The 71,854-nt window shown below is 42.8% G+C and overlaps 3 protein-coding genes across 7 annotated transcripts; 2 read left to right on the forward strand and 1 right to left on the reverse strand.

The window, feature by feature from the left end:
• Positions 1 to 9,365: 9,365 nt before the first annotated feature.
• Positions 9,366 to 19,672, forward strand: etf1a (eukaryotic translation termination factor 1a). Of its 3 annotated transcripts, none has more exons than XM_079669916.1 (11): positions 9,366 to 9,521; positions 9,896 to 10,006; positions 11,301 to 11,476; positions 12,493 to 12,632; positions 12,761 to 12,899; positions 13,055 to 13,245; positions 13,858 to 13,987; positions 14,098 to 14,286; positions 14,387 to 14,451; positions 14,545 to 14,692; positions 18,921 to 19,672. In XM_079669916.1, the coding sequence occupies exons 2-11, from the start codon at positions 9,921 to 9,923 to the stop codon at positions 19,001 to 19,003; spliced, it is 1,347 nt and encodes a 448-aa protein (XP_079526042.1). In that variant the 5' UTR covers positions 9,366 to 9,521; positions 9,896 to 9,920; the 3' UTR covers positions 19,004 to 19,672. The 3 variants fall into 3 exon arrangements, with proteins under 3 accessions (XP_079526042.1, XP_079526043.1, XP_079526044.1); XM_079669917.1 differs by having other exon boundaries at positions 9,366 to 9,517; XM_079669918.1 differs by lacking the exon at positions 9,366 to 9,521 and adding an exon at positions 9,574 to 9,772.
• Positions 19,673 to 21,202: 1,530 nt separating this feature from the next.
• On the forward strand, positions 21,203 to 38,459 carry fbxw11a (F-box and WD repeat domain containing 11a). Of its 3 annotated transcripts, none has more exons than XM_079669911.1 (13): positions 21,203 to 21,361; positions 25,784 to 25,852; positions 26,773 to 26,992; positions 27,902 to 28,088; positions 28,327 to 28,417; positions 28,911 to 29,048; positions 30,339 to 30,457; positions 34,684 to 34,933; positions 35,791 to 35,909; positions 36,133 to 36,243; positions 36,357 to 36,435; positions 36,913 to 37,077; positions 37,236 to 38,459. In XM_079669911.1, exons 1-12 carry the CDS (start codon positions 21,323 to 21,325, stop codon positions 37,072 to 37,074), a joined length of 1,584 nt encoding a protein of 527 aa, XP_079526037.1. In that variant the 5' UTR covers positions 21,203 to 21,322; the 3' UTR covers positions 37,075 to 37,077; positions 37,236 to 38,459. The 3 variants fall into 3 exon arrangements, with proteins under 3 accessions (XP_079526037.1, XP_079526038.1, XP_079526039.1); XM_079669912.1 differs by lacking the exon at positions 21,203 to 21,361 and adding an exon at positions 21,590 to 21,799; XM_079669913.1 differs by lacking the exon at positions 21,203 to 21,361 and adding an exon at positions 23,673 to 23,785.
• A 3,812-nt stretch (positions 38,460 to 42,271) lies between these two features.
• On the reverse strand, positions 42,272 to 51,789 carry fgf18a (fibroblast growth factor 18a). Its single transcript, XM_079668725.1, has 5 exons — positions 50,260 to 51,789; positions 46,847 to 46,886; positions 46,529 to 46,709; positions 44,666 to 44,772; positions 42,272 to 44,411 (listed from the first exon to the last, which is right to left on the reverse strand). The coding sequence occupies exons 1-5, from the start codon at positions 50,289 to 50,291 to the stop codon at positions 44,139 to 44,141; spliced, it is 633 nt and encodes a 210-aa protein (XP_079524851.1). The 5' UTR covers positions 50,292 to 51,789; the 3' UTR covers positions 42,272 to 44,138.
• Positions 51,790 to 71,854: the final 20,065 nt, after the last annotated feature.

Below are 71,854 nucleotides of genomic sequence, written 5' to 3' on the forward strand. Positions count from 1 at the left end.
TCAAATATCATAACTGTGCAGTGCTAAATTATCAATGCAAATATACAACACATTTAGATAGGGGAGAGTGGGGTAAGTAGTGCCAATCTTTACTTAAAGTGCCTTTAAAGCAAGGGGATTACAGTAATGCCTCCAACTAAAATATGTACATATAGTTTAGGATGTTGTGCATCCCTGGGAACAATCACTTCGGATCTTAAATAAACAGTTTGAGAAATATAGCTTTAGAAAAAAAAGTGGTTTTGTGGCACAACTTGCCCCCGGTGCGGGGTAAGTTGTGCCATTAGAGACAATACACTGGGGTAAATTGTGCCATTGATAATTGAAGTAAAACAGATCATTTTAATCTCACAAACAATAATGCTATATAAAAGCAAGACAAATTCAATACAAAATTATTTATTTAATGTTTATTTAAAGTTTTAACAACATCAAAGGCCTATGAACACCTAACATCCTACTTGTCCAATGCTGCAGGGAAATATGAACTTCTGTTCCCTTCTGGCTGTACCACCAAGTTTTGTGGTGTAGCCAATTTGTGGCCAATTTGCTTAAACAAGGCCTAGCGCCACATGAAGGGATGACTCCTTCATCATTCTCTCTAAATGTGCAGATGGGCTTTCCATCAACAGACCTCTTACAACTTTGCTTCAGAAACTTTGCACTGATCTCGTCACCTTCAACATTCTCCACCAATCCAACATAGTTATAGGATTTTGATTTTTTTCCTGCAAACTTCACAATGACAAAGTCACCAGCAAACAGATCCTTGTCACCATCATCATCATCACTCTGGACATCTGAACTCTCATAATGAGTGGCATCGCTAAGTGGAATCGGAAAGTCACTCTCTTCTGAGCTACTGGAGAGCACTTTCTTTTTGGGCTAGGTTGGTTTTGACCCTTTCAGAGCCCCCTTCTTATTTCCACTCCTTTTCTTCTTTTAAGCCCCTTCCTTTTCTTTGCTGTGTGTCTTCTCCAGGCCATCTTCTGCCTCATCATTGGTGGTGGAGCTTTCTTCTGAGCTACTGTACACAGCTGTTTTCTTCTTGGTTTTGGTTTGATTTGCAGCTTTCAGAGCCCTTTTCTTCTCTCTTTCATTCTTTTTATTTTCCTGTTCAGCCTTTTTATCTTCTTTTTCTTTGTGAGCCTTCTCCAACTCCATGTTCTCAGGTGTGTCGGTCACGATTCTTGTTTTCACTTTCTTTCTTACAATTTTTTTTTTCTTTCTGTGGCTTTTGGCAAGGGAAGAATAACTTCTGGAGAGAATACTTGCCCCTTGGCACAAATTACCCCACTCTCCCCTACCATAATATGGAAAACTGTTGCATTGTAAATAAAAGATTCATTCTAAATGCACTACTAAAAACACACTGACGTCAATAACCATGAAATGTAGATCAAGCATTTAAAGTTTAAACATTAATGCTCAAAACATTGTAGTAAACGAAATAATTGTCTAGTGCTTGTGAGCACTGTATAGTAATACACACTATATAGCTACTGTAACTTTATCAACCATAACTCATATTTGCTCAATTTAACTGAACTCTCAAAAGAGCTAGGTGGTACGAGGGCCGCAGCATGCAGGCAGCAACTAGCATGTAGCGTGTTGCTTCACTCACCGAGGAAAATAAAATAACAATCAAAACTTCCGCTTTCCAAAGCAGCTCCAACGTCCAACGACAGCCCCAGAGATTGGTCCACCACCGCCCCGGTAAAACTCTCATTTTGCGCTGTTTTGTGCTGTAGGCTATAATGATCACAAGTGTCTCCGTTCTTCCAGCCTGACGCTGCTCCCTCACACACACGTCTTCGACTCATGATTGCATTATGAACCAATGAGCTTTGGTAACCTTGTAACCTTGGTTTATCCAGTGGATTACACGAGGAAAACAGAGACAGTGGTTCATCTTAGATGAGCTATTGAAGTCTTGCAGACCTTTCCAGGCGTATGATTGGTATGGTAGCTATGCCACATCTACTTTCTACTCTGTCATTAAACAGACCGGGACATCTATAATAATAATAATATTTGTATTTTATTAGCGCTTTGCAGGTGCTCAAAGACGCTTTTCAGAGATAGTGAAAAGAAAAGATCCTCTGTCCTTTGAAGCCTTTTAAGACAAAGACTTTGCCTCTGTCACTTTCTCTCTCTGTCTTTTATTTGTTCAGATTCTCCCCTCATTCAGCCTTTTCTTTTCTCTTTGCCTCTGGTCCCAGTCTGTGAGGACAGAAATATTAGCTTACTGTACGCACTGCATAAATATTGTATGTTTCCTGCAGGAAGGCCAGCTTCTGATTTTTTGTCCCTCCATCAGGCAATCACTCTGTTCTGTGTTTTACCGATGGGCTCCTTATAGGGTTCAATATTGTTAATGAATCAATGTCACACTCCCTCTGAGATAGTTGTACTTTTTCTGTATTCTTGAATGATGGAGAAAGTCTAAGAAACAGGAATAATTAAGACTTTTCCTTTCTTTCCCAGCGACACATGAGCGGTCATGTTAAGCTGTTGATCACGTTGATGGTTGATCTTGATGATCATAATGACACTGTTGATGCTTCAGTTCAACGCTGTGATCACAGTGACATGGACTACTTCTTTTTCTCAAAAGCTCAGAGTTGATGTCTTCACAGACTGCTATAACATTTGACCTCTTTGAAAAAGTAGAGGCAGGGATTGTTTGAAGAAGCCTCTTAGCTGAGTTTAACTGAGCAAGCAGGATGAGCTGGTCATCCATTAATTGCGGTCTTAGTTGTTTAAAACCCTTGTTTCTTTTGACCACATGTTAAAGTGTCCTTGAGCAACACATACCTAAATGGTTTATGCTTTGAATGACAATGCTTTATAAATGCATTCCCCTCTTAAACTGGAAAATACTGTCCGTTTATTAAAATGTGCATGCTAATTGTAAATAAATCAATGTAGGTACCTTTCAAAAATTCATGAATCAATGGCAACAGTGTTGCTTGCATTTAAATATTACAATAGCAGCTATTAGACTGAGAATGAGGTTTAGGATAGAATATATAGAATATAATTTGTTTTTAATATAAAGTAATCTCATTCTCAGTCTGCAGGGTTGCTCTTGCCTCTCCTTTCAATCGATAATTATAAAGTTCCTACAAGATTTTAATAACTGTCAAAAAGCTACTAAAAATAAATGAATGGCCATACACCCCTATTTTACACCCCTCCCATTCTTTACCATGTGGTGTGTTTTCTGCCTCCTGTGGAGCTAACTAACTCCTCTTTCTCTGGCTCATTCCTGCAATTTCCCTTTTTTTGGAATGTAATATATTTCTTTACTAATTTCAAAGATAAATATAGCAAATAAGAACAACTTCAATGTTTGATGTTACATTTTTTCTCTCTAAGTTTCTTAGTCGGACTGATCTAGCCAGGACTCTCAGGATGTCGTCAGTAAGATACCACAATAATTTACTGTATTTCTATGTGCTGCTGTCATTTCTTTAGGCTAAAAGCCCAACTAGGGACACAAGTTTAAAATACTATAGCTGTAAACTCTCTGTGCAGCACATCAGTTTCATGCTCTGTATTGGAACTGTGTTAAATGCATTGTCCGTATCGACAATTATTTGTTCTTTTTTAAAACTGAACTTTGTCTCGCTCAATGCAAGCAGAGTGAATAAATCCTTCAGTCCTATTTTTCAACAATTTCAAAATTCTAATGAAAGTTGCACTCATTGACTTGAATTCCTGCAGAAACACTGAGGCATTATAAAATAAAATGAAGAACACAACCCACACAGTTATACATTTATACTGAATAACACATTTAGAAAAGTTTTTTTATTAATAATTTCACTCTGAGATGTCCTCCAACTGGCATCGCATTTTGATCATTCCCATCATGATCCCTCAGAGTGAGCTTGCCTCACCAGACACGCCTTTGTCATCATTTAATATGCTTTATTAAATCCATTGTACTGATAATGCCCTTCTGTAGTCAATTTGATTAATGCAGCTCGAAGAAAATCAATTTTCCACCATCTCTCTCCACTGTTTCGTCCCCTCTTCCCCTCTTCCTCTCCCTATCTGTGAAGTTGTCATAGTGGTAGCTCCGATATAATGATTTCAGACTAGTTTAAGGCTGCGCTGCATGAGTGATGGCATGGATTACTGGACTCACCATGAAAACGTTTTATTTTGGAGTGACAACCAAGACTTCAGCAGCTCTGGTACTCAGACACAGCCCCACATTATAGTCATCTAAATGCCACCAAACTAATTTGTCATAATTCAGCATAATTTAGACTTATATAATTTTCTTCATGTTCCATCTATGTTAATTATTCTAAGAGCCGTAAATTGGCATACACAAATATGATTTTTTTTCTCCATGTACAAATGTGTATGTTAGTTCTGTTTTTCAGACATAGATTTCTGGCAAAGAGGAACCCATCAGGTCCTGGGAATGATGCGAGATTGATAGGAGGTTCTGTTAATCTCTCCCTAGGGAAAGATGGGTGGCAGTCCTGGCTTTATCAGCTGCATGTGTTAACTGCAACACAGCACATATCCTCCAGGCTAACTCTGACAGGAAGCACATTGTTTGCTCAGCTTTTATATGAAATTCAGTTACAGAAAATATGGCAAAAAAATAGTTTTAGAATCTAATTTAGGCTGCAAAATACACTGAACTCCTCACTTCCTCAGGCGTGAAAGACAATTGAATTATTCCCTGGGTTAGTGAGTGGGGAAGGCAGCCCTGCTGGTCTGTATTACCTTTGGGCTTAACCCCTTTCCAATGCATCATTAAGATTGACTGTGTGTCTTGGCCTTTAAATTGAGGTTATTGGTCTTAATCCACTGAGCTGATAAACTCCTAATAGCCTACACTATGTGGACATGAAGCGTGTCTCACCCTATGCCTCAAAAGACCTCATTTATATTTATGACAACCTCGACTCTCCATTCCTGATTAATCCACTTAATATTAGGACGTAGATCCGTAAATCTCCTTCTGCCTCTGTGGAGAGAAGTAAGAGAGCCAGGGATGTGATGAGAATGTCAACTTTGGAATTTGCACACACACATAAAAACATGCTCGCACCCAGCCCAGCCCTGCTGCTGCAATCCCAAATCTTTGCTCTTGTCACACAACAAAAAACTCACAGTGGTACAGCAGATGGCTGGAAGGCGCCAACAGTGCTACATTCTCGTACCCATACAGTACGTCCTGAGAAGATTGGTCTAAGTCATGAGCAAGCTATTGAGGTGCTGACGATTATGATCCTCTTTTTTACCGGGGAGGAGACAGAAAGAGAGCCCGGGGACAGACACATACTGAGTCAAAGATTAACTAGTCAGAGCTGCTTAATTCTCTCTGAGGAGTTCGAACGTTTCCTTGTCTGTGCGTCAAAAAGTTGTACTGCACACACCGAGGGGTAAGTTACGTTTTAATGGGAGTGGACCATCAAAGTTGCAACATGCCAGGAAGGAATCAGGTAACGGGTATCACAGAGCTCAGATTTGTTTTAATAGTCTTTTTAACAATCATTTTTTACTAACAAATTAGATGTTGGCCCTCTACGATATGCACGTGTTGTTTATGCTTCTCTGGTATTGTAACTGTCTGCCTCTTTCTGGAAATGTCTGATTGAATGCATTAGGCGCGTTCACACCAAGTACATTTCCCACAAAGGTTCCTGAGAACTCTTTAGTTCTCATGAACTAAGTACAGATCGCGTTCACACCGGAAATTAGCTCCTGGGGGTGGATTAGGCAAATGAAGCCGCTGACGTCACTTCTTCTTCTTCTGCTTTGGGTTTACTGGCAGGCCGCAAACAACTTCACGGCGTATACTGCCGCCCAAAATCCCCGGCCGGAAGTCCCCGGAGTTAGGGACTGGCTTCAGTAGAAGCTGCTGGGACTCACAGCAGCTTCTACTGAAGCCTTCCGAGTAAACGGCCAGAACGCCGACACCTCCTCATCTCAACCACTCCCATGTTTTATTTTGTGTTGTCATAAGTTAGTCTCTCTGCGTTTCTGCGCTGGGATAATGCTAATGCTAATAATGCATTGCGAGTATAATAAAATGGCGGCTTCCCCAAAGTTTTTGGGAGTTTGACGTGGCGTGGTTTGCATTCCGCCCAGCCAATCGGACACAGGAACCTTTTTCTCCCACGAAAGTCCCTGCTCTCTAGCAGGGACTGAAAAGGGGGTAAAAAAGGTTCTCTAGAACTAATTTAGTTCCTGGGACTTTTTGGTGTGAACGCAACTAAATCGTAGTTCTCAGGAACCTTTGTGGGAAAAGTACTTGGTGTGAACGCGCCTATACTGTCTCTACTTTTTCACCTTGCTCACATTTCTTCATGACGACAAGCACCGTGTCCTTGAATCCCCCTGAGATCCCCACCCTCACTCAACCCTCTCTCACCTCAACTCCTCTTAAGCAGATGGCCACAGATGGGGAAATAGAGCCCTGTAAACCTGCTGGCATCTGTTTTGGGTCACATTCACCATATCTCTTGCACTCTTCCACTTATGTACAACACACACACACACACACACACACACACACACACACACACACACACACACACACACACACACACACACACACACACACACACACACACACACAACTTCCTTGTTATGGCCTGGTCAATATGACCACACAGGCTGGTTGATCCGATATGACATCATTACATGTATGATAGGTCTCTCACACAAAACAGAGCATATCTGACAATCTGAAAGGGCAGTAAGGCAGGTGCATGAGTGAAAAGATCTAGCAGTACCAGTAACTAGTAAAATGTAATTCAATGTATAACGTTTTTAACTTGGAAGTATATCAAGCCATTTGAATTAACAAATACAATACAGTTTAAGTGCACAAACGCACCACCCCTTCAAAATGTATTGAGTCATCAAAACCTGGTTTGAATATCAGAGTATGTGATATGTATCAATACTTAATTCAGTGAAACATCTGCTATTGTCCGGCAGAGAATGATTATATTATTTGGAGCACGGGAAAAGACAATCATGATTTTCTGATCTATCTCCACATTTTTTGTTTGAAAATTCCGAAATAATGCATGTTTGAAATGAATATTTGAAATGCTCTCGAATGATCTAAAATGTGGACCATCATGCAAAAGGAATAAGAGCTTTGAAACCCCTAATATAATTCCTTGTTCTGACTGCATTCCTTGCCACTGTATTAAGAAATACTGTGTCTTATTTAGCTGCAATGCTGAGGATTCAAAAACATGTCAACCTTCTCTGCTTATCTCAGTGCTCATGTGTGATGGCCACTAGATGAAATGAGGAATATCAGCTGACCAGCAGAGCCTTCATCCACAGCACAGCGAGCCCCATCCATTTCCAAACGACAGATCATTACAGCTCTGATGGTCGACAGATGGTGATGAATTGGCGCTGACACCGGCACTGGGCAATCTGGGAGGCAGTCAGTTGCACAAACTGCTATATCACTTTTTCTCAATGATGTAGCTGTCCTGTGAGTGACAGATCCAGACAGAAGCTCCACCCACCGCCTCCCACACCAACAGTTCACCATGATAGGTATTACCACTGAGATAATGCTTGGGCTTGTTGCTTCATGCACAAACAGATGTTTGTTCTCATATAAACAATCACAATTTGCTAAAGACGCTGACTAATATCCAGCATATGGCAACCTAATAAAGTCTAACAAACAGCATGCCACAATTAAGACAACATACACAACAAGACCTGACTTATGAGTGTCCCGTTGAGCAATGCAAAAAAAAAAAGAACCACAGGGATGTGATACTCCTTCATCGACTAATCCAAACAAGCCAGAGACAGATAATATTTTTTTTCCTTTAAGCAATGCTGTCATCTAGTGGTGTAAATATATAGGTCATAGTGAACTTCCATTGCTCTATTTACTGTAAAAGAAGGAGAAAAAAAGGTTGCATCTCTTTATATCTTCAATTGAAGAGGAAAATACATCAGGCTCAGGGTCTTGTCCCTCTATGTTTTTGCTATTTTTGATTCTTACTCAGGCTTTAATTGATACCCTGTTCTGGTAACTGTTTTCTACAAATACCTTTAAGCTATACGTTTAGAAAGTCTGACAAATGCAATATGGAAACATATCAGGAAAGTGACACATCTGACTTCAAACAAAATATATCAATAAATATACAATAATCAAGAGTGCTTGCCTAACTTAACCGTCCTGACAGTCTAATATCACAGGGTGAACAATCATCACTTGTTGCTTAGTTTTTCCTAAAATCACTACAACCACAAACACACAACATTTAAAAGATTAACGATAGCATTAACAGTAAACAGAAACCTTTACGCTTAAATGTGCTTAGTTCAAAGTGTTAAAAGTGTGTACCAGTGTCATTTTGTTTTATCGCCATTTCTATGGTCTGTCTACTTTGGCACAATATGTCAATAAAGACAACAAAAACCCAAGAGCAAATACGACAAACTGATATGTTTAACTACACTAGGTCTGACCCACCATAAAGTGCTGTGTTGCAGAGCAACCTAAAACCCTTAATAAGACCAAACTGTACTTACTAACACTGCAATCTTTGGCTCACATATGTCATCCTATAATTTGCATCTGCATCATCAACCGCAACAACATAACGTCATTGGATTATTGGGGGGCCAGGCTTGAAGCAAGTCTTCAATACGCAGTCAAACGAATTGGACAGCCGACCTTTCTCTGGTTTAAAAGAGCACACCCTGCAGTTTGGAGGCCACAATCTTGATACAGTCAGTCTAAAAGGATGAACAACACTGCTTGATTGGATACACAAAGAGAAAAAAACAAATGATGAACCCAAAGAGAAAAGAAACCTTTTGCATCACCAAATAGTATTCTAGCTTAGAGAGGCTGCGAGGGTAGAAGAGTTCAGTTCTGAGAAAAACACAAGCCAATGTGACTTATACACCTGGCAACATCTATGAATATGTCATAAATGTAGTCACTACAGTTTACCCTTCTGCCCTCAGTTGACCTATTATTGGGTTTTGAGTCCAGTGTGAGTTGAAATGTTTCTCGAAACTAAAGTTTTAAGCAAGACTGCGAAGCAAGGTGATAGTGAACTTTTCCTTTAAGGGCCCCAGCAAGTAAGATAAATGTTAAGATAAAATGAACTTGGTTCATCTGGTAAATGTGTTTTAAAAGTTGCCAGCGGAACTCCCCCCTTACAGTACACCAACACACTACAAGTCCCATGATGCTTAGTTCTAAAGGCCCCCCCACATTCGATGATGCTTTTAGCGTCTTTCCAATCGTTGCTTAGATTGTTATGATTGACGTACGAGCCAAGCGTTGTTATTGGTTTCTAGGTGGTTTCCAGGAAGTGAACGCCACATTTCAAACCACCTCCCACATGTGAGCCCCGTCGTTTGCACCACGCGCAGCGTGTGGAGGAGAGAAACCGGTTGGAAGGCAACGTCACTCCTCGGACCACCGACTCGACGTAGCCCAGCGGTCAGATAGCGGAGCGGAGCGGCGTTGTCCGAGGCAGGTACCGTACAGGCTCCATTTACACAGATAAACACGAAGGGTCTTAAAAGCTGACAGCTGGTTTCTGGGAGAACAGAGTAAAGTAGGCCGTATTAGATAAGAACAGGGTGGGCTTTAGGGCCTGGCAGGAGTAGGCCCGTGGTTCTCCGCGCTCTGTACTGAGAGAGGCAGGCCGGGTTCAGGCTCTCCCTCTCGGGTAGCCCGGCTACTGGTCAGGTGCCTTAACGGACACTGCACCGTTAGGTTGGAGAGGTACCTAGTCCAGCTGGTTAGGGCACATATTTTGCCAGCATAATAGGACTATAACTTTCTGCCAATCTCTTTCATTTCCGGTTCACTGAATATGTTTTGTTCTCCCTTTTCACGTCTTTTTAGGTGCTGAACCGATTACAGCAGAAAGATGGCGGACGACCCCAGCGCGGCGGATAGGAACGTGGAGATATGGAAAATCAAGAAGCTGATCAAGAGTTTGGAAGCTGCCCGCGGGTAAGGGACGGATTTGAGCTGTGAGACGAAATAGTAAAAAAGCGCTTTGTGATGGTGTGAATGTTGAGCGCTGCAACAGCTGGAGATTGGAAAAGCGGGGCAGAATTGGGGAGTGGTTAGCTTAGCATGGCTAACTTAGCTTACCATAGCTATTGGTTATAGCTTGCTAATAGCTAAACGCTAACTGCTGTCACATTTAACCCGTATGGAGAACGGAAACGTGTTAATATGGAACAATGTGTCTTTTGATGTGTCCTTGTCATTACGGAGAATGATTCCTCCAGTCCCACAAAGCGTGTAACGCAGGTAACGGTAATGTAGCTGTGTTGCTAAAGAGACCGGCTAATAGACGTCATCTGTGGAAAGAGGCCGCCCTGGGTCTCTTCATCAAGAGAGCACGTTGATGAAAGAGGAAAGCCGGCTAGCTTACAGTGTGACTTCCAGTCGCTCCAGCAGACTTCAAATGACGCTCGTCTGGCCTTTTTTCACGAGGATTATATGACCGAGCTTCTTTATTTCAGCTCCAGGTTATTCACCTCATGTCAAGCGGGCTGATAAGCGTCACACTAAACTAAAGCTCTACTAGCAACGAAACGGTCTGTTAAAAAAATCCATATCAGCTGCTTGCCAGTGGGGACATTGTGGCCTTCTTGAATTATCAAACACGACATGTGAAATGTGGGTGTTGCTACACTTGCTTGTATCTTGGTCTGCGACAGCTTGCCGTCTAGTGTTGCGCAGAATCTGCTGTCCTGTGCGCCACCGCCTGCCATGTCACACACAGTTGACCGTTTGCCCTATATTCATCCAGCTGCTGCTACCTGCCCTATGTCTGTATGTGTGCAGTGTCAGCCTGTACTGGTATGCTTTGTTGACTGGCGGTGAATGGAGAGGGGGAGAGAGAGTGAGTAGCAGTGGAACTGAAACAGTGATCTGCTTCAAGGGCAGATATTGTATACTGTTTAACTGAAAGCCCACCCAGTTTGTCCCTCAACATTTTAGGCCTCGTCAAGGTGATACTTTGCAAGTAAAAGTGTTGTGTGTTTACAAAATGAGATGAGGGCAAGGGTTTTCTCCAAGTTGTATACAATGTCAAAGTTGCAGTTCCAAATAATCAATGTTGATGTATACAGTAGCTACATTAGATAACTAACTGCCAGATATAATAATCCTTTGTTGTGGTGTTTATTCTGCTAGACTCTTGAAGTGGTAAAGCAACAATGCAAGCTGTTAGACATTGCATCTTGTGTGTATTTATGTGAGCACTAACATTAAATCATCGCTCTTTTTCTAGAAATGGGACCAGTATGATCTCACTGATCATCCCCCCCAAGGACCAGATATCCAGAGTGGCCAAGATGTTGGCAGATGAGTTTGGCACTGCTTCCAACATTAAGAGTCGAGTCAACAGGCTCTCAGTACTCGGGGCCATCACCTCTGTACAGCAAAGACTAAAACTCTACAACAAAGGTATGTGTTACAACAGAAACCCAAATAAAACCCTGCTGTCTTCCATCTGTGATAATGTTTTCAGGGGCAGCGGAAAATAATGTGTTTACAGAGAAATAACCTTGTGTTTATGGTAAAGGCCAGTTACAGTTGAATCTAGATTGAACTGATCATTATATACATTTAAATGTACATCATCTTTGTCTCAATGGACCATAAACAGGTTCCCGTTAATATATGTGGTGTTAATGCTATATTACAATGTGTTGTTAATCGCATTTGATTTAAAGTAGGTTGCTATAGGCAAGTACGAAGGAACCCGTTTGTTTACTCAATATCGTGATAGAAAAGTGATTCAGGGACAACTAAAAGCGGAACATGTGCAGTGATGTATTAGAGAAAGATTGATAATTCTACTGGCCTCTCCAGAAACTGCATGTTGTAATTTGTATCTGTACTTTTAATTTTTTTATTTAACCTTTATTTAACCAGATAAAAAAGCATTGAGATAAAATCTCATTTTCAATGCTGACCTGGCCAAGAAGGCAGCAACGTAACACATAACACAAACATGTAAAATACACAGAACACAACTAAGAAAACAAAAGACGAAAAAGTAGTCCCTACATTGTGCACATTAGGGACAGTAAGAAAGGTACATTACTTATTCCTGCAAGAGCAGCTGGTGGTAAGGACCTCAGACAACTTCCATTTAAAACAGGCTATTGGGACAAGTGCCATCAGTTTGAGGCGTGATTGAAGGTCATTCCAAGACCAAGGATCATAATAAAAAAGACTCCTTTTTCCAGCCTCAGTCTGCACGGCAGTAACCTGGAACCATATCCAGGCACTGGATCTGAGGTTGTAAGAGTCAAAAACTGGAGCAAATCTGGAACATACATACAGTGGAAGCTTACCAAAAATGGCTTTATACATTAATAAAAACAAATGCTGCATCCAACGCATACTAAGTGAGGGCCATCCAAAAACCTGATGTTTGTCTAAACTATTGTTCTCTGCCCTTTCTCTCTTGTCAGTGCCACCCAATGGTTTGGTTGTTTACTGTGGAACCATTGTGACAGACGAGGGCAAGGAGAAGAAAGTTAATATCGACTTTGAGCCTTTTAAGCCAATCAACACCTCCCTGTACCTCTGCGACAACAAGTTCCACACCGAGGTGAGATCTTTTGGTTGGTTTTGTGTCTGCATATGATATTTTTCTTGTACAAACTTCAATGTCAGTACTTCTATGGCACTTTCTTTTTGTCACATACTCATAATCTATTCTTTTCTCCCTTTACGCAGGCATTAACAGCCCTGCTGTCTGACGACAGTAAGTTTGGCTTTATTGTGATCGATGGTAGCGGGGCGCTGTTCGGCACACTGCAGGGCAACACCAGGGAGGTGCTTCACAAGTTCACCGTGGACCTGCCCAAGAAGCACGGTACTGACTCTCAAAACTCACAACACACTAAACTTTGGATATTTTTGCCTACACCTAATAGTCAGATCATAATTTAAATATTTCTCTGGAATAGTTTATGTCTCTTAGTTTTGCCCATAATTAAAACATTCTAAAGTTCTTTATCTCTCTTTCAGGCAGAGGAGGACAGTCGGCTCTGCGTTTTGCTCGTCTGAGAATGGAAAAGAGACACAACTACGTGAGAAAGGTCGCTGAGACGGCTGTCCAGCTCTTTGTTTCCAACGACAAAGTAAATGTGGCAGGAATGGTCTTGGCTGGCTCTGCTGACTTCAAGACTGAGCTCAGCCAGTCGGACATGTTTGACCCAGTAAGTTACGTTTAAGTATTAATGATGTTATAGCACTAGGATTGAACTGCTATCCAGAATCTGATGATGGTTATATAAGTTTATTTAAACTATTGAACAATCATTTATGCAGCGCTATTTAATGCAATCTGCTTTTTTGCTCCTGTCTGTGGGTTGACATGCACCACAGGGTTAGGGTATATTATTAGCTCAATATTAGTTACTTTTATATACATGTGTAACAACACTATTTCTATTGTAATGGACAGCTGATGAATGAAGATCTATGTTAAGAGGATTAAATATTGATATTTATCAACAACATAAGTTAAATGTGAGCTTAGTACTGCAGTTCTTTGAGTGCTCTAACCATCTTAACACTGGTAACTGTTCAATGAGCCTGCAACAGCTCTGCTTGGAAAAAACCCAAACGCATAATGTTTGATTACTGACTGCATATTTGGGTTGATAGCCTTTATTAAACCATATCTCAAATTTCAGTGATTTTGTTATAAAGCTGCCGGGTTAGATATAAATATTATTTATATGAAGTGGGCCCTAATAACATCCGTTTATGACTGTGTTGGTATCTGTAACTTGTATTTAACTTATGTGTGTGTGTGTTTTCTACAGAGGTTACAGGCCAAGGTTTTGAAGCTGGTGGACATCTCCTACGGAGGAGAGAATGGTTTTAACCAGGCTATTGAGCTCTCAGCAGAGGTTCTCTCTAATGTAAAGTTCATCCAGGAGAAGAAGCTCATAGGTGAGTCCTCCTATTGGAACAACTGTTATTAGACATGTCTAGTGCCCGCTAATGAAAAGGTAAGCTTTTGTTGTGGTGAGGTTTTGCTAAACGGTTATTCCTCTCTACAGGGCGCTACTTCGACGAGATCAGTCAGGACACGGGGAAGTACTGTTTTGGTGTGGAGGACACACTCAAAGCCCTGGAGATGGGAGCCGTAGAGATCCTCATAGTCTACGAGAACTTGGACACCATGCGTTACATTCTACGTCTACATGGGGCCGAGAGCAACGGGGCCGAGAACGGATTGCCTCCCAAAAGTATACCATCAAACAGTTGCTGAGAAAGAAAACCTGAAAATTCTGCTATAACATTCTGCTATGATGCTTAAATATTCACGTCTCTCCTTTGGGTTTTCAGATGAGAAGACTTTGTACTTGACGCCAGAGCAGGAGAAAGACAAGTCTCACTTCACAGACAAGGAGGTGAGCACAAAAACCAAAAGTGACAAATGCTTGTGATTGAAGTTAAACCCATTACCCATCATGCCATTTGTTCTTGAATGGTTGTGTTTCTAGACGGGGCAGGAACATGAGCTGATCGAGAGCATGCCACTGCTGGAGTGGTTTGCTAACAACTACAAGAAATTTGGAGCCACGCTTGAGATAGTCACAGACAAGAGCCAGGAAGGGTCCCAGTTTGTCAAGGGCTTTGGAGGCATCGGGGGTGAGCACACTGATGTTTAATGATGGGGTTTATGAGGGCGGAAGTGATTTGTATGTGACTTAGTAGAGAGAAAACACAATGGAGACCTGAGGATACATGGGGCCTTCAACTTCCTGTAGTTGAAGAGAAGTACATCTGCTCACTAAGTGAAATAATGTCCCAATAAAAAAAACAAATCTTTTAAAAGAAGCTGCTCCACCTAAATGTATTTTATGTTGAGTTCAGCAACAATCAAGATATTGATAGCCAGAGATAAGGATTCCAAGTATGTCAGACTATTAATAATCATTGGCTTATCTCCATGAAATAAAGACTTTCATCTAAACATTGTAGTTTATGGTTATAACCTATTTGGCTTAAAATAGTTTATTTTGGACCTCTTTTTGCAAATCACTTTATAAATAACCATGCAGCAGAGCAAAGTTATACGTATTCACTTTAACTGGTTTGACCACTTGTACATTTTGATTAAGCAAATTTGACAGTTACTTTTTCTTTTTACCCTGTAACTTTTTACTGTCATTTGATTATTTTGAGGTGACATATGGTGGATGGAAAAGGAATTTAGGCATAATGAATGCAAATGAAAATTACTTGGTGTGCAATAAATAGTTTCACAGTATCCTTACCGTACTATAGGGCTGCAACAAACGACTAATTTGATAATCGATTAATGAAACGATTAATCAACTATTCGGACTATTACGGTACGTCCACACAGCAGCTTTGAAAAAATCTTCCAACGCTTCTCTGCCCATTGACTTTGAATGGGAGTGACGTCACTTTGCCTCGCATTTCGCCGAACTGCATTGTGGGGAAGTGAAGCGAAGATTTAAAGGATTTTCAGGATTCAAAAGTTGAGCAATGTTCAACTTTTGAAGCTGAGCTGGAAGCGTCAGCCAATCAAATCCCGTTTATGCAAATCTGACTGTACAAGCGCTAGCCATAGTAGCCAATCAAACCGCATGCAAGCTGGGAGAACCAGACCGCAGTTAATTTCCTCATATTCCAAACGAGAAATTACGGTAGCAAATCACCCGGTCCTTTACGACCAGAACTATTTACCGGGATACAAACCGGAGGAACCAGGCATGGAGGGAGGTGGCAGAGACAGTGGGTGAAACTGGTAGGTTTTCGCCTGTTTGGGGAGTTTATATATATCTATATATCTATATTGCTCGCATAAAATCCCCGTTTTTTTTGCTTTGTATGCCGGGGGCGGGAGATTCATGTGATTGGTTGTTGGTCGCGAAAAATTCCCAAGTTCTCAGACACGCCCAGCTCCAAGATTTTCAAGATTTTTTTCAAAGCTGTTGTGTCAGGGTGTCCGCGGGGTCTTAAAAAATATTAAAAGTTGATAAATCAATTTAGCGAAAAATTAAGGCTATTCAAAAGTATTAAACGGCATTTCCCAAGGTATTAAGAAGGTTCACAGCAACGACAACATGAAACACCCTTTAATTTACTGAAACGACATGTCGGGAAACACCACAAGGTAGGGGTTTCACAACTACCAATATTTACTAGTCGACACTAAACGACTACGGTAACGGGTCCCAAGGTGGGTAGACCGGCATACGCAACGCTCTGGGGGTCCAAAGGCTCCGTGTGTAAGCCCTATATGATCATTTTCTGATAACGGTGAAATAGCCCGCCTCCCTCTCCCCACGTCTCTTGCTGCTGCTGGGCTGTCAGAAGAGGGGGAGGAAAAGAGAGGCAGTCACCGTTTATTAAATATTCTTATATTATTATACAGAGAACAGAGTCGTTATCAATTTGTTTTAAAGCTCAATAAATAACAAAGAAGACCTCTGACCGGCACTTTTCTATATATGGAAGATTTAAACTTTAACGGACATGTTGACCGGCCAAACATTTTTTTTACGGAAACTGCCGCACGGTCCCCTCGTTCCTTGGAAGAGGCGGAGAGGTGGGTGTTTTTCATCTGCTGGTGGACTACCTGAGAGATACATCAGGAGAACACGCCGTCCACCGCGGAGAATAAACAGAAGGGCAACCATGGCAACCATGCTCCGGGGTCTTCTTCGCTGCTTTTGGTGTATTTCGGGCGGCAGCAGCGCCACTTACAGGCCTGGCATATGTACTACAGCGTTTCCAGCATTTCCAGCGGCCTAGTGTGAACGGACACGTTAATGAATCGAATGCGTGTGAACGGAAGCCTTTTTTGCGCTTGCGTATGCGTTTTACCGTATGCGTCCTTGTGGGGCCGGGGTCCAAGCCAAACTATATCCGGTCACAGAGATCTGCTATTTTAAAGTAAAGTCAACATATATAGACCCTAAATATAGTCTATATTAGGAACGAGAAAAGTCTTAACATATATATCCTTTTTTGTAAACAAACAACAAATGTGTGAGGGTGATGACGTCAGAGCATCGTCCTATGTGCCAGGGCTTAGCCCCGGACAGCCCCAGCCCAATTTAACCCCTGGGTATTTGAGAGGGAGCTCCTATATGGCATTACCCCGCTGAAGCTCACCAAAGTTTAACATATTTCATAGTTCAAAGTTTTGTCAATTGTTTTGTTTATTGGTCAAATACTGTTTTCTAATGGTTTCTGAGGAGTTTTACTGGAATGAAAGAGCACAGAGTCTACAGAAGCAAAAAAGCAGCATACTGCATTAAACCTGACCTTCACAGAGAGGTTGAAGTTCATGTGGAAAGGAGGCTTCAGTAGTCTGTCTGCACTGTTTAGTTTTGCTATCTTACAATCAATATAGTAAATGTGAGGTAAAGTGTGTCGCCAATGTAACCGGTTAGAACTCAAAGTTGCGATGAGTTCTTAAAATGTATGGAAAAGGTCTTAAAAGGTATTCAATTTGACTTCAGGATTCCTGCATATACCCTGTTTCTGGACGTACCGTTACTGTATGCCTTGCACAATTTCTCAAACGCTCTTATTTAGGCATCAACTTTGAGATTTAGCTTGAGGTTGTTTTAGGCATGTGGAAACTAACAATGAAGACAATAAAGATGAATACTTGATTCAAAAATACATATGTTATTAAATTAACTTAACGAATTGTGAACAAAATTAACATTGCTTTTTATTTAAATAAAAATAAATTATATTTCACATCAAAAGAAACAACAATGTTTTAACAAATCGTATTAAATAATGTGATGACAGAACTGTAAACAGAATAGCTGAAACTTTAACAAAAATAAATAACTCAGTTACCTCTAATCATTAACCCATGTGTGTGTAATGTAGTTAACTCCGTGTGTTGCTGCTAGCATACATAACACCTGACGTGGAAACGTTACTCGTGGACGTGGCTACAGAGCTACTTGAGAGACAGTGGAACCCGGTGCATTCCTCCGTCTGGATGTGGAGCACTTTACTAAATGTTTAGACAAATTGCTCGTGTTACCGCCCTTACATGCTAAACACTTATTGCACTATTAGCAACGAGCATTGTCCACATCGAGACGGGTAAAGTTTAAGCGGAGCGCGTTCTCTCCACCATCCCCGCCGTGTGTTGCTGCATGTAGCAGCCGCGTGTGTGTAAACTGCCCCGCCCCCTCCCACACAGATGGGGGAGAGAGAGATCTCGTCTGGATTGGAAAGATCGAAAATAAATCATAAACGCGTCTTTTTGCATGTTAGAAACGAGTTTGCGACACTAAGACTGCGATATCATGTTTTTGTAGCAATAATACATATGACATATATTTTTTAAATGTCTCCAGTACCGATAAAAAGACCGATAACGTTGGAGCTCAACGGCGCGTAAAACACACGTGATGACGTCACCAACGAATCGACGACTGAATTAGTTGGCAAATAATTTGGTCATCGATTTTAATCGATTAAGTCGATTAGTTGTTGCGCCCCTACCGTACTACCTGCTTAAAGGTTGCCTCAAACATTTATCTATCCAAAAATATTTAGCAGTTCATTTAGGTATCCATGTGCTCCTAAGCTCCTAAGCTGGTGATAACGGTGCACTTATTAGTTTCCTGTTATTTTCCTCAAATGAAAAGTACATTATGTTGTGTTTTTATTCAGTAAGTAGTCAAATAAAAGGATTTCATGAATTTGTGCTTTATATTTACAAAACTCCCACCGCCATAGCAAAGAGGGGTTATTTTATCCTAATATAAATTCTTCCTTTTTAATGTTCTCACAATCTAACCAAACATGACATAAGGTGGCAAATCATTTTATTACCCCATTGCTAATCTGTCTTCCCTGTGCTCCTCAGGTATCTTGCGGTACAGGGTTGATTTCCAGGGCATGGAGTACCAAGGAGAGAACGATGAGATCTTTGATTTGGATGACTACTAGGTAGTCGGGGACTGATATTGGGAGAAGAAAAGCAAAGGAATGAATGAAGAAATGAGGAAAGAAAAATGCCACCTCTCTTGCAGCAAGTGAGAGGTGCCACGTGTTGACCATATGTATGACAGACACACCTTCCAATTTACCTGTTGCATACACAAACTTGCGCATACATTTCATCTGTACACACATGACACAATGTATAACACAGGCTGAAGAGGAGTGAGATTTTCTTTCATCCAGAGAGGGAGAAAGCCCTTCCTGAATAAATCCCTGCCTTAGAGTGCTGGTTCCTTCCCCTAGTTGGATTGGACTCGACTCATTTTGTTCTCTTTTCTTTTTCCTCCTGCCCTCCATTTTGAACGAACACAACAGCAAGTTCCCAGATTCCTCGCTCTCCCAGACCCGGTCTGAAGAAGAACTTTGGACTCACTCCTCGCATATAGAAAATATATTTTCCTTTCTTGCCTCATCATGCCTCTACCCTCTTTCTCTCTCTCTCTCTCTCTCTCTCTCTTATCCCTTCTATGCTTTCTCTCTCGGTTTTTTTTTTTTTTGCATTTCATTTTTTTACTGGTAACTGCTGCTGTTGTATTTTATGAGAGTGGGGGATTTTTTTTACCTGGGTTTCTGTAGAGAAAGGGGGACAAAGTATTAAATTTGAACTGCTGAAAACCATTGCTACCTCTTCATCTGCTCTGGTCTCAATCCTGTGCTGCGTCTGTCACCTTCCTGGCAGAGTGGACCTCCTCTGCTTCCCTGACTTAGAAAGAATACATTGTTCTCCTGTTAGTGACAAGTACGCATGAATGCTTTTAGGTGATTCTGTTGTTGCCTTCTCAGGATCCACCTCTTCGTATTACAATTTAATTCATCTTAACTTGCAGAAAACAAAGGCCTGATAACTTTGCTTTCTTAAATCATAAATCAATTTAAAGGTAATCATTAGTCTCCCCGTTGACAAAAGATGAAGTAGTCATAATGAGATGAACTTTTCCATTTTTTTTTTTATTTATCCTTGTCCCAATTTTGAAATACTCCCTGTGTGTGGTTTCATTTTACAATTAGTCACAGCTTTCTGTAATGACACATCTGTTTAAAATCTGAATTAGTTGATTCATTCCAGTCAATATTTTACAAAAAATGTGTGTGTTGATTAGGAAAATCAGATGTGGTGCTTGCCTCTATTAGGGAAACCCGAAAGATAAAGGTGAGTTTTTGTTCTTAATGCTTTGTTGAGAAAAGGTGACGGAGCTTCACAAAGCGGTTTTTAAAACATGGCCATGCGAAACACCACACAGTCATCCATTAAATATTTTACAGAAAGTTGCATTGGTTCAAAGGACACGATAAGGTAGTCAAATTGCACTAAGGCTCCTTAGATGAATTCTCAGAATAGGCACTCTGTTTAGGAAGGAAACTCAACATCCTGCACATTATAGCCGTGAAAAAGGTCCTGTGAAGATGACGATACAGTTTTCAGATTATCAGATGAGTAATTTAACATTAACACTCAATTGACTGAGCAGCCAACTTTATGTAATGCCTGTGGGATTCATGTGGAAAGCGTGAACAAAGGTAAAGGATGAGGAAATATCATGCCTTATAAAGAGTTCTTAGAATTATTTTTTATTACTTCTATCTATGCTCATGCAGTTTCATGTTTACTCAAAGTTGTGATGTGAACTCTGACATGCTTTTATGCAAGAGGTCCCTGGTGTAACTTTCATCCCTCTGTGTATTCACTTGCATTCTTTTTAAGCATATGTCTAAGATATGCAATTTGGTGGAGATATCATGAAACAACCCAAACATCTTCTCTGAATTGTATTTGGCCTTATTTTTTCAAATATTTGAAGAAAAAACAACTTGAAAACACAATATCAGTTACTGGTTTTTGGACAGGATTACAATTAACATTTCCTTTAATCACACATGACATTACAACCGCCGACATCCTGCAGCAGCTCATAGCAAAGCTATGCGGATGATTGATTTTGCCTTAGTGTATTCCACTTCAGGATAGCAACAGCATCTTCATCCATTTGCCCTTTTGTTTGGGGGAGTCACCGGGGAAGCCTTGGTAGCACGGTAAGCCAATCAATAAAAAGCAAACTTACGAAATCACTCCCCCTTTGACCAAATCTGTCCAATCAGCGCGTTTTTTCATCGCATGGGCGTTACCATCGCCCCCACCCACCCTTTTGACACTGCCCTACCAAAGCTGTGTGGTTGAGCGAAGTGAATGACGTCTCTGCATTTGCGGGCCGCCGACGCAGGGCTGGGTTTCCATTTTCAGAGCGAGTTTCGGGGGGGATCGTCAACATGGAGCCGGAGATGGAGGACAAAACGTTGGAGCTTATGGTAAGAATCGTTTCGTTATGGCATCCTGGACATCCGAAGTGTTCAGTATCGCTCTTATTTCGGGGGTAAGAGCCGAGACTCCACTCGACGGCAGGAACGAGCTGAAGCGGCTTGAGAGGTGGAGGAGAAAGGAGGGGGGACCAGAAAACAGAGGGAGGGCCTGAAATTATCGATACATTTCGCTAGGATTGCTCCGCATACTGGATAAACAAATAGCCGAGACCTTGACTTCGGCATCTGATAGATTATAGTCATTTGTTGTTTGAGATAACACTGGTACACAGCGGAGGAATTGAACGGTAGACGTCCGGTCGTCGGCCGAAGACAGGATCCTCGGGGTAACGCTCACTGCGGTGACGCTGCGCCACTTTAACTGGGCCCTGTCTGATACCTAGCCTCGCAGCTAACACAGGCTACAGGGCGATCAACCACGCAAATGTACGGGTATGTTATATTATGTACTTTATGTTAGGCGTCTTCATGGTAATCGATACGTGGATCAGTCAAGTACATTTCATTATACAACGGGATGTTGTTAAACATCGTAACAGTGTGCTGGTTCTCTGTTTATATTTTCAAAGTGCGTAGAAGGAAGTGTAGTACTTTTTCATTCACATAGCGTTTACCACGATTAGCGAGGTAGCAATTAGCTTTGTAGCTAAGATGCTAAAAATGCTAGGTGTACTTGACAGCTATTACCATACCAAAACAGACAATTGACCTGGGTGATGAAAACTCTATTGTTAACCAGAATCACGAACTCTCCGTTTAATGTCGCTTCCTCTCTATATACGGTCATATTTTGGTCAATAAGGTCTCTTTCCTGTTAAATGATAAGCTATCTTGATAAGCTAACCAGCTAGGCTAACGTTAGCTCAGTAATAGCTAACATTAAGATTACAGGGGTCAAAGTGGTCTCCAGGAAGACGCAATTTAAGATTAGGCACAACTGTGTTTAGTCAATTAAAGTATGGATGTGTTTCCTTTCGTGTGGCTGCTCCTCGTACTACATATCTGAAGTACCGCACAGCCCTCAGCTTCCCCAACAAACACATCAATTGTATTGCTATTGACATAGCACGTTAGGCCCTAAAAGTTACATTAATATCTTAGATTGTTTTGTCGATTATAGGGACCAGACGTCTCCTGTGACACACTCTAGTGCATGAGTGAGCAGGTAGTGCCTATTTTTTGCTGAAAGGTCCTATCCAAAACTACTACAGATGTTTTACAAACGGTGAATAACTTACTTCAGAGAAATGAAAATTCACCAAGAGACCGAAGGATACTTAAGTAAGGTGTTGATAAGCATAACAAACCTTTATACAATGAAATGTAATAGGTCAATTGCTTTCAAAATAATGACTTGATTATAAATACAGAAAATATAAATGTGCCAACATGTTTAGCAAGTAACATTTAAAGACATATTAATGTTGAAAGGAGTTTATTAGCCTAACATAGTATGCAATGTAATGTATCTGTCCACAATAGCACATACTACAGTATCCTAACAACTTAGTTATATTTTACATCATTTATATTTGTCTATCGCTGAAGAACAAAACGTGATAGATGGACACAACTATTACAATTAAAATAAATCTGCATTTGAGCAGGGGTTGTGGTCTGTAATCTCACAGTCCTACAAACCATTTTCAATTTTGTCCTGGTTGTCTCTGCATTTATTTGTTTTTATATCATTTTTGTCCCAGTGATAATCAATAATCACTCATGAGAGTGGGGATGGCAGAACAGTGGGTGGGGTTTCTGTCAAAACAAGAGACCAACATTGACTATTACTCCCCCCCCCCCCCCCCCCTCCCCCTCTACCTATCCCCACCCAGTTCATGTCTAATAATGCTTCTGTGTGTATGTTTATCAGTCTGTATCTTGTGTGTGATGGAGTGTGTGTTCCTGCGCTCACTGTCAATGTGTGTGTAGCTCTAATACTGGTTTTTCCCCTCACTATCCCCCACCTCCTCCCCTCTTCTCCTCTCCTCACCTTTGATGGTTACACACCCACCTCCTCTCAATTTCAAACCAAACCTTATTTATTATCCCATTATATTTATATTTGAACTTTTCCACCGCCTGTCCTATTCCTCGCCAACTCCTCACCACTTCCATCCTTTCATTCATTGATCCATCCATTCACTCATCCCCTTTGGTTTCCTCCTCCCAACTTCCCTCATCAACACACCCCACCCCCCCTTTTCCTTTACTTCCCATCTCTGGTCTCTTGCTCTTCCCTTTCTCTGCCTCCCTCACCCTGTCCACTTGGTTCTCCTCCTCCCTTCCTCTCTCTCTTTCACACAGTGCTCTGTGCCTCGCTCTCTCTGGCTGGGCTGCTCCTCGGTGGCTGAGAGTTTGTGTGCACTCAGGTGCCTGCAGAGCATCCCCTCCAACCGGGCTCACAACCAGGTTCTCTCCTCTTAATTCTGCTGCTCCTTCTCCTCTCCCTTCCCTTTCCTCCCTTGCCATCTCCTCATCCTTCACTTCTGAGCCCACTCCACATGACTCCTCATACCACCCTGGTGCAGACTGCACCCGCTCACCCTCCTACCTCCTCACCTTATGTTGTCCTTTCCTCCCTGTTGGAAGCACACTGCTCTCAGGTTCTTCTCTGGTGTGTCCTCAGACTCTCCCTGCTTGACAAAGAATTGTAGCTTTATAAACTGTAATTAACTTATAATGATGTTAAATCACAGTTGTTGCATCTAAACCAGTCCTCAGGTCACTTAAAAAGTCAAACAGGGTTTTGTGTAATGAAAAGGGAATGCTTTTACATTCAGCGTAAATAGTACACTATTATATATAAGTAATTTGGTGTGAGTGGAGGGAGGATGCAGGGGGTACCAGAGAAAAACCCCACACTGAGTAACATTTTCTTGCCTTCTACCTGGAGGTGTGAGGGCCGAGGTGCGGGGTCTCCCTTCAAGCTCTGAAAGGATACATGCTTGCTTGCCTGCCTGCCTGACCAAACCTGGTCTGTCTGTTTTTTATTTTTCTTTCCTTCTCTTCTTCTGCTCTGCATGATCATCAACATCAGCAAGCCCGTTCTGGCTTCTCGTACCGTCTGCTTGGTTCTTGGTACCCGACCGTTGGTTTGTGTGTTGGTTAGTGCCAACAACTTATCTGTTCTTTTTTGGTTTTGCTCTCCACATTTAGCTGTGTCACCATCTTAGATGGATAATTACATTAAGCAAAACATTTTAAAGATCTTGAAGGGGTTTCGGGTTTTTCTTAAAAACGATCCTGTAAATAAGTATAACTTTTAGTATAATTGATATGAAGAAAGCCTGCTGAAGAAGCAGTAACAGATGAATACAAAGAGATCTCTAATCTACCTTTTTTGCCAACAATGTTGTTTTCAAAGACTGACCTTGTCTCAGTCATCACCTACGCATATATTTGATAGGATCAACTGTCCCAGGTAAAACCTTTTTGTTTTTCCTATTTCCTTGAATTAGTTAGTGACTTGGAAGTCCATCTGGTAATAATGGATACATTAATACCTTTTTTTTTTTTTGTGATCTGGTTGTTGGTTCCCTGTTCATTTCAGGAGAGTCTTCAAAGGCTTCATAGTTCAGGAATAGGCTTGTTTTGTGAAAAAGTAAATGTTACCGTGTGCAAACATGTTGGTTTAAGGCGGTCTCCTGACATCAAAACTCAGGCGTATCTTTAGTCACATCTAAAAAAAAAAGTAAACAGACAGCCCTCATAGATAATGGCAGGTCTCCATGTTGGTTTTTACTTATGTGATGATGAATCAAAGATTATGATATTGCTGCTGGACTGTCCAAAGAAGTGTATATGCTATAAAGAACCTGTTCTTTGCCATTTATGTTTATTAAAACTAAATATATTTTGTGTTAGTTGTCAAGAGACAGGTCAGTCTGTCAATGAGTGATTTGTGCCATCAAAGTGTTGCTATTGAAATGACTTGAGGCACTGTAGCATCTTTGCAGTGCACTAAGGGACTTGCTAGATATTGGTAGGATCCGGTCAACTCCCAGTATTTTTTCTTTTTCTGTCCTGTCTGTATGCTGTTAGTCACTATCAGATTTTATTACAGTCCTGCCCGTGCTGCTGCCAGTGACATACCCAAGATGCTGCAGTTTAATTTCCTGTCCAGACTACTTAGCCAACATCATAGACAAGCAAGCGAATAGATTCCTTTTGTTGCGGTGCTTAGTTGTTTTTACTCCATGTGTGTGTGTGTGTATGCACGGGTGTTTGTGCTCGCCTCAGAAGTCATGATGGTTCCCCTTTCTTGGCTGTGTTTGTGGCACTCTTGTGTCCAGCGCTGTCCACACCGCTGCCCCGGCTCTCACAGTGCCTTCAACACAGATCATGCAAAAATAAAATAAAAACAATAACCCACACCTCTTGTGTTTTTGTTTTTTTTATTGTCTACAGAACACGTCAGGGATGGATTCACAGACCCTCGTGGATGATTTGTCGCCAAAGAAGACCACAGTTCTCAAGGTGTGTGTGTTAACTTTGTGGATCCATGACGGCAGCTTCGTGTCAACAAATAAAGACCTCCTGCTTAGATGCTTTAAAATTACAGTTTTTTTCAAATATGTATATGCTACATAAGAATGTCATACTTAATAAGTTCATTACTTATATTAAAATATCCTACCAAGGTGAACCCTCCTATAAAAGGTTGGCGATATTATAGTTAAAGCACAGCCTTCAAAATCATTACAACATTTAAGGAAGTGCAGTTTATCAGTATTTTAAATTGTGATTGTACTCTTAGTATACTATGGTATCCTCTTCAATTCAAGTATAAACTTCACACTGATGTTGACATTAACATTCCTTTAAATACATTCTTATTCCCACAAACACCCACAATACTGCAGGCTTTTAGTGGTTTAATAGCATTAAAGGTGGGGTATGTAATTTATTTCAGAAACACTTTTTGTTATATTCCATGGAATGCTCTTAACATCCCGATAGCAATGAATATATTTAATGCTTTGACAAAAAATACATAAAAAAAAAAATCATCTGTGGAAGCCGTAGTGCTGTAAAAAGCACGATCAGCCAGGGATGGCCTACCTGCCTGTCAGCCTTCCATCTCCTGCACAAACGTATCTTGTCTGTGTTGGAGGAGGGGCTCTGTAAGGAAGTGGCAGATTTTTCCCGGTTGTGTATTTTCAAATTCTTGCGCACTCAAGCTGGTTTCTCCAAAATGACCTACCCCACCTTTAAACCTCGGCAATGGAAAGTGATTTTAAGTCGGGTCCACCAATAAGAACTTCCTCTTGATCCTGTTCACCAGCTGTTTTTAAGGATGGAAAAATTACCTGACAAGGATTGAGTTGCTATTGTTTTTGTATTCTAATGTAGTATCTCAAATAGAATTTTTAAAATGTGTTTTCTCAAATGTACAGATTAGTAATGGTCCTGTTGCCGTGTCACGCAAGCGTCCGTCAGAGGGGAACTATGAAAAGGAGAAGGAACACTGCATCGCCCTGTTCGACCAGTGGTCGGAGGCCGACCAGGTGGAGTTTGTCGAGCGCCTGATCTCCCGTATGTGCCACTACCAGCACGGCCACATCAACTCCTACCTCAAACCCATGCTGCAGAGGGACTTCATCACTGCGCTGCCAGGTACAAAGACAAAATAAAAGGCAACAATTGGTAGCAAGAACTCCAACAGTGTGCGCTCCATCTTCTCTGACGCAGTGTGACCACAGTTAGGCTGTGTATCTCTGCTTGATACCCTTTAAGGTATTGATCATTATAAACCAGCACCAAGTCGTTTTGAGACTTCTCCAGTCAGTCAAACGATAACAGCATTTAATCCTTTTTGTTGCCAGAATTTGAAAACAATTGCCTATCTCTCTGGTTGTGTTTGAAGCAAATCACCTCTAGGGTGACTTGTGGCCCACTAATGACCCCCAACTCATAGTCTGTAGTCAGAAGATGTTGAGCGCAGTAAAAATATATATTTTTGTCATTTCAACCTTTTCAAAATGTATTACTGTTAAAATAATTTGGGTGGAGTGGTGGGATTTTTACAGTATAGAATGCTTACAGTAACATTATGGGTATTTCATTTAAAAACTTTAAAAAGTATCGGTGTAGTATATTTAAGGGTACTGGATTTGGTACTGGTATCGTAACCTTTTAAACAATACCCATCAGTACAGACAATATTTTGTTTTTTTACAGATTTGCTCAAACAATATCCAGATCTTATAACGGCGAAGTCTATTCAAAAGATTTTCATCCATGGCCAAGTTTTTTCTCTGCTACAAACCTAGAAGTTAAGAGTTAATATGGCCTTCAACAACAACAACATAGATTAAACTAGAGAACGTTTGTACTACATGGTATTCCTAAAATGTTCAAGCCGGTTTTTCTATTGCTGATTTTGTTTTAAAGACATTTCTAAGTATTGATAATAAATACCAACAAACAAGGATTACTTAAAAAAACCAGGCACAGATAAAGCGAGTGTATGAAATCCTATTAATTTCACAGCCAACACTCAGACTCTTCCCTTCCTCCCTCTAGCCCAAGGCTTGGATCACATAGCGGAGAACATCCTGTCTTTCCTGGATGCACGCTCGCTTTGCTCGGCAGAGTTGGTGTGTAAGGAGTGGCAGAGGGTCATCTCTGAGGGTATGCTGTGGAAGAAGCTCATCGAACGCATGGTCCGCACCGACCCGCTCTGGAAAGGCCTGTCTGAGAGACACCAGTGGTGAGAGGATACACATACTTTAGTGTAAAATGGCTGCATGCTGTCTTGAGTTTCTAGGTAAACTACGTGTCTTCAGTAAACTTGTTAAGTGTTCTTTTTACCTGGCATTTATTTAAGATAATTTAAAGTGGATAGCAGTACAGTTATACTTGGTTGGTCTTGACTTTCTGCATTCAAAGAAAGGAAAAATCCCAGTGGATACAAAGCAGCTGTCATTTTTATATTTTTCTTCCCCTAGGGAGAAATATCTGTTCAAGAACCGTACGCCAGAAGTCCCACCCAACTCCTACTATCACTCCCTTTATCCCAAGATCATCCAAGACATAGAGGTAAGACGCAGGAAATGGATTTCAGTATTACCTGTTTTCTCCAGTAATCGACTCTAAAAGCAGTCGTTGTTATTATTATTGCATCAGATTGATCAGATTTCCTTCATTGTTAAAAAGGACATTTTGCAGGCAGTGCATTTCAAAACTCTATGAAACATGTTCCTAAAGCTGCATTTCAAAATGTCATGAGCAGATGTTTTGAGCAATTACACTCTACTTCCCATTGGCTAATCTAATGGTTTTATATTTAAATTACAAATGTATTTGCACTTTTCAGAAGTGTTGTTTTTTTTACACAAAATGCTCACATGTAGAAAATGTTGATTACAGCTAACAAAAGATGTTTAGGTTATGGTTCTGGTGTTACTGATCTCTCCAGTAACATAACATTCGGTTTGACTCCATAATCTCACTCTGTTTAACTGCAGTGCTTCTCTTCCTCTGTTTGCCTTCTGTGTTTCTGTTTCTCATTGTTTCCCCATCTTTTCTCCAGACTATCGAGGCAAATTGGCGATGTGGCAGACACAACTTGCAGAGGATTCAGTGTCGCTCAGAAAATAGTAAAGGGGTTTACTGCCTCCAGTACGACGATGACAAGATCATCAGTGGCCTTAGAGACAATTCCATCAAGGTACGCTTTTATCAAACGGTCAACAACCGAGGTCTGAGATTATTACCATGCCCATTTCATTTGTTTTAATCTTTACTAGACTACCTGGCCACACAAAGCTTCTGGTCCAGAACTACCTGAGCTGTCTGTGTAGTGGACACGTTAATTTAAAAATGCATAAAAGGCTGTTTGTTTCATTATGTGAGATACTCTTCCTTTATGTCTAAGGGGGCCGTGTACAACAGGAAAGAGATGCATGACATGATTTTAATATCCCACATCAACAATAACCAGAAGTACCTGCTTCTTATGGTTGATACCAAAAGGATGATCAATAATTTCACACATATTCAAAAGAAGTACATCACTTCTAGTTTATGCACATCTGAGGTGAAAAGATTGATGATGTAACAGTAATTTATCAGGACAAATTAATTGCAGAGTGAGGCTAGTTGTTTCTATACACCGCATTGTTCCACATTTCACTCATGAAATGTTTTGCACAATACATTTACTGGCCCACAACAGAGCTGGTTAAGGACGCAGTAGCTGCAACCCCCTCTTTGATCAAGGTTAGAGAGAAGAAATGTGGTGAGAATAAATCACTTTAAAACTCATAAGCAGTAAAGGCAAAGCTCAATTTGACCTGACATTTCTGTTGTACTTTTATTAATCACTGATTGGTATCTGTCAAGACTGGAATATAACTACAGCCCTAGCAGTTAGGCATACATTAGACTTGAACATCTTATTTGTGTGTATCAGCAGCAGCAGTTCAGAGCCCAACATGTTGGCCATGAAAGCACATGCATGCTGTGTGTGAGGTTGTTTTCCTCTACCTGCTGTATGAAATGAATCTTTTCTCAGTGCTCAGTGTGGCTTAGCATTTTATTGTCTGTGGCGCTGAGCTAACCCAGCAGACACTGAGAAAAAAACACAAGTGAATTAAAGGATAAAAGGGCTCAGCTCCAAACCCGTTGTGTGTTCCACTTAGCTGTCTGGCCTAGGAGGGGAGAAGAAGAAGATGATGATGAAGAGGAGGGGAGGATTTAGGGAGGAGAAGGGTGCATTTGTCCTATTGTTTGGAGGAGGCTGACGCTTACCCAGGGAAAGGCTGAATGGCTCTTACGTACTCAATCAGAGCTCAGCAGTGGGGAAGTGGGGCATGCACACTGCTGTGAGAACAGGCCGATGTTAACATAACCCCAATCTGCAACCTTTATACAACCACTCGTTTGACCTCTTTCCGTGTCCTCTTCCTCTGCTTCACTCATCTTTCTCCCTTCTTCTTCTCCTCCGGTCTCCTGACAGATCTGGGATAAGCAGTCTCTGGAGTGTCTGAAGATACTGACCGGTCACACAGGATCAGTGTTGTGTCTGCAGTACGACGAGAGGGTCATCGTCACCGGGTCTTCTGACTCGACTGTCAGGTACGACACACATTCAGTAACCGAATGAACACAATGTGTTTTTGGAGAGTGACCAGCTGAAGAAACCTGTTACTCAGAGTTAATTAGGCTGGATGTTTGGATGACTTAAAGGGATTAACTGCTGGGATCCAATGACATTTGTTCATCTTTAGTTCATATATTTTTAGTTTGAACACAATGTACACCCTTGGTTAGCTTTGGCACTATAATGAGATGTGGGGGGGGAAGGAGAAGATGGGCTTTTATAAAGACAAGATTTCTGATACTCCATTATTTTACTACTAGGCTATTATCTCTAGCGGTCAGGTTATAAGTCAACAGTAATGAGCTTCTCCAGGTTTCTTTTTGTATCCATTAGTCAGCCTTGGTGTTGAAGAAGTCATTTGTGCCAAAAGTACATGACACTTTTGTTTCCGTTTCAAAAATCTACAAAACAGAGTAGTTAATACTTTTTTTTTTTTTTTAAATAGTTTGGGCGCAGTAAAGCCAATGCTCTACTTTTGCAGCGAGCACCGCGAGAGAAGCTATGCTTTGCTCCCACAATGCAGTTTGGCGAATCATGACGTCACCCCATTCAAAGTGAATGGGCAGAAGCGTTGAAGCGGCAACGCACGCCGCCGTGTGGACGGGCCGTCAGGCGTGGGACAATGGGAACATTTGATGTCAGATTCATCACATCCAAAATGTGTCTTGCGATGTTATCCTTATATTCATCAATATGCTTAAACTTTTAAAATTGTTTATTGTATCACAGATCGGTCCCATCTTTTTGTACACATCTTTAATATTGAAACACATCCAATCAGATAGTTTAAGGGGGCATTCACACCTAAGAGTCCGCTCCTCTGGTGCGCACCAGACCACAGTTTGTTACATTGTTTCATTTTTCAGAAAGTTCGGTTTGTGGGCAAAATTCAAACGGACTATAAACTTTAAACACAAGTCATGTGCTCGGAAATGCTGTTCAACAGTTGGTCAGACATTAAGCGGGTAAAAAACGCAAATCCCGGCAATTTCTACCGGAGCCTCCGCCATGGAGCATCGGCAGGTTATTTTCATGCTGTTGTTAATCTGGAGAGCATATCAACAGCAACGGCGCGTATGATTATATAATCAGACAACGTGCGACACAAAACATTACAACACATGTAATGAGACGTTCTGCTGTAAGGAGGGGGGTTCACCGACGGCAGGGGACTCTGACTTTTATGTATAGTTTTTAGTTTGATAGTTGTTTTTACTTTACACGACACTGTTCAACACTTCATTCTGCTTCACTCTTTCGCTAACGATTTTGAAGACACCCGTGTTCTTGTGACACGTAAATACTACACTTCCTATGTTTTGGTGCGGACTGCGTTCCCACCAGCGATGAACCGCTCCAGAGTTCACTAGAAAGCGCTCCGAGACCACCTATTTGACCTAATAGGTCTCGGACTGTGTTCTTGAATGTACTTGAATGATAAAATCCATTTTGTGATCTTATCCAAATGCTGCATTCCTGCCCTTTGTGACACACTGACTGACTTGTCTTTTACACTCTAATCTACTTTTCTCACTCCACTAAGTTGTAATTGTAATAGCAGAACAATCTTCATAGCCACTATTCTGTTTGAATACATTACTGCCAACAACTGAACAGAGCAGCAGCTTTAACAATAGTTTGGCTTACAGATTAAACCTACAGCATCTCTCTTCTTTTGCAATATCCGTATCATCTTTAATTTATATGAAAGAAGTCGCATGGCAGAAATAATTACTTTTCATATATGTTCACACCTGTAAGGGATTTCACTAAATCCAATAAGACCACTCATCCTAAAGATGCTAAATGTTTGTTCAGATTTTAAAAGTGAGTGCGTCTGTAGAATAAAATATAAGTTCACAGAGAAACTCACAACATGACGTGTTCTCTTATCACCTGAAACATCAGCCATTGTGTTTCATCTCTTCAGAGCCTGCCAGGAACCTTAGGCAAAATATCTGATGCAAATGTCACCTCTGCTAAAAAAATGGTTGTTGCAGTGGACAACGAAGCATTTTGAAATAAATGTAGAAAATGAATTTCAGCAGTTTATTAACGACTTAAAATGAGCGTTCCTAACCATATTGCACCAAGCTCATTGAAGCTGCTCAAAGTAAGGTCATGTATCAATCAATCAATCAATCAATCAATGTTTATTTATATAGCCCAATATCACAAATGTTACATTTGTCTCAGTGGACTTCACAGTTTGTACAGAATATCAGTATGACAATACGACACCCTCTGTCCTTTGACCCTCACATCGTACAAGGAAAAACTTCCAGAGAAAACCCCACAGTTTAAAGGGGAACATGGGAGAAACCTCAGGGAGAGCAACAGAGGAGGGATCCCTCTCCCAGGACGGACAGACGTGCAATAGATGCCGTGTGTAAATGTATCTGAACAGCCATCATATACAGTTTGATTATAGTCCGTAGAGTCGTAGTCATGACTCAAGTATCTCAATCTTAAGCTTTATTTATTTATATAGCACATTTAAAACAACCTCAGTGGACCAAAGTGCTGTACAGGCAATAAATACAATATAAAATAACTAGGGCTGTCAAGTTAACGCGTTGTTAACGCAAAACAAAATTAACGCCACTAATTATTTTAACGCGATTAACGCATGTGCATTTTTTTGTTCTCGGCTGCCCGTAGTGACAGAGCGCATCGAGTTTTAAAATACCATCTAATCCAAGCACACTGCTGATGCCGACAGCCCCGCTCCTGCCGCCCGCTTGCAGCAGACCACACTTGAAAGTGTGCGGGGGAGACGCCTGGACACGTCTACGAGCAGCAAACTTTCAACAAAGATTGCTAAATGGGTGGCGACAGCGTGCAGGCCAATTAACATTGTGGAGGACGAGGGGCTGCGTGATATAATTCGGGTCGCATCCAACGACTGCACTTATGAGTTGCCTTCCAGAGCCACCACTGTGTCGAAAATACACAATTTGTATGAAGTCCAAACAGCGAAAGTAGAGGAGGATTTAAGAAGACTATTGGACTTCACTCAGTAATGACAGTTACCTCGGGGTCACAGCGCATTATTTTGACCCACAGTGGGAACTTCAGTCTCATGCTTTGACAATTATGAAAACAGAGGAGGGGCATGCACGCGCGCACACACACACACACACACAGTATTATTGTATGAGAGAGGTTCCAGGTTGAATTGAGGCAAATATTTGTAATGTTCAAATGATAATAAACAAACATTTGCATAAAGCATATTTGTCCACTCATATGTTGATAAGAGTATTAAAAACTTTAAAAATATCTCTAAGGTACATTTAGAACGGATAAAAAATGTGCGATTAATCGCGATTAAATATTTTTAATCGACTGACAGCCCTAAAAATAACACAATGAGTCAAATAATAAAACAATTATTAAAAAGCACAATAACTAGAAACATATAAAAAGAAATGTAACAATGTTATGTTAAACTAGTATTAAAAGTACCTGAGGCGCCTCCAGTTTACTGTTAGTTCCCACCCAACCTGCTCACAGTGCTTACAAGAAATAAACATGAGGCTGTTTATTGTTTTATGAGTCAGATTTACTATGATTACCAGAGATAGTACAACAGTTTTATTGCCGATATTTAAAGACCTGGCGTGTTTGTATATGTTGAGACTTGCTTGGCTACTGCACACAGAAGCTCAGTATTAATTCTCTTATAACTTCACACTTCAGCCCTACTTGCTGGGCGGTATCCAAGGAAAATGTGACTTCACTTCCTTAGCGACAACTTGACGGGCACTTTGTTTGTAGTTTTGGTTGTCAGCTTTTCCAGTGTTTCCTGTATTTCCCTCTCAATGCCCAGCGGTACAGTTCAGTGACATGTTAGTGTGTGCGTGTGAAGCTTGAGTTACTCACCATTGTAAAACTAATAAACATTATTATCTCTCCTGTCTCTATTGTTCCCTTTTCTTCTTCATTACCATTACATTTCCTTTCCACTCTGCATCCTCAACCCTCTTTTCATTTTCACTGCTCTCCCCAATGCCCATATCTTATTTGTCCTACTCCCCCCTTTCCTCCATCACTTTCCACTTTTCTCACTTCTTTGTCATTCCTTCCACACTTTGTCTTCACATCTCCATTTTTTTTCTTCCTGCCTTTTCTTTTCCTCTGTCTCCTATGCTCTTATCATTCCTCCCACTTCTCTTCTCTCTCCCTTCCTCCTCTGCAGGGTGTGGGAGGTCACGACGGGTGAGGTACTGAACACACTGATCCACCACAACGAGGCAGTTCTTCACCTGCGCTTCGCCAACGGCCTGATGGTCACCTGCTCGAAAGACCGTTCAATTGCCGTCTGGGACATGGCCTCTCCTACTGACATCAGCCTTCGTCGTGTCCTTGTGGGACACCGAGCTGCCGTCAACGTGGTCGATTTCGACGACAAATACATTGTGTCCGCCTCAGGGGACCGCACCATCAAGGTAACATCAACTGAGAAGTGTTTTAGAGAAGTGCTGCAGGGCTTGGGCTTTATGACATGTTATTACTATAAAGCCTCTGTCTCACACAGTTCATGGGAAATGACTAAGATAACCTTTCAGGCAGTGCAGCTTATTTTCACTATTCACACATGTTCAACTTTCAGAAACATTTCTTTCTTGCAACCTTATTTTTATACGTAACATGGCAATGCCTGAAAACATGGGGTTAGGGACAGTCCAGCAGGTGGCGGTATTGCAACTGCCATTAAACTAACCAAAAAAAGAAGTGGCAAGACAGGCCTCATGTACGGATATTTGGGTGTTGACTTTTCCTATGTTAAGGAATACGGATGTTATTAAAAGGGCGGTCTGTTTGACTAAACTATAGTGAAAGGTCAAAGTTTCAACAATCGTTTGTGATTGTTATGCTGCGTGTGTTACTGTAACCTGAATCATGCATTATTAGAAAAACAATGGATGACTTGTGAAAACGTGTTGCTTATGGTCTCTCACTGTGTGGGTGTTCGTCATTATTATACTCTTGTGATTGGTTTGATCGCCCCACATGAGAGCCCCTCTTTCTTGTCACTGCAATCATACTTTTAAATACAGCTTTCACACTTGGCCCCACGTTACATGGGTACACTGCATGTGTGAAAATGGCTTAAAGTTTTGAGCACAAAGGGGATTATTTGTCATATTGTTTGAAATGATGCGTCCCTTGTGAGGTGTCCACACTGCTCTACTGCAATCCCTTTGTTCCTACATCAAATCCATCATCATGAGCTTTGGTGAGATGCACTCCTGAATAAATACAGGCCACTGTTTCACAGCGCTCTCTGTGTTGCCCCCTGTAGGTATGGAGCACCAGCACCTGTGAGTTTGTGCGCACTCTAAATGGTCATAAGAGGGGCATCGCCTGTCTACAGTACAGAGATCGCCTGGTGGTCAGCGGCTCATCCGACAACACAATCCGGTACGTGTGAGAATTACAATGTAAATGGTTGATATCATGTTGTATTTATATTTAAAATGTCCATTTATTAAAATCACTTCCAACTAAATAATTTGTTTGATGATGATCTTAATGTAGTCCAAAGATTGGCAGGGGGCATAACTGGCCCCTGCTCTTCTGTAAAAGTGGCCCCCTGTCAAAGCTGAGAGATCTTATGTGTTTACTGAGACTTCTCTCTCTCCAGGTTATGGGACATAGAGTGTGGTGCATGTTTGCGAGTGCTGGAAGGTCACGAGGAGCTGGTGCGTTGCATCCGCTTCGATAACAAAAGGATTGTCAGTGGCGCCTACGATGGGTCAGTATCATTCACACACACGCACACACACACACACACACACACACACAGAGCTTTCTGCATGAGACGCATTTAGTGTCTGACATTTTGTTGTCTCACGTTTCGTCCTGCAGCAAGATCAAGGTGTGGGACCTGCAGGCAGCGCTGGACCCACGGGCCCCCGCCAGCACATTATGTCTGCGCACTCTAGTGGTAAGTCCCTTCTGAGAGCCTGTTACCTACTTGTAATGTATGCTTTATAATTTAAGAATTATTCAGTAAACTGTATTGTAAAGCCAGATATAATGATCAGTTTTGTTTTCAAAACATTTAGTAGAATCTGCCTCTCTTAAGTGTATTATCACTGGTTGATCTGCTGTGGATTTACTCTGTGAGATGTTACTGACATTTAGTCTACCATCATTGATCCTGATGGGATCGCAGACTTGTGACAGTCCTTTGAGGTTGGACTGCCAAGAGGTTTTCAAAATGTATTCTAATATATATCTGTGGGGGAACTCGAGTGCTTCCCAGATGTAAAGCCTTTATATGTGATGGACAAATCAAACCATTTTACATTGATGTTTTTTCAGTCAACCTGCAACCAATGTGTGATATTGCTGACCCAGAAACATCCATGTTCTGCCTGTTTGTATGAATGTAAACATTATCTGTGAATTGTGTTTCCAGGAGCACTCTGGCCGCGTGTTCCGCCTTCAGTTCGATGAGTTTCAGATCATCAGCAGTTCTCACGACGACACCATTCTGATCTGGGACTTCCTGAACGTCTCGACCAACGGCCAGTCAGAGGGACGGTCTCCCTCCCGCACCTACACTTACATTTCTAGATAGCAGGTACAAACATACTGTCACACTTAGATGATGAGATCTTATATTCTTGTTGTAAAAATGTCCCATGATAAGGTTGTGTTTGTGCATGTTGTATTCAGCCAGTATGATAACGCTCTCTGCCAAGACCCTTGTGTAATTGTTAAATCTTTCCTACCCTCCAGGTGGCGCCATCCACACAACCTTTCTTGGAGGAGCCCAGGGCTATTTGGCTGATGGGTGCGTCCATCTTTTCTCCTTCCTCCTCGTCATCTCTCTGTCCACCCTGACCCCGACACCTCCTCCTCCTGCCCGTTCTGACAGACTCTTGAGCTTGTGCCCATTGCCTGCCAGTACTCTCACATGCACACACAAACACACAGGCCAACACTGATGAGGATTCCCTACTACAGAATCAACACAACTCCCCAAAGAAGTTAATCTTCTTCTACTAATTTATGTTTTGTAAAGTACACTAATGACAGTATTAACTTAGACCTTATATAAGTCACAGGCTCCTTTTTGTCCCCTTAATACAAGCTAATAGCAGCTTCTTCTGCTCAGTTTTCAACCCCAGGTTTCCACAGAAATGGAATTGCTTATAGATATATATTTATATATATATTACACACGCATACACACACAAACAGTGGCACAGTTGGACAGAGGATGACCGGAGCTGTGATGCGGGAGACAGAGACTCTTTACTCGGCTCTAGAAAAAGAGGGAAGGATGGGAGATGAAGGGAGTGAATGAGGGAGAAATGTGAATGGGATGACTTATCTGCTCCCTCTCACTCCCCCAGACTCCTCCCTGTCTCTCTCCACCCTCCCGTGCCCCCCCACGCCCCTCTAACCCCCAGAGATGCACACTCGCTTGGAATATGGGGGCGCACACACTCAAATTTGCGTGAGTGTTTGTGTATGTGGACTTGTGAAGCGGCAGAACAGAGCTGAAGCGTCAAAACAGACAGACATGCATGTGAGGTTGCCTTGGATACAGCATCCCGGTAACCTCTGCTTTTTTTTCTCTTTAACTCTTACTTTCTTACTGTTTTTTATTACTGTTATTTTCTCATTTTATTTGAGTATTTTGGTTCTTAGTACAAAAATCATACTAAGCGTAGTCCTCTTTCTATTTCCCTCTCTTACTGTCTTCTCCTCATTCTTTCTTCTAACTTTGACCCTGTCCATCTGTCTCTTCCACTCCATCTTTCTCTTACCATCATCTACGTGCTTGCTTTGGTTATGAGAGAAGCTGGAACTCAAGAGCTCAAATTTAGCTGTAAACGGAGTTGTCTTGTCAAAAATTGTGTTGTATATTAAAAATGATTTTTTAAAGAAGAAAATGACCTTATTGTGAATAAAGTACTTGACAGTGGTGGAGTGTCGAACCAACTGTAACATGAATGAGTGTCTAATTGTCTGTCTGTTCTTGTCTGTGCATGTGTGAGTGGGTTTGTGCTATGCTACCGCTATCTGCCATGTAGATGCAATTATTTGTTTTTTTGTTTTCTGAATAGCTTCCATATCATGCGACTCCAAATCAATGCAGCATGGTGTAACTACACTAGACAAGTAGGACGCCTCTTTTGATGGGATTTTAGTGATGTTTATTATTTATTTATCGAAATTCAGCTTGTTTCTTTTCAAAAGCTTGTCGTGTGACTCCAAATCAACACAGCATAACTGGACGAGTAGGACACACCTGGTTTTGTGTGTTTGCTTCTTCTATTTTATATAAATATCGTTATTTAACAGTTTCCATTTACTGCAACCCAAGGACTCCAGGTTGTATTGGCACACCGGAAACTTTTATATGAATATATTTTTGAAAGTCTGCATTTCTTTTTTTTGAAAGTCTTGATTTACTCAATTAGCTTCCAGACTACGTGACCAAGTGACTCCAAATCAATGCAGCACATTGTATTACTCCACTGGACTAGAAAAGCCACATCTATTCTTTCTAGTGCTTCAAGTATTGAACATGAATATTGTTTTGTTTTTTAAATGTCAGTTTTTGAAAAAAATGTACACTGCAGAGGAAGGACACAAACTGCTTTTTCTATTTTGTATGAATATTTGTATGCAAAAATCCATATCTTCGGCCTATAAATCCAATCTAAATATAATCTCTAAATGAATGTGTATTGGGCTACTGGACAAGTAATCGTTTGTGCATTGCTAATTTACTTTTATCTACGAAAAAATTCAGCTGGCTACTTTCTAGTCTGTAAGTGAAACCCTGTGGTTAAGGGCGAGGGCTACGATGAGAGCTGCGTCCTGACTGCCCACACTGTCATCATGACCGGAAGACTCCGGAGTTAATGTCCAATATTCATCCAAAAGCTATCTTCACCGTGGACATACCTGCCAACCATGCCAAGTTTCAGCCTTTAGGGGGAGAAACTAGCTGTCCAGAGGTAAGGCTGCAGAGCTGCTGGTCAATACTTCTTTATGTCAAACTGTTTGCAAGGTCAAGTGAGATTGTTCCACTTAAACCAGAGTGTATCTCATTGATGTATGTGAAACCTGTGTGTTCACATCCCTGTAGACATGTTTCTATCCAGGTTCCTGATCAACTTTGTGCACTGTGGGTCTTGATTTCTCAGCATCAAAGTAGTAGTTGGAACCAACTAGCAATCCCGGTTTCTGTTGTACTCCAGTAGCATTTCCACATTTCTCTAAACCAGTGCAGGGTGTGTTAACAAAGGCAGCACATAAGTTGGGAACTCCTAAAGCCTTGTCATCATAACTAAGACACTAGTGCTTATGTAAACTTAAAAAACATACAGCATCCCTGTTGCTGCACTTAAATGTAAGTGATCTATTGGCTAGAAGTACATGTAATGCTCTTGTATCCACTGTGGCATTAATGGATAGCAGCAATTGGGTCGTTTTGGATATACTTGTCCATTCACATTTTATAAAAGGTAGCATTTCCTGAAAAAACATTTGTATCAGATATAAATATATATATATCTGATACAAATGTTTTTTCAGACCCCCCCCCAATAACGCAAAACTGCACGTTTCAGAGTGGCCTTTTATTGTGGCCAGCCTAAGGCACACCTGTGCAATAATCATGCTGTCTAATCAGCATCTTGATATGCCACACCTGTGAGGTGGGATGGATTATCTCGGCAAAGGAGAAGTGCTCACTATCACAGATTTTTTCGGATTTGTGAACAATATTTGAGAGAAATGGTTATTTTGTATATAGAAAATGTTTTAGATCTTTGAGTTCATCTCATGAAAAATGGGAGCAAAAACAAAAGTTTTGCATTTATATTTTTGTTCAGTGTATATATGTATGTATGTATGTGGGTGCAACGTTGAATTCAAAATGATATATGTGTCTCAGTTGATCTACACTGTCCTGTTACCTTAATTTAACTTGTGCATTTGACCGGAAAACTCCAAAGAATCCTACAACTTACCATCACTTTTCCCGATACCAGCAATGTTTCAATGTTCAGGCCCTCATCAGTTAAACTTACCCTTTTTTTACTCTCTAAAGGGAGTACAATTGATTGACAGGTCCTGTTTGCATCCCATGCAGTCCAGTTTGCATTCACTGACTCACAATATTAAAATCTACTTTGTTTTATTTATAACCACATTTTATATGCCTTACAAATTAATTTGATTCTCCCTAACCTATCATAGGCTTTCCAGGCTGCAGTAACTTGTATTGCAAATTGCATTGCATTACAATCATAATGACTTTTTAATTGCTTTGACTTAAATCACCTCACAAGAAACAAATGTTGGTTATACAAGTGTGGACTGCACTTTATTAAGCATGGCCACCAGGTGGGAGTATACCCTCAGCTTTCTCCCACAGTGTAATCTGTTAGTTAGACATTGGCTCTGTCGGTTTGGCATCAAAGTTTGGAGTCTAAACAACCTGTTACAGTAGATCACATTCTCAGTCTTGTAAACAATGTAACTTTTAAGTAGGAATGTGTGTTTGAGATGCCTAAAGTGATGCCTTTATAGCAAAGATCTGTTTAGTGTAATTGAGCTCGATAATGCATCTGTCTGGTTATTGTTCAATGTGCATTCTCTAGGTTAGAAGAAGTATGGGAGCGTTGGATTCCTAAATATCTGGGTTTAGTATAGTTAGATGTTTCAATTCTGGAAATAAGTTATCTGGGATGGATTTGTGCTTGGTGGAGCACCATTAGTATATGATGTGTGTATGAGTTGAATATGGGTGTGTGTGCTTCCTCTGGGTCTGTGGGATTTTGGCCCATAATTCCTGCAGCTCTCAGGTCACAGCTCCGTTCTCACGCACATAGTTGGCATTCCTTCCCCGACATGATTACCATACACCTTCCACTCTGGGTTTGGCTACGCAGAATATTTCCATCATTCCCGAGTGGAACTGGAGCAACGTTCCAGAAATGAACAACTCACCCCACCACCCCCTACTCACTCTTCTCTATCCCACACCCCGTTTCCCTTCCACCCCACTGTCTCCCCCTTACACCACCCCCTCCAGCGCAGATTCCTGCTGCCTTGCAATAGGAATCCTTTGGTACAGCCCCTTTTTTCCCCCTGAGTCAGCTGTTTGTGTCTGCAGGCATGATTGGGTCATTTGGCAGCGACATCTCTTCGGTGACCCCCTGCTAGGATAGGGAAGGAAGGGGAGGGATGGGGGATACGAGCCGGAGAGATGAGAGGAGAAGCAGCTATGAAACTCTATCTCACTACTGCATGTTTCCCTTCCACTGTTCTGTCTGATCCTTCATGCTGAATACACATGGCAAAACTTTATGATGTGGAGGTCACTGTTGATTTTGCACAAAACAGTCGCTCAGCATATTGAAGGGGTTCCATGAGTAAGGTTGTTCCATCTTAGATTGTTTTCTTTGTGCAATCTAATGTCTGAGTTCTGACCTTCAGTTCTTCAACCCGTGCTTATGAGAACTATGAACTACAGAATCTGTTTTTCTGCGTATCTGACGTTCTTGCACCTTGTCTCTATTAGAAATCTGCTAAGGAAGTTGGGATCTTTTCCCAGTTTGGAAGATGAGTGGTTCTGAGAAATGGTGAATTTCGCTGTCTGACTTTCTAACTATAAATTGCTAACATTAATCATTATTACAAATTCATTGTTTGTAAACGGTCAAATTATTATTTACCACATTTTATTTAACTACATTACTATTTAATTTCCCCTTTATTAAAGATGGCTGTTAATGGATAGAAACACAAAAGGGCAATGTTGGTTTATGGTTAATCCAGATGATTAGATAGATGAAACAAATGTAGGGTCATTGGTGCAAACATTCTGCAACCCCAATAATAGCATGAATTATTCCTACCCACTGATCGCAATAATGCCAACAATGGTCTAGAACAACCAGATATATTAAACTCATGAATATCTTACTATAAACTGTATGGTATCATCATATCTTTAACCCTACTGCATTTCACAAATTCTTTGAGCCCAGGGAAATGTTTTCAGACGGTTGTTTTGTTCAATTAACAGTCTATAACCTAGAGAAGATACAACAGAATAAACCATTACACCTTCAAACCACCTTTTTGGCCCTATTGCTTGATTCATGACATAAACATTTTCTCAAATAATTTGGCAATCATTTTTCGTTGAACAACCAATCGAACAATAAATCAAGGCGATCACATCCAGATTATTGATGAACATGAATCTCTTAAATATAATCATTGTGAGAGAAAAAAACATGAGAGGAAGCATTTCAAAGAGGCTGAGACACATAGGAAATGTTTCTGTAAGGTTTACTGAGTCGAGAAAGACTGCTGCACACAGAGCTGAAATAAATAAATGAAATAATTTTATCGTAATAATTATAATAACCATCATAGTAAGATTGCTTATTTAGGGTTTCTGTCTTCTTTTATATATATAATATATATATAACTTTCAATAAATTGTTCCCTTTAATATGTTTCTCCTGTTTGTATGCATGAGACTTTGGTTTGTTCCACTGAATGTCCTGGTAGCAGCATTCTGTTTCCACGGTATCGCACAGGAGCATCATCCCCTGGGTCGTTTCTATAGCAATGCTAATAGACAAGGCAACCTCCGCACCGTGCCCCAACCGCACTCGTCATCCTCTGCACCTATAAGCTGAGGGTGTAGTGTCCTCGGGGGGGCAGGGCGTGTGGAGGAGTCATGAAGAAGATCTCCAGTTGTCTTTGGTTGGTTTGGTTTGGTTGGCTGTTTTTGGTGCAGCTTGGTTATTATACATTCCAGTTCTTAAAGCTTCAGTCCCTGCGGTGAGTTGTCACAGGTTCATGCAGGGGCTGGATGGTCCCTTTCCAGAGTCCCTCGTGATCCAGCTTCACTCATGGTTGTTTTTACACTCGCTCCCTCACACACAAACACTCTTGCATACAACTTCTTGTTCTTACAAACATGCGTTTATTCACTAAATCACTCATTCATCCAACAGTCTCACAGGTTCACACCAATTTAGCAGTGAGACAAATAAGTGCGTCACATGTCAACAGTCCATTTTTGGTCCATTTGATCTGTGCAGATCACTCAATCCCTTTGTCCGCTTTCCTTTCCTCTCCTTCCTGTTTTCCCTTTATCCTTAGGACTAGCACCCACTCTCTTGTTAAGTCAGCCTTCCCTGCCTTGTTCTCTCTCTGTATGGTCCAGTTGTAATCCCAAATTTAAATTGTCCAGCTTGTCCAGAACAGGAGACATGAAGGCCTTGTTTTTTGTGGTTGTGGAAAAAAAGGCCTTAATAGAGTCTGGGAGTTTGGTGGCCTCCAGGTTCTTTGTCAGTATTTCTGGCCAACGAAGGGGAGCAGACCAGGTCCATAGAGCTTCCAGCGATGTACCAGTTATGGTCCAGTTTGGGATCTTATATTGAGAAGAATGATCACTTACTAGGGGGCTGTAGTGGCACATTAGTAGGTGTAAAGCTAAGCCCCATGAATGATTAATCAATTCCTGGTCAATGTTTGTCCCAACAAACGGAGGTGTTCAGTCTTGTGCGACAGAGGAGATGACTGGGTTAGCCATTCGCAGGCTCAGGTCAAGGCTTTGGATGACAGGAAAGTGGGTGCTAGTGTTAGCCACTACTAGCGGGGCCCGGTAGCGCGCACCCGCTTTCCCCGCTTGCTGACGGTGGTGAAGCGGAAGGGGGTGGTGAGGTCAGGCTGCTCCCCTGGCGGGAAGCGCTTCATGAAGTGTACGTCCTGCTGGTTTGGGAGTGTGTGGGGGCCACGGCGAGGACGACCTCTTTTAGTGAAGCCCACATACCAGCCTGTGTAGCGCGCTGACATCAGAGCTGTGTAGTGGTTTTCCAGAACCTTTTCCACAAAGACGCAGTCCTCGCTTCGATTACTGGCCTTCTGAGAGAGCAGAGAAACCAGAGGTACACACACACACACACACACACACACACACACACACACACACACACACACACACACACACACACACACACACACATACACACACACACACACACACACACACACACACACACACACACACACACACACACACACACAAACAAAAACATATGGAGAAACAAAGAGAGGCTGGTAAGGAAACTGGAAAATATATATTTTTCATTTTTGTCTCTAAAAAGTTGAAGTCTCACCTTTCCTACCAGCTTGCCACGGCGGTTCATGCACAGGTAGAAATTGGTTTCTTTGCCCCGGATTCTCACCTGGCTACCAAAGGTATCAGCCTCCACTACGAGCTGGGCTTGTGAAGGGACAGACAGAGGGACAGACAGACATTAGAGCCACAGGCAATTCAGATAAATATAGGTTGATAGGGCAGGACGTCACAGGTTTAATAGGCCTACATTATATCACACAAATATAAAGGGAAGAAAGTTAAAGATGACCCAGATTCAAAGCTAAGTAAGTTTCAGGTTGTATTCAGTTTATAAAGAAAATAACCACATTCAAGTTTACAAGAACAAACCGACGACCAAGTAGTCTGCCATTAATTGCACAGATTACCAGACACCTTCTTAATGACATTAGGGGTTTTAAACCAGATAAGGCATTCACATTGAATCACCGTTTTAGGATTACTGTTGAATATGCTGATAAATCACAGACTGGTGTAAATATCCCGGGCTGGACAGATGGTTGTCAGATAAGCCCGGTCACACACATGAATGTGAGGCCGCTGACCACAAATGGGCCTCGTAAAAAAGATAACAGCCAAAAGTAGACGGAGCACGGTGGGCCAAGAGTAGCTGGAGAACACAGACTGAGTGTCTGTGATACTGTTGTTTTAAGGTAAGTGTGTGTGTGTGTGTGTGTGTGTGTGAGTGTGTGTGTGTGTGTGTGTGTGTGTGTGTGTGTGTGTGTGTGTGTGTGTGTGTGTGTGTGTGTGTGTGTGTGTGTGTGTGTGTTCATCCTCCCAGGCAATACAGCTTTACCAACTACACATCTTCAGAGAGTGCTTGTGTCTGTTTAAAAATAAATCCCTAAAATGGTTCCTACATGACCTTAGTCAACAAAGGGGTCAAGAGAAATCAATACCTCCCTCCCTCTTGCCCTCTTCCTCTCTCTTCCCCCAACTCTCCTCTCGTCTCCCTTCTGCTCATTCGCTTCAAGTCTATACCTTCATGCACCCGCCCCTTCTTTGCTTGAATTCCTCTCTCTCTGCTCTGTTCCCCTGTGTACTACCTAATCGCCAGAGTTGTTCAGTTTTGGGTAGATTGTTCAGTTTAGGAAAGGCATATGTCTCAAAGCGGACATGCTGTTGCATCTATTTTCCCATCAATGGCTTGAAGTGGCATCTTAGCAATTTCCATTGTTTGTGAATCAATGAGGATGTGCAACATGAGCCACCGCTGGGGCACATGCAGAAATATGAACTGCTGCTTTATGGCTTGGCTTTCTTCTGCCCATTGATTCTGTGTGTGGTTTAAGAATGGTTTAGACATCATTACAGATGGAGAAAGGTGGAGAGGAGGAGGGAGTGGGGGATGGACATAGGGAGTGTTAGAATATGGAGGGAGGGAGGGAGGGAGAGGAAGCCTGCTGTTTTAAATCCAGAGGAGACAACAGGGAGGATGAGAAATCAATGGAGGGATCGATGAAGGAGATGAGTTTCTAACACTCGGCCCAACACTCTACCTGCCAGGCTTCTCCAGCTAACTCACACTTTTTTTCACTGACACCTTCTTTCTCTCTTTGTCTCTCTCTCTCTTTCTTTTGCTCTCTTGTGAATCATTGAGTCAGCAGCCAGTCGATGAGGTCTTTGTACTCCCAAGACAAGCTCCACTGCCCCTCTGCCAAAGCCTGGGGAGGCCTGTGTGTGTGCTTTTGTGAGTGTGCCTGCACAGTTGCATTCTGTATCCGTTCAAGCATGCACTTGGTCAACCTTCAAGTCTTTGTACTTGCACCCGGTGTGAGTGTGCATGTGTTGCAGGAAACTGTGCATGCACTCACATGTACCAAAGAGTTTGTGTGTGTTCTACTATGTGTGTGTGTCTTACCAAATTTGTCTCCATCTTCTCCTCGAGCGCTAATTCTACGTCCCAACACCTGGACGTGTTTGCCGCTTGTGCGGCTGTAGAGCTGGTAGACCCGGTGGTGTCGCCGACTCATGGTGTCTCGCACCTGCGTCTGGTTCTCCACATGCACACTGAAGTTGACCCCATCCACACCAAGTACCTGCTGAGAACACACATACACACACACATACACACACACAACAAGTCATGAACAGGCTAATACAACACTGCATGTATTACAAAAATCTATATATAACTTGTCCTTTATGATCGCTCTTTGTCATGCATGCACACTCTTACCTGCAATGGATTGGACATCACCAGCAACATCTGGATACATCTGGAAAAAGTAAAAACAGACGAGTTAAGAAATATTCAAGCATCATTGAATGTTGGAAGAGTTGTGCGTGACACCATCATTTCCATCTCTTTCTTCTCTGCCGTTCTTTCTGTTCAACATCTCTTCTCCTTATTGGGTGACTACTCACACTGCTGGGTGTGCAGCTGGCACAGAGACAGGACATACAGACAGGCAGATGTCCAGGCATCGGCAGACACACAACACCCACAGCAGTGTTTATTGTTACGCTACCAGCCGTCTGTCCAAACCCCCTTTCTGACCCTTTCCTGACTTTCGCCACACCAAAATCTGGCCTCCAAATGACCCGATTGGACCGTGGCGAAATGGCAAACATGCCTAGACAACTAGAACATGTTTTGGTTTGGACATCTAAGGGATTGGGCTGGCTCATTTGGCTGCTCTGTGTATGTAGACAGCTGGGCTGGACTACAGGTGTAACCTCCGCTGTGATGTGGCTTTGGAGAGCGGCGGACTGTGGTTGCATTTAGAGATGCTATGAATAAGTGAGAACATGAGCTACCAAAACGTGTGGAAAACTGGTTTATGTAGGAATCAAATTGTGGGAAGTAAACGTGGTGATGTAGCATGCAGAATTTAGGTGTGTTTTCCTTATGGAAATATAACATTCATGCATACTTTCTTATTAATGACTTAACTACTTCTGATCTGCGCTTTAAGACATGTTTGTTATGAAACAGCTGGTTACAGTTACAATACAAATTCTTCATAGTTTATCACAGTGCCTAATTGAAGTTTAGACCTTGGTCATGTATCAAATGTTATTCACAGCTTTAGTAAGGGAGTGATCGTGGTACACACAATTTACTCTGGCAGTCCTTGAACTGCTCTGAATTAGTGGCTGAAGACATGATGAAGTTCAGAACCAAGTGTGTGGGCTGAAAAGCTATTCTACGAATTGTGTCTTTCCCCACCTCATCTTCTGCTATCTCTCTGCATGCCTATTCTCTCCCTCTCTCTCTACTCCACTCTTTTTCTCTGGCTTGTTGTCCTCCCTATCTCTTCTCTACCTTATCTCTCCCTCCCTGTCTCTCTGTCCACTCTACCTTTCTCCTATCGTTCCCTGCCTCCCATTTTCCTTTATGTTTGGGGTTAGAAGGGTGACTCCTCCACACTGTCATGGACATACACACAGATGTGCAGATGTGTGCAGGGTGTATGTGTGTGTACAGGAGGAGCAGGCAGCTGACAGCTGGGCCAAAGCAAAGACATATGCACTGCTGAGAGAGGCAGACTGAGAGGTACACAAAGGGAAAGGGAGAAGAAAGGTGATGTAAGAATAAATAGAGGGGAGATGAAGGCTGACAGATAATAAGAGAGGTGAGAGATAAAATCAGAAAGAAGATGCACAGATGTGAGAAAAGACGAAGGTAACATCTTGAAGGAATGAGGAGAAAAAGTGGCAAAATGAGAGACAGTAGTGTAACCACAGAGTGTGGTCTGGCGTGAGAAGTAGACAAAAAGATAAATAATGGGAATGAAAGAGACCGGGGGGGGTCAACTCATGCACATCGTAACACATGTCATTGCCTCCTGACTAACACACGCATACACATATGCTTCCTTTTCCCCTTCCCTCCTCTTCTTTACCATAGCTGGTGTGTTGGCCCCTGAGTCGATCTAATAGATGCAGATATCCTGGGCAATGCAGTAGAGTGTTGGCCCTCATATTTTGCCTGCGCAGCCGAAAAAACCTGAGCGCCTGTGCATTGTGAGGACTCTCAGCTGTTAAAACACTACGGCTGCACTGCCGCCGAGGACACTAAATGAAAAGTGCCTCTGCGCTGGATTCCCCTGCTCCCACAAAAACCACAGACACTCTATATTATGCCAGCCACAGAGAGAAAGAGAAAGAGAGAGGAAAGAGGGAGACAGGATCAGCCGGGGGTGGGGGAGGGGGAGAAAACGAGAGAATAAGAGAGTGCAGAGTAAAAGTTGGAGAGAGTAAAGACAGAAGGAGGTATGAAGAGAGGGAAAGCCCGGTGCGTTTTGGCTAACAGCCAAAACAAGCAAGGGTCTGACATCATAAACCTGCGTCCCAGCAGATCCACCATATGGAGTCTGTGGTTAGACTAGCAGGCCTCAGCACCGAGGACTGGGCAGCAGCGTGGAGTGAGAGCGGTCGGCCTGGTGGGACTCAGCACAGAGCGGCGGTTTCAGCTGTGTGTAGCAGTGGTTAGCGTGGTAGGCCAACACTGGGGCAGTGGGCTTCGGCACGGTGCAAGAGTTTCAGATGTTCAGCAGTTAAGAATAGTGGTTAGGCTAGTGGGCGTGAGAGTGGAATCAGCAGTAACAGGGCCTATGGCGGAGCATGGTTAGAGAAGCAGAGGGCCTAGACACTGAGCTGTGGCTTTATGAGAAGAGCTGTAACAGGTTGTTGTGGCAAAAGGCCCTTTTGCTTTTCTCACTCACTGGATGAAAACTTCCAAGTATGATAACCTTGATAACAGCGTTATCCAGCGTGGATGAAGTGAAGTTTTAAAACTGATAGGCAAGAAGGAAACAAAAGGAAAGAGGAATGGCCAAGAAAGAACTAAACTAAAACCAGCAGACTAAACAGTGAGACTGCTCCTCTTTGGATACTGCCAGGGGCGCCATCATTCATCAGTTATTAATTCATACTTTTTATCTGAGCAAGTATCTGTGGAAAAATGGGCTATAGGCAAGAGAGGACGACAGATGTAGGCAGTTAGGTGGGTAAGTGGAGAGAGTGTGAGGGAGACAGAGGAAGATAGAAAGTCAGGCAGACACCGGCAGCAGCAGCACACACCCTGTCCAGGTTGTGTAAGGAATGAGAAGTATCTGGAGATGACTGCCATCTGGGAGAAGTACAGCCGACACAAAGAAAGAAAAATAAATCCCTTGGCTTTTAACAAGACACACCTCAAATGGGCAAACTCAAGCCCACAGAGTCTATACCCCCCTCCCTTAGATTTGCTCCTGGCACTTTATCATTTTCCTATCCCACTAGATAAAGCCGGTGTTATTTAACTCAACTTCTATTTTCAATGGAGGGGGGGGGGGGCTTGGCCATCCCTGAAGTAAGTGCAGATGGTGATGGAGATGTTTATGGCAGGTTTTATGAGTAACAGGGCACTGACTCTGACCCAGTGACCCTGAACCGTCAGCCAATCAAAACAGAGCCTTCCATGGCATGTTTTCTATGGGGACTGATGAGGAGTGATGTAATCGTTAGACACTGCAACCTTCCTCTCCGTCATCTTCATCCTTTAGCTGGGCATGTCAATGTACTAGTATAAATAACTGCAGATATGGATAATTCCTGATTGGTTAATTAAGATTATAACATGAAAAAGTGATAAAAGTGACTTACAAGACGGTCAGCGTGGAGAGAAGGGACCACATTGCTTCCCCCCTCCACTATGGAACTTGTCCCAGAGACAGTCTCCTTGCTCGGTCTGAGCCAGTCCGACAGTCCGGAGAGTTCCCCTCTGTGTTTTGAATCCGCTGGATGTTATGTAGAGTAAAAGAGTCTGCGGACACTCCCGTTGGCATCGGCGGCGGCGTGCCCCGGTTCTCCCGGCGTGGGGAATTTGGGATGTGAGGCAGGGGTAATTGTGCCACTGTGACCGCCGGGCAACCTCTAACAGCTGTCCAGAACGGCGGAGAGACGGATGGGCGGGGGAGCAAAGGGGGAAGGTTAGGTCTTTAAAAGGCTGCGCGTTCCCGACAAGGAGAGGAACAGGTGAAAGCGCGCTCACGCGTGACAGATAACCAACTCCAATCGATCTTGTTGACCCTCAGAGTGATGCTCGGTATTTGGACAAATGCTGTGCGTAATCTTCTGCGTAATCCAATGCGTAATGTTTCAGCGCAACAGCAAACTTCTAGTCACAAACATGAATTAAGCAGTCGGTGAGATCATAAAAATGTTTTGGAGTAGGAGATTTATTCCCAGCAGAGCAGGGTGATGAGCTGTTGGAGGTGGGCTACCTGGGCTAGCTGATGGAGCAAACGGCGAGCTGGAGACGGGGGCTCTGCGGGCGCAGGGTAATGCAGTGCTGCCTCGGTCATGACTGCGTCCCCACGCTGGCTCAACGGGTCTGTGGCTCAGGTGACACCCACCAACAGTGTCAGACAGGGAGGGTGATAAGGTCCCGGAGCGGTCCAGCTCAGTTTATCGAGAGTGCTGAATGAAAATGGGAGGGGATAATAAAAGGGAAAGAAAGACGATGGAGGGCGGAGAGGATGGGAACAGCTGTGACTGGGTGGCGGACTCAGCCACCCGCGACACAGCGAGGAAATGACAGCCCCACTTTGCACCTGATTTTCCGGACTTCCAAGCTTGCTTCAGACGCTGGTTACTGCCTGGCTGCAGGAGTCCTGCCTGCGCCCTCTCGACACAATACCAGCCAAAACACAGCACGATGACATCACCTCCAAAATGTTTGAAGGGGGAAAATGCAATCCGATCTTTTTATTTATTTTTTTAAACGTAGAAAGTTTAACCAGTTTCTCTGAAGGAGAGGGAAACACCAAAGTCTCCTTGTTACGAGAAAAAGCGAAATCGGAGAGGAGAGGAGTGGAGCTCACCAGTTTCAGAAGAAATAAAGTTAAAACAGGCGCACTGGAAACGTGTTTACCCAAAATCACTCTGACAGATCGACTCCCAGTTCAGAACCTGCACCGTCCCTCTTCCCCTTACATTTGCCTCCCTGTTTCATTCAGACACAAGGGGAGAAAACGCGAGAGAAAATGCAAAAAAACACCCGGCCGTGCGTTTTTTATCCACTTCTTTGGTATTTTGCAGATTCTTCTCGCTTTCAAAAGTTCCAAGGTTACCTTCCATAAAAAGCTCTTCTTGAGGGGGGCTGCTCAGGAGAGGCGCGTCGGCAGGCACAGACCTCACTCCAAGAAAAAACAGAACAAGATTTTAACAGACGCGGATCAATCCTCCCTCCCTCCTCTCCTCTCCTCACTCCCTCCCTCCTCTCTCTCTTTCTCCCTCTCTCACCTCTCTGCCTCAAACACACATGCACACTTATTGGATAAAATGGGATTAGTCAATCGATATGATATGCCGACCCAATTTACACAGCAAAATATAAATGTGAACAAGTATTGCGTTCTGTGTGGAAAAACATCTGGACATGATATGAGACATTTTCCCTTGTTTACAATACAAAACAACTTGTTTCTGTAATTTCCGTAATTATGCACTTTTCTTCTAGACTTTTCTGCATTGTTTCAAATAATGTGTCGGTGGAAAATTGGCTAGGCATACTTGAAAAAAGATATGCATTGGACATCATTTTAAAGATTACATGGATCCTTGTTGTGGGTTTTTTGTTTGTTCGTGGCCTATTTTAAAGAAAATAAATACGATTTGAAAGTGAAGAAAATGAATGTTAGGAAAAAGTGAAAAAAACGTTTTGTTTTATAAAGATCTCCACTAAACAAAGGCACCTGCCTCAGTCAAGTGAACATCTGTGTTAAAAGTTCAAACTTAGCGTACTTCTTGCCCTCCATTATCTCCCCTTAAGATAACCTCACCCCTGCAGCCTCAGTGGCCCCGGTCTCAGGGTTGAGGGTGGAGGGCAGTGCACACACACGCGCGCACACACACAAAGCCACCGCCGCGCTTTCAAGTGATGTATTTTGACTCCCCATTTCATAACTTTTAAGTTAAACCCTAAGAGGGAAAATGAAACGGAGAATGAGAGACAGTCGGGAGGGCGGTATGTAAGCACGGACACGGATCCAAAACGAACATTTCTCAGGGATTTCGGCAGCAACGCCCGCTCTGCGTTCCCAAAACTCCCTCTCACCGCCGCACAACCGCAGACGGTCAGCCAAGCCAACACAACACTCCTGCCATACCTTTCAGTCACACACACGCACACGCAAACACACACGAGGTAAATGTGTACATACTGTATGTCTTCATGTGTATGTGTAATAGAAGTGGGAGAGGGTTGGCTTCATACATCAGGGACAATTTTCTTGGCTTCAAGTGTAGGTTTATTCTTTTCAACATTGTACTTTCAAACACACACACACACACACACACACACACACACACACACACACACACACACACACACACACACACACACACACACACACACACACACACACACACACACACACACACACACACACACACACACACACACACACACACACACACACACACACACACACACACACACACACACACACACACACACACACTGGACAGGGTTGAGCTGGACTGGGTAGGGGTATTGTGGTTGAATGCCTTTCCAGTCATGCTCCGTAGACAAGCCTCTGGCCTTCTTTCCTACTACTGGCTCCCTCTGTCTTTGCACCTGTGTCTGGGTGCTTTTTCTCTGCTCACCGCACTGCTGCAAGGGACACGAGTGTAAATGTTGTGGAGAGGGATTTGAACCACATTCTGGTGATGAGGAATGAGGCCCGTCTGGTACTCTTAAGCCCAGATGGAAGGGTTCAGAACAAGGACTATAGCAGATATTGGTACAATGGTGGAGTAAGAAAAAGCAGACAGGAGAGCTCAACTCCATTCACAGCAGCGCATGAAAGCCTGATTTAACTGGAGCAGTGGATTTGTAGCTAGATTTCCCAAAGGATCCTGATGCTGCGACTCATTGTAAATCTGGGAAATTAACATTGGTCTAAGCTTCTTATGGGAAACCAGACTTAGAGTATACGGCTCAGCAACATACCCACATACGTTTTGGTTAAAAATAAAAATAGAAAAATAATTAAACTAAGACTCATTTACATCTGCATCAGTTATAATGTTGTCATACCTCACTAATATTGGTTCCTCACAAGATAAAGGTGTCACAGCAAGTCTTAAAAACGTCGTAAACGTCGTAGCTTGCTCCTTCTGCGGAGTTATGTGAATAAATGTTGAACCAAGATTTGGAAATCACATTTCGGGATCCAGAAATAACATAACGTTTGAGGGAGGGAGGGAGGGGGGGGGGGGGGGGGGGGGGGTAGGTGGTGTGTGTAAACCAACCTGGTATTTTCTTCCTCTTTCTCTCTCCTTCTGTCACATCGCTCGTTCTCATTCATTTTCTGTCCTCCCTATCCTTCTCTTTAATCTCCCGGCTGTTTTTTTATCTGCTCACTCTGTCCCTCCCTCTGTTTGCAGCCAGCATATTGATTGCCCATGTCTTTGCCTCTGCAACTCCTGCCTATTGATCCTTAGCTAAGACCCACACACACTTGCACACTCACACAATCATGCAGACCAACTTTGCCACACACATTATTCATAAATGCACATGCATTCACTCACGTGTGCATAAACACACACAAAGAGACACACACCAGGTCATCTATTTTTTGCATATACCCTCTGTTGTGTTGAATAGACTTGGCATTGATGGACGTTATGCCTTTGTGCTCCTCTCTCGACTCATTAAAGTGAATGAGAGCTGTGTGTGTGTGTGTGTGCGTGTGTGTGTGTGTGTGTGTGTGTGTGTGTGTGTGTGTGTGTGTGTGTGTGTGTGTGTGTGTGTGTGTGTGTGTGTGTGTGTGTGTGTGTGTGTGTGTGTGTGTTGTAGGTCTGGGCCCAGCAGCTTTCACTCTGTACCTCTCTCTCTCTCTTTGACTGGGCCTGCAGGCTTCTTCATCCAGGGAGCCTGGTCAATATGGCCATTCTGTCTAGCAATTAACATCGATCAGCACTCGTCAATACCGTCAGCACCCAGACAAAGACCCAGGGTGCATTGCGTGTGCTCGCCCTTTCTCTATCACAGTCCAACAAATCCCCAAACAGCACTCTCATTATATGAGGGCATTCTGGCCTGACCCCAAGGTCACCGTGGAGGAGAGGCATGGTGTGCTGGACTCTGTGTTATGGGTGATTGGAGTGGAACCTAATGCAGAGCTCGGAGCTCTGCAGGCCAGTTGTTGACTCATTATGACAGTTGTGTTTGAGAGGTGTGGGTGAGGAGTCAAGTTTAGATATTCCTTGGTTTGGATGCAGTAAAGAGAAGTTGGCAGACGGGGATATCGTCCCCCTGCTGTGTTCTCTGAACACTGTGAGAACTTTGAACAGCATAAATGTAATCCATCATTCTTGTGACACACAGATTTAGAGTTTTCAGATGGGTCAAGTGCAGTGGATTGTATCCAATTAGCTTTGTCTATAACGTATGGTCTGTATATGATTGGATGGGAGGAGGGATCGGGGAAACTGGCCTGTGTGAACTCTGGAGGGAAAGGGGGGCTTTTGGCTTTGATTAATACCTGCAGATATGGGCCTTAGACTTCACATGAGATGTTGAGATGTCAGGCTTACATCGGTTTCTGGGATAGATATCCCTACTCCGTTAATCATGGGCCAAGTTTAAACTGTTCCCCAATGTGTAAATGTATGAGACACTTAATAAAGGCCCTTTGATGACAGGGGGGCCCATGTGAAGTCAAGGAATGCGTAGAGTGTGCAGGGCTTTGAAATGAGAACCTGTTCGCCACTTGTCCGCGTCTGTGAGATGAGAGAATCAACAGCTGCAACTTAGTAAGAGCAGGAATTAATTAGTGAAGAGCCTTTTGCGTGAAAGCAAGCCGCTGTTGAGATGAAGAGAAAAGCTAAATATTGTTTTTATTAACGGCGATGTTGGTGGTGCACAGCCTGCTCCCTTCTCTCGCTTAGCAAGATTAATCCAGTAAATATGAACGTTTACTCTCCTCCGTTGCACAATCCATTGCAGCTGTTGCTCTATACATAGCCCAGCTGAAGCACTGGAATAACTTTACTTTGACACTTTCAAATTGGATGGTTTGATGCTGCTTTGGACTCGTGTCAGGATAATCATTCTTTTAATCCAACCTGTCATTGTAAGGCTTAACCCTGATTTTGCAAACTGAATTATTGGATTGTGTTCTTTGGGGGTTCTTTACACCTGCTTTCTGAGTGAGAGTCATAGTATAGTTTTCATTCCTGAAGTTATTACATGGCTTCAGGAGTGTTTTGTCATTGTTGTGGAGAAGGTTTGCCAAAATACCAAATAATACAAAACACATGTGATTAAGCAAGTGCACAATACTGACTTCAACACATGCAATCCAGCAGTAAGGCTGTCTCATCTTCACCTCTGCGCCATCTGGCATGGCCGCTTGTTGAAGTTAGGACACTTTGCATTGATGAAGTGGTACATAAAAAAACCATAAAGACATCAAACTGGGAAGGAGCCATCTTCGTGCACCTGGATCATAAATCAACATCATCAGGAACGCATCACTGAACCTCATGCAGCAGCCAGCTATTTAAGAACCTCTGACAATCTCAAAGAAAGACCAACATAAATGTCAACAACAGCAGAGACCATCTGCATATTTGTTTGACATGGAAACCCAAGACACTGTGCTTAAAGGGGCAATTGTACGATTTGAAAAACATATTTTGGTCAGACAGCTTTTTCTTTAAAACTTCCTAAACCTGATCACTTGAAATGTGCCGCAAATGTCCCCACTTTTAGCATACATCAGTTTTAAAATATAATGTTTTTAATGTGAGCATTATTCTTTGCTGCTGTTTAACATTCCTTTTAACCACTATCCTAATTTCCCAGTTTCATAAAAGTCCTTATAGAGACAGGTGATGCCCACTTGCATTGGATAGATGTTTTCAGATTATGTTAGATTATATATTTATCTATCAAAAAGACCCATAAATGCACAGCTCAGTGTGGAGATTATGTGGCTATAGTGTGAGTGGTTACGAGTGTATGCAACAATTTCGTGAACAAGGGCATGCACAAAGTTGTCTAGGTGTGTATTCCACATGTCTGCAAGTGTATCTGAATGTGTGTGTGAGAGAGAAAGTTATCCTGTGCGCTTCAGGCAGCTGTGGCTCCAGCATGTAGTTTTCTTTCTTCCTGTTTCATGTTCAGGCGCTCACGGTAACCTTCACTCCTGTCAGCTTTTCTGTTCATCACTTCCATACTCCTCCCTAACTCCCCCTCCTCACCACTAAGTGCCCTTTACTCTTCCATCCTCTCCTCTCTCCTTTGTGTAGCTTCTGCTACCTCTGACTGTCTCCATTTCTCTCACTCTGTTTCCCCCCCCCTCTCCCTTCCCCTTTAGCTTTGCCACCGGGCAGAGGAGGAACTGTAATGTTTATGAAACCCTTTAATGTGCTATGTAATTACCCTGGCAAAACCTGCCATCATTACTCACGCCAATAAAGCACTGTCGAATTGACATGTCAGAGTGGGAGAGCGAGAGACAGAGAGAAAGGGAGAATGATACACACACTTTCCATCATTGACCCCCCCACTTTCATTAATCTCTGCTCCTTCCTTGGTGCTTATTTGTTCATCTCTGTTTTGTCGTTTCTTTCATTCTTTCCATCCACAGCTCCTTCCTCTGAATTCCCTTCTTTCCAGCTCACTGTGACTTCTGCCAGATGCCCAGGTGGTGGTCAATTACAGCACAACTCCTTTTGGAATAACAAAAGCATTCTTAAAAATGCTCTACTAAACCTATTTTAGGAAGATTCTCTGAATCTTGGAAACTGGGTGAATGGGTTTGAAGTAGAGGAAGAGGGAGGGATTATAAAAAATAACACTTATGGAAAGAGTGTGAATGAGGATGCATAAAACAGTTAGGCAGCTGCAGGAGTAGCCTGAACGGTGCATTCCTAACACATGTTGTTGTCAGTAGTGAAGAAATGTTTGTTTATGCTATAAACTTCCATATGCAATTAACACATTCTCATATCCTCTTACAGCAGTCCCTCCCTTTCCAGCGCACCCACCCATGAATGTCCTGGGGTCACTATACCTCCCACTTAGACAGCTGAGGCCCTGGCCCTTTTTGTGTTAGCACTTATGCTAAGTCCCTTAACCTTTCTATATATTTTCTGGGAATGCTCAAACCCAATTTATTGCCTGAACAATTGGCTCTTACTGTAATACCCATTGCCCTCTGTTCATCTGCAGCTGTAGCCTTTCATTCTTCCTCTGTCCTGGCAAAATCCTCATTTGTAAGACAAATATTATAACAAATTAAGCAGCAAAGCAATAGGTGGGTGTCTGCCTGACGTCAGCCTGCATTTCATTAGCAATCGCTAGGCTAACGCGTTCCATATGGAGGAGCCTGCAGGGTAGCCCCCTGCTGCCCAGCCCCAGCCTAACCCAGCCCAGCATGGCCCAGATCGACTCGGTTGCCACGGTCGGCCCCCACCCTCAGTCTCAGTCAGCCCCCAGTTTGGACCTCATCCGGGCCCCCACCATTATGTCATCTTTAATTTGGACTTGTCACACATCACCTGACACCTACCCCCGTCATGCTGTAACCTTTTGTCCCGTTGGAGCGAAAAAGCACTCCGGAGGCTTTCTCCCTCTCCTTTTCTCTCCCACTTTGCCTGTTGTTTTATTCTCCCTTTACTTCTCATTCTTTCTCTTTCTCTCACGCTCTTTCCCCCTCGCTAACACTCTCTCTGTTGGCTTCTGTCACTTCCTCCCTTTTTCTATTCAACCTCTCACTCCATGTAAACCCACCTGCTTTTCCCCTCTGCCCTTTGTCATTCAGACTTATAGGTAAAATATATGTGTTTGTATGTGTGTGTGTGTTGGGGTGTGTGAGAGCAACCAAAACAGTTTCAGATAGGAATTTGATGACACCCCTGCTCATTCACCCCTAGCTTTTTTCCCCAGACCCCCGACAGACAGGCTGAATGACAGTGATATATGGGAAGTGACAATCAGTGGGAAAGTAAAGTGCTTTAGAAAGAGCTAGATTTAAGCACACAGCAGTCTTCTGGAGTCAGAGTGGTGAGTTGGATAGAGTTTTGGACTTCAGGAGAGCAGCGGGGCCGTGGGGCTGTCTCCTGTGATGGAAATATGGAATGTGACGGATCTCTGGAATTTAATAGAAGAAGGAAGGAGAAGGAGGCAGAAAGATGGGAGGAAAATTACAGATAAGAAAGGGTTCATGATTACAAGCATGAATTATGTGTTAAGGAAAGATGTGTATACATGTGCACTGCAGGTGTGATGTATGTTTATTGTGTGCAGGTACTTTCGAGCAAGGCCCAGTGTGTGTTTTTGCCTTTATATATGCAGTCTATGGTTTGCATGCCTGCCTTTTACTGGTCTGTGTATCTGTATATGTGTGCAATCATGTGTGTTTAGGCCCATGTGCACCGGTGTGTGTGGGTTGCTGTGCACACCCATGTGAGTTGTCGGGTGTCTCTGGTAGCCGTCCCTCATCACTGCTCTGTTCCCCCGGGTCTCTGCTGTTGGCTTCACTTTACTCTCCTGTTCTGCCATATGCTTTGTTTTCAGCTCTGTATAACCTACTCTGTGCAGAATCATTGATATGGATTATATTAAAACTCTACCCACGTAAATAACTATTGTAAATAACCCCAACTGGTTTATGGTGAAAACATTATTATTTATATAAAGAGATTGCTCATGAATCCAAATTGTCTAAGATATATTACCATAGTACTTAATTCATTATTTTTTCACTACTAGGAGACAATCCTAGTGGCTTAAAATGACAAACATCATATCTATTCAATTCAAAAGCCAAGTGGGAAAATAAAATGTCAAGTACCGTGGACTAATCGTCCCACACATTTAAACAACATGTTTTCTAGTGGCCGTACATTTTTACATGTTGTAAAGCTCTACTTCACCAAGAAAACAACAGCATCCGCCACCTGCTACGTTTTTTGTGATGTATTGTGTTGTTGTGTCTAATATTGTGTTAGTGTGATATCAGAGGACCAGATTAGAGATAACCAGCTGGAGCACTTGTAAAGACATTTGCCGATGTATTTCTATGAAACAGATAATCATTTCTGGCTTGGCTGGTTTGAATCTTAAAGTCGGATAGCTTTTTTTAAGCTCTATTTTTATATCTTGCCAGTCATAACTCCCTTGAAGGAATGACAGCTGGGAGACAACCATTTGGTTAAATTACTCTCTTCTTCTAAGTGTCCTGTATTCATCTTAGAGGGGGGAAATTATTTTTATTATAAGAAACTATTTTGGACCAAAAATGATCTGGTGAGAACATCGCTGACTGCAGTAAAAGGAAACTTCAGAGGCTATGAATACTCAAACAAACATACTGGATATAACATTGAAAATAGAAAAGGAACAGAGCAACCCACAATATACACAACTAATCATCTAAATTCCTTTTCTTTGTGCAATGCCAAGAAACTATTCCCAGACATTTTCTAAAGCCTTAGAATTACATTTGAGAAGCTACTTCTCTACTTGAACTTCATAGTTTTATTAATATTCCTATAAAACTGAGAATTGACATTTTCCATACATTGACAAGTGATCGCTCAAATAAACCAATTGAGCATTAAAGAAGTGTTTTCAATCTCATATCACAGTTTTTCTTAAATGGACGGAGTTGGCTCAGCATGGATATGTCATTAAGTGACAAAACAGCTGAACAGCGACAGGAATTAATGCCAGTGGCACAATCTCAGTCCTCATTTATGATGAGGACTGAATTCCAAACCTTAAGTGGACTTGAGTTAAGGGGAGACACCATTGACCCCAATACTTAAACTCAATTAAAACACATGTAAAAACTATAGCTTGAATGTAAGTAACAACTGTGTATATATGTACAGGGAGGCTGTGGCGCAGTGGACTAGTGCATTGGTGTTCGGAACAGGGAAGCACAGGTTCAAACCCCACTGCAGTCAACATGTCATTGTGTCCCTGGGCAAGACACTTCACCACAAATTGCTCCTGTGGGAATTGCCCACAGTATTGAGTATGTATGTTGCTTTGGATAAAAGTGTCTAACATGTAATGTATATTTCATGGTTATATCAATAGCAATTCACTTTTAGTGTCCTTTTTGTTGTAAAACCATATTTGCTTGCACTACAGTAATAGTTTAAATGTTAGGATTATGTTAGGCAGAGAAGTTGCAGGGAGGTGTTTTAACAATTGGATGACACTGATTTCTGTGAAAATTTGCGTCGTCTACATCAATGCTTAAAGGTGACCCATCATGCAAAATGCACTTTTGTACGTCTTTTATACATGAATATGTGTCCCCGGTGTTCCAGGGAACTCACCAAGTGTCAGAAAACACAACCCTCTCTATTTTCCTCCATACCCAAATCTCTTAAAAAGGGTCTGCAACGGATCTGATACAGACTGATCCAGATTTGAACACTTCTATGATGTCACAGAAGTGGCGCTACGGCTATTGGGCCAACTCTCCACCAATCAGGAGGAGACAGCCACGGACATTGCCGTTCGAAAACGCTGGAGACGCTGTAGTACATATGCCAGGCCTGTAGATGGTGCTGTTCTCACAGAATCAGCCCATGCAAAGACAGTGTTAAATTGAGCAAAATGAGGAATGGCTAAAATGCATGATTTGTTTGGTATTTTGAAAAATAAAAAGTATAAATATGCCTTATATAGGTATGGTCCTACACTATATTATTCAAATATAGCATGATAGGTCCACTTTAAGGCGCTCAGATCTCTGATATGTGACGATTTCCAGCTTTGTTCTCCATCTGCAGTGAGACTGAGATGTTAACCATGTCTTCGTAGGGAAATCTTAGCACTTGAGCTCATTTTTCATCCAATAACTGTCACATAACGTGAGCTGTACTTTCATCACGCAGCTAAAATCACAATGCCTGTACAAAGTAGTGAGGCTGGCTAATAAAGTGACAGTGGAGGAGTGGTAAATACCAGAGTGACAACCTCAGACGTTTGTTTAGTGAGTTTGAAGTGTCTGGTAGCCTGGTATGCTCAGTAGCAGTGCGTTTTTAGGGTGTTTGTGTGTGTGTGTGTGTGTGTGTGTGTGTGTGTGTGTGTGTGTGTGTGTGTGTGTGTGTGTGTGTGTGTGTGTGTGTGTGTGTGTGTGTGTGTGTGTGTGTGTGTGTGTTAGTGTATTGGAACGTACGGCTTGTTCAATGGCAGTTTACAATGTCAGTGTGTGTGGATCAAGTCAGCTTGTGCGTTCAGTAGCCTGTAGCGCTGCAGCGGTTTGTGTGTGTGTGTGTTGGCTCTCTGTGGGGTTGTTGGTTGCTAATGCTGGTTGGAAGTTTATGATCAGTATTTTCCGGCTTGCATGACTTAGCGTGTGAACATCCATTCACATCCAACACACACACACACACACACACACACACACACACACACACACACACACACACACACACACACACACACACACACACACACACACACACACACACACACACACACACACACACACACACACACACACACACACACACACACACACACACACACGCACACAAATGGTGTGGATCTTGATGATATTCCATGGTTTGTCCGTTACTGTATGGCAGTCTTGGTAGCAATGCAGTGCGTGGGGAGTCAGGGTGTGTGTTTGTGTGAGTGTATGCAACTCAGTGTGTTTGTGAGTGCAGCTGTATGTCGGTGTGTGTGGAATGAGTGTAAAAGACATCAGACACCACCGTTAATGGGCTTAATCAATGACAGATGAAATTCCTGTTGTTTTTCTCACCGCAGCACTGTCTGCTCCAATAGAAACACGGCACAGAATGTGCAGAGAGACTGATGGGGACGACTGAGGTTGGAAATCTCACTTACACTACGAGCCATCACACACACACACACACACACACACACACACACACACACACACACACACACACACACACACACACACACACACACACACACACACACACACACACACACACACAAAAAGGTTCTTCAATGACACGGACCTGCTTGCGTTTTGCACCACCACAGAGTTTACGAACTGCATAAAGCATGCGTATTACAAATAAACTATATGCTGGTCTTTGACACACACACACGCGCGCGCGCGCACGCACGCACACACGCCAAAGTCCTTTCTGTGCTCCAGCTGGGGACCCAGCTGCAGTGATGTCATTGCTTGCTGCCACTTTGCTGATTGTGACTCTTATTGAAAGCAGAGCACTTTGATTCGGCTTCAAGAGCGGTCACTGTGCACAGAGCGCACGCATACACACAACACACTAAAATAGATTGCACGCATTATGCACACACGTATGGTTCATACCATCAGCATTTTTGTAGTGCACACAAACACTTTAAGGTTGTATCATAGTGGATCACTTTAACAGCACTTTTCCAAAGTAGACAAACAGCTTCAATACTTAGTAGATGAGATGGAAAGCAGGATGAGAGGGGAGGAAAGCACAAAGGTTCGGCCCCTGAAGACTTGATTTAGAAAGAGAGAGAGAAAAGAAAGGGAGAGAAAAAAAAGAAAGAAGGAGAGATGGGAACGCAGCATTGACAGTTTGCTTTGAGAGCAGAGATAAGAGATATGAAGTTACGCAATGAGAGAATGTCTCCTTTGCCTCTCCAACCTATCCCCAAATACATCCATCTCCCCCACACATGTACGTTTATTCACACAAACACCTACCACACAGCACGCCGACAAACACACTCTTAACTGTGTGCAGATTTAGGTATACACACACACACACACACACACACACACACACACACACACACACACACACACACACACACACACACACACACACACACACACACACACACACACACACACACACACACACACAGACACACACACACACACACACACACACACACACACACACACACACACACACACACACACACACACACACACACACACACACCAAATAATCTCTGCCAGAACTCTTTTTTAACTATCAAGACCTGATATAAAACATCATTCTCCTCTTAAACTCCCCAACAAACACACATGCACACAAACTGACAAAATCAGTTACAAGACTCTGTGAAAGTCCTGCCAGTTAAAAGCTGCAAACATATGAGAACAGTTCTGAACAGTTCCCCCATATTATGGTCCATCTGGAACGGTCCCAGCACCCCCCTTTTCCTTCTGCACTGGCCTTCTCTCTGTGTCCTCACTGCCAGTGGCACAATCTCAGTTCTCAAGCCTCCATCATCTCCTCCACCCCCCACCCCCAAGACCTTTCTATCCATTCATGTCCCCAGACCCTATTCGTTTGCCTCCTTTCTAAACCTTTTTGCCCTGTCCCCTTCCCGTCCCCCCTTTCTCTCCCATCTCCCCCTCCCCTCCTCTCTCCTCTGCCTTGTATACACTCGTCTGTTGGCATGTCCTCTGTCTTTCCAGCCTTTGAAGGCTTTTCAGGCTGCTAATAAAAGACAGGTCCCCACCACAACAAAAGGGCTCAGCGCTGCCTTTGAATAAACAGTTTATTTCGCCTTTTTTTTCACCCCATCATACACCCCACTCCTTCCCCTACATCCCACCCACCCCTGTGTGTGTGTGTGTGTGTGTGTGTGTGTGTGTGTGTGTGTGTGTGTGTGTGTGTGTTCTTTTTTTTCACTCTTGGCTAAGGGGGAAATATGTGCACTTGCTATGTTTTTTTCCATGTGATCACAATGCTCTGGAACAGATTAACAGAGGATGAGAAAGGGAGAGAGAGGGATGAAAAAGACGGAATAAGGAACAGAAAGAGAGAGCAGGTAACTGTGGCAACCTTGGCCTTCAGAGAAAGAAGTGTGTGTATGTGTGTGTGTGTGTGTGTGTGTGTGTGTGTATATATGTATGTGTGTGTGTGTGTGTGTGTGTGTGTGTGTGTGTGTGCGTGCGTGCGTGCGTGCGTGCGTGCGTGCGTGCGTGTGTGTGTCAGTCACTCAATCTGGTGGTCTGTATCTCCGTGCTGACTCGGGACATATTGCTCAGGGTTTGGGGGACACATGCTAGCCTCCCATCTCAGCATCTTATCTCCAGAGCAGTGCAGCACACTCCTACTACTGCACCTGTAGTGTGCGCTCTGAGGTAAACTCCCCAAACCACATTAGGTCTGTGTACTCTGGCAACATATATGTGGCTTTTCCCAAGGGGATTCAAATAAACATCTAGTTAAAGAGAGACCTGTTTTGTTGGATAAACTGGAACAACCTGGCTTTGAATCTGAGCATAATCCACCACATCCAGAGGAATCACGTCAAAGCTAAGTTGACAATTTGTCCTGTTTACATGTGTAGAAATATTTGTCTGCGTAGAAATGACTTATAAGACATCTTTGAAAAGGTGTACTTTCCCCCCGCATGTAAATAAGTTCCCAGTTAGTTGGAACTGGACCCAGGGTGGCTCTGCTAGCTGGAAAGACACTCAGCTACTGATCGGAGCACCAGCAGACGGGCCAGGCAGGGCAGGGCTCCCTCCAGCAGACCTGGACAAACATAAACACACACAAAATATTTGAAATGTATGAGGTGAACCATAATTTGTCTCATCAGACACTTCCCAAACCTCAACATGAACGAAAATCACTTGTGAGATAGGTTTATTAAGCACTTGTAATGTGTGTTTTCAAGTGCATTTCAGCTACTTTCTTGCCCGGGTTTGTTTGCTTGCTCGTTTCAGCCTAACCCACACAAGCCACAGCCAGACTGTAACACAACCAACCGCTGCAGCGGACCAAACCACAGCTCGCTACTCCACATCCCCCAGCGAACTCTCTCCCTCTCTCTCAACCTGTAACTCCTTCTGGCTCATTCTTTTCTTGTTGGTCCACCGCTCCTCCCTCTGTCCTCTTCTGTTGTTCTCCTACCCTTTGCCTTCCTACTCCCTCTTTTCTCTCTTTTCTTTCTGGTACTGGCAGCCTGTCTTGCCACAGCCCCAGAGCTTAAAGTAAATAAATGGTCATTTTTCGGCCTCTTTCTCTTGGAAGAATAATAGTAGCGAGAGGAGCATGTGTATAAAGGTTTGTGTTAACACTGTGTAAGTATATGTGTGTATTCATCCACCAGTGTGTACATATTGGTGTATGTATGTGTGCATGTGTGTATGAGGCAGCAAACCACAGGCTTATTGGAGCTATTAGAGAGCTGGCTGAGCAGCACAGCATAGCAGCACCAGATGGGCAACTAGAAGGAGACGCATGATGTAGACGCACACATACAAAACACATACATGGCATTCTGTATGTCTTTAAAACATGCACTTTGGACACAGACACATGGCACACATTAATATTGAAAGATTGACGGAAGGAATATTAATAAATAGAGTACACACATTTTGAATTTCGAGTTTGAAATGTATTCAAACAAATTGATTACACCCACACACTTGTGCACACACACACACACACACACACACACACACACACACACACACACACACACACACACACACACACACACACACACACTGGAGCCCCATGATGCTCCTGATGAATGATAGACGGAGTGAGAGTGAGGACGGGCGACACCAGAGAGCATCCCTTCATCTCTGTCACTCAGCTAATCCCTCTCTCCTCTCATCCATTACCTCACTCTGTCTCTCGCCAGGCACCCCTCATCCCGCTCTGTGCGTCAGTCACTTACTCTTTCCCTTTCCGTTTGCCTATACTTTCCTGCATGAGATCCATCGCTTTCTCTCCTTCCCCTTCTCACTCATCTAAGTTAGTTAGTTCTATGTTCTTATATTTTAACTATGACATGCTGTACCGTCTGTGCAGTTGTGGAAGAGGTACTCAAATCCACTATTATGTATCAAAAGTACAGTTCCAGAACCTTCTTCGCACTTCGGGGGGCAGCAACTGATCAGCAAGTGCTCAACAAGTGCTTCAGTTTAAAACGTTGTTTACACTAAGGATTAGGTAGTGTTCCTGTCTAGATTTCACCTAGTGGGGATCTTTTTACTTAAAGGTTGGGTATGTAAGTTTGAGAAACCGGCTCGAGATACACTTTTTGTTATATTCCATGGAATGCTCTTAACATCCTGATAGCAATGAATATCTTAAGTGCTTTGACAAATCCATAAAAAAATGCATCTCTTGAAGCCGTAGTACTGTAAAAAAGCACGACCAATCATCCGAGCCGGCCCGGCTAAAATAACTGGATGGCCTACCTGCCTGTCAGCCTGCCATCTGTGCACAAACTTATCTCGTGCCCTCATTGGTCATGTGCGCGTTCGTGTGTGTTGGAGGAGGGGCTCATAAGGAAGTGGCAGATTTTTTCCAGCTCTGTATTTTCAAATTCTAGCGCCCTCGAGCTGGTTTCTCCAAAATTACCTATACCCCACCTTTAATGCACTTTTATAGATGGATATACAAGCATGTAATGCTTTAGCTGGTTGAGATGGATTTAATTTCCTAGTTTATAAGCTGCATCTTTATTTTAAATTTAAAAAAATGAATACACAAAGTGAATAATTAATTTAATTAAAAAGCTATAAAAAGTCTTAGTCTGGTTGTAAAAATCTCATTATGAAGTCTACAAAAACAAGATAATCATCAAATGATTTATTCATCTTGTATCATACCTAACTTTAGTGGATCATAACATATCAGTAATGAAATGCAGATGCTTTTTAGCTCAATATAGGCCAAACCTTTCCTTGGATGGCCACATTTCTGCCACTAAAAGGGCAAAAGAGTGGCCTGCAATAGGCAAGAATTGCTTTTATCCCGTTCTGTGTGTCAGTCACTTACTCTGAATTAAACATGCTTTTGCTGCTGAGTTTTTGATCTCTTTAACCATTCTCTACCTTCTTCATGTTACCATCATGTGTGTCCCCTACAGCTGTATGCTTTATTGCAACTTGTTTAGTCACATTTCTCGCCATCATGGCTGTCATAAACACACTTCTCCGAATTTATGATTTATTGCTCAACATCTGTGCTTCACACCTGCATATAATTAGTGATAACCTGCCTAATAACCTCTTCTTAGTAAATCCCAGTGTTTTGAATCCCACACAAAATCACAGCTCACACTCATTAGCTTCCCAGAAGTCACAGCAGCTTGTCTCGAGTTTCTTATTTTCCCTGCAATGTTCCCATTGCATCTCCCTATTGGCCAGCAGGAATTTACTACAAGCTCCAGCGTTACCCCAAACATTCTACCATTTGTCATCCATCAGGCTTGCAAGAGTTATTAGAACGTTGCAGTCGTGCTTCCCGTGGCGTGGATGCGGCCGGCGGGCACGTTCTTGGGGTTACAGTAAAACAAGCGTCTAATGACACCCCCTGTAACCACAGCAAAGGGGGGCCACGCGTCACCAGCACTAACCCAGGAAATGCTTTGGTTGGCCACAGGGTAATTGGGACTGTCCCATGTAATTTGGGCGGAGAGGCAGGCAAGTTTGGCCAGCGCTCCTGCACTTGTCTCTCCCTGGCTGTTGGTCAACCACACAGCACCACAGAAACGACAAGGGATGGAGGGAGGGAGGTGGAGCGATGGAGGAGATAAGAGATAAGGCAGCAGTTGAGGAAATTGGGAGAACAAGTGAAGGCAGAATACTGAGAGGCTTCATGGAAAGAAAAGTCAAAGAAAGCAGAAGGAAAATGTAGAGATTGACAGAGCGGATTAGCAATGTGTGTGCGTGTGCATGTGTGTGTTTAAAAGAGTGTCACAGTGAGTAGAGAAAGTGAAGCATGGCGTGTGTATGGTGGACATTATTTTCCCCACACAGGTTCTTCTACGCTGAGGCAGATGGAAAATAGGAAAGGGGAGCAGGGGGAAATTCAGCTTACTCAGGTCTTCTGCTCCAGCCGTGTACTCATCACAGTGTGTGTGTGTGTGTGTGTGTGTGTGTGTGTGTGTGTGTGTGTGTGTGTGTGTGTGTGTGTGTGTGTGTGTGTGTGTGTGTGTGTGTGTGTGTGTGAGTGTGTGTGTGTGTGTGTGTTTTCTCTGTCTGTCAGGTCCTCTTCACAAGCAGCGCTCACTTTAAGCGGGACAGACAGCTGGAGGACTAAAGAGTTCTGTGTGCTGGCCTGAAACCACAGGTGTGTGTTTGTGTGCACACAATTCTAACTACTGTATGTGTGTGAATGTTTTTGTGTGTGTGTGTGTGTACATATTTCTATTTTGGTGTGAGTGAGTTCAATGTGGTGGTCATGCATCTGTGCGTGTCTATTAATGTATGTTTGTGTGTAGTTGTGTGTGTGTTCACTGGACTACACAGTGAGTGACTATCAGGTGTTTCATTGTGTCCCTACCTATGTTAGTTAAATGTTCCTAAACACATAACTGTGCACCAGGGTGTGTGTAGTCTCTTTGTGTTTGTAGTGGCTGCTGTGTCATACCTGTCTGTCTCTGCAGATTTCTTTCGTATTAGTGGAATCAGACGGCTTGTTCCGCATGTTGTCTCTGTGTGTGTGTGTCCTGTCTGCTTATCTGTCTGTGTTTTCTTGGCTTGCTTTTGTGTGTGTGTGCATGAGCAGAAATATGTCTGCACTCTGCTTAGGTTTGTGTGTGTGTGAGCGTGCATATAGAAATGTGCAAGAATGTGAGTGTGTGTGTTGCAGGCTAGGGGTCACCGGCAGGTCCTCATCTCCTCAGACCAGACGATGAGGAGGGGAAGCGGCTCGGTGCAGTGGTGCGCTGTGTAGCAGTCTCCAATCTGGGACATGGCCTTGGGCTGCGACTAAATGAAAAATGAAACAGTGCAGCAGCGGGGCCTTAAATGTTTGTAAATCGGAGACGGGCTAAACCAGGCTTAACACAAAAACACACACAGAGCAGACTGCAAACAGATCCCCCACAGAACAGCACCCTCTGACCTGCTTCCCCGGCCTGGTTCTGGCCCGGTTCTAAAGCTGGTCAGGTAGACACCAAAGGCGATTTCTCCACCAGTGGCCTGCTCTGGGTTTATTTTCCTTTTAAAGGCTGCTTTGTTTTCATGATTAATCAGAGTGAAGGGTTCTCAAGCAGGATTCATGACTGCAATTGAACGCAGTTTTAACTTCAATAAACAAAATATTTAGCAAGTGTTGTTGTTCTTTGCCCCAGATTCTTGCGTAACTGTAATATGTTTAACAAAGCACAGATGCTGTATCAGCCTGGAGACATAGGTCTGCGTTACAGAGGAAGAAAGACCGGGGGAGAGACTTTTTAAGAATATCACTACCTTTGGTTCAACCACAACACACATACTCATGCAGCCGGGGCCAAAGGCTGGCCGAGCCCAAGAAACACTCAATACTGACCTACTCGGTTAGTATCATGTTTTCTTTGTGACATTTGGGTTCTGCTCGCCACACGTGGCTGGTGGGGGGATATGGGGTAATTCAGAAATACTTTTAAGTGAAAACACAGGGGAGGAAGGGAGGAGGAGGTGTAAAATGTGATGGAACAGGAGATGAGAGACAAAATGGAAGAGATATACAGAGTGAGAGACAAAATGGGGTGAGGTGAGTGAGGGGGAGAGGGTCCTGCCATAAACAGAGGGAGTACGGTGCACATTGCACTAGGGACCAGGAGAATTTTAAGCCTTTTTTTTTTCCTGCAGTTGAGGTTATGAGTTGTTTCATTTCAGGAAGGACTCGCCAAGACAAAACAGTTCCAGTATCCCTGCACCATTACAGCAGACAACGCCAAACCTCTGCACAGCTGGGAAAGTCCAATCTGACTCATTTGTGGATTCCATTCAAAGTCTTTGCATACAGATGGAGAAATACTGCTGCAGTGTAAATACGACTGGAATAGTGAAATACAACACCATGCAGCCCGTCCTTTCCTCTCATCCACTTCAAAACTTTGCCCGATGAACAGAAGCTTCCGACCAAATGTCAATCATGTGTGACCCCCATCGCATGACTGACATTTAATTACTTTTCCTCTTTTTAAAAAGTCATATAAAGACTGTTAAGGTACTGAGAGGGATGGCTTGAGAATAGCTGTGAATTCAGTACAGAGATGGTGGCTATTAGGCCAATTATGTTGTGAGATGATGTTTTCTATTTTAAGACTACTGAAGTTAACTTTGGCTCTACCATCTCCACTCTCAACAGAAGTCTCAACACCAGTAAAGTGTCTCCACTGTTGGCCTTGTTTTCATTCAGTTATTTTTCTTTTGCTAAAAGAAAGTCACAGGCTTAAGTAGTCCGACAGCCACTTCAGATGACACTCTTTCACCCATCCATCCATTAGTCTGCGTTGTCCTTCCTTGTCTCCTTCACTCGTCTTTCTGCATTCTCATCCCTCCCTCCTGCTCCCTCATTCTCTGTCCTCTTCCTCTTTCATCTCAGGCCAGACATGCCCAACTGTAGCCAATTAGCATTTTTCTCCCTCTCCTTTTCTCTTTTCTCCCCCCCTTCCCTTCCCTCCATTTTGCCCTCTTTTCTCTCCCCTCTCTGTTTGTTGTGTAAATTAGATTTGGGGTCTCTAGACAGATTTTGTACTGTTTAAGCTCTCTCTTTCTTCTGCTCTCTTTCTCTTAACATGAATAAACCTGCTGGCAATTAAACATTTATGGAATTGGCATGCCCCCATTTATCCCATCTCACTCCCTACCTCTCTCTCTCTCTCTCTCTCTCTCTCTCTCTCTCCCAGCCATTCACCTCTAACCTGCTTTTATCCCACACTATCCCACACGCTCTGACGCTCATATTGTCTCCTGCCTCCTCACCTTTCACCACCTGCTACACAGGTCATCCCTGCACTCGTTCATCCTCATCCTTCACATCTCTCTCTCTCTCTCTCTCTCTCTCTCTCTCTCTCTCTCTCTCTCTCTCCCTCTCTCTCTCTCTCTCTCTCTCTCTCTCTCTCTCTCTCTCTCTCTCTCTCTCTCTCTCTCTCTCTCTCTCTCTGGGTGGAATAGGGGAATGATTAGTGAGAACACATTCAGATTTTCCTTCCATGTGTCGTGCCAGTGAAACGCCCGTGTGCCCGCAGCATTTGGGACAGCTGTGCCAGGGAAGAAGTTGTGTGTGTGTGTGTGTGTGTGTGTGTGTGTGTGTGTGTGTGTGTGTGTGTGTGTGTGTGTGTGTGTGTGTGTGTGTGAGTGTGAGTGGGAGTGGGGGGGGGTGTGTGTCATGGATAAGAAAGACCAAGGTTGAAAAGCAACAGAGCATAATACAATTAGCAGCACTTGCATCACATAAATGAGGAACTGTGTAGCTGTGTGCAGTGCGTGTGGTGGCTGCATGTGTTTACATGTTTGTATGTCTGTGGGAG

The sequence above is a fragment of the Notothenia rossii genome (assembly GCF_949606895.1).
Source record: "Notothenia rossii genome assembly, chromosome: 3".
Taxonomy (NCBI): domain Eukaryota; kingdom Metazoa; phylum Chordata; class Actinopteri; order Perciformes; family Nototheniidae; genus Notothenia; species Notothenia rossii.

Bases quoted from the DNA above. Each gene is read 5' to 3' on its own strand.
- etf1a (XM_079669916.1), top strand. From the start codon at position 9,921: ATGGCGGACGACCCCAGCGCGGCGGATAGGAACGTGGAGATATGGAAA. The intron at 12,633-12,760 runs GTGAGATCTTTT...CCCTTTACGCAG, and splicing joins ACAACAAGTTCCACACCGAG to GCATTAACAGCCCTGCTGTC. The intron at 12,900-13,054 runs GTACTGACTCTC...TCTCTCTTTCAG, and splicing joins GGACCTGCCCAAGAAGCACG to GCAGAGGAGGACAGTCGGCT.
- fbxw11a (XM_079669911.1), top strand. From the start codon at position 21,323: ATGGAGCCGGAGATGGAGGACAAAACGTTGGAGCTTATG. The intron at 21,362-25,783 runs GTAAGAATCGTT...TATTGTCTACAG, and splicing joins ACAAAACGTTGGAGCTTATG to AACACGTCAGGGATGGATTC. The intron at 36,436-36,912 runs GTAAGTCCCTTC...TTGTGTTTCCAG, and splicing joins TATGTCTGCGCACTCTAGTG to GAGCACTCTGGCCGCGTGTT.
- fgf18a (XM_079668725.1), bottom strand. From the start codon at position 50,291: ATGTGGTCCCTTCTCTCCACGCTGACCGTCTT. The intron at 46,887-50,259 runs GTAAGTCACTTT...TACTTTTTCCAG, and splicing joins CTCTCCACGCTGACCGTCTT to ATGTATCCAGATGTTGCTGG. The intron at 46,710-46,846 runs GTAAGAGTGTGC...GTGTGTTCTCAG, and splicing joins TGATGTCCAATCCATTGCAG to CAGGTACTTGGTGTGGATGG.